The 71,914-nt window shown below is 45.9% G+C and overlaps 4 protein-coding genes across 4 annotated transcripts; 2 read left to right on the top strand and 2 right to left on the bottom strand.

Annotated features, from left to right (window-relative positions):
- The first annotated feature begins 4,821 nt into the window (after positions 1–4,821).
- Positions 4,822–8,516, top strand: LOC144259610 (olfactory receptor 52D1-like). The gene is made up of 3 exons (XM_077807898.1): positions 4,822–4,828; positions 5,372–5,455; positions 7,534–8,516. Exons 1-3 carry the CDS (start codon positions 4,822–4,824, stop codon positions 8,514–8,516), a joined length of 1,074 nt encoding a protein of 357 aa, XP_077664024.1.
- A 21,246-nt stretch (positions 8,517–29,762) lies between these two features.
- On the top strand, positions 29,763–30,698 carry LOC144278292 (olfactory receptor 51G2-like). Its single transcript, XM_077839565.1, has one exon. It carries the CDS (start codon positions 29,763–29,765, stop codon positions 30,696–30,698), a length of 936 nt encoding a protein of 311 aa, XP_077695691.1.
- Positions 30,699–39,384: 8,686 nt separating this feature from the next.
- Positions 39,385–40,320, bottom strand: LOC144278284 (olfactory receptor 51G2-like). Its single transcript, XM_077839554.1, has one exon. The coding sequence runs from the start codon at positions 40,318–40,320 to the stop codon at positions 39,385–39,387; it is 936 nt and encodes a 311-aa protein (XP_077695680.1).
- Positions 40,321–52,434: 12,114 nt separating this feature from the next.
- LOC144278282 (olfactory receptor 51G2-like) lies at positions 52,435–53,370 on the bottom strand. The gene has a single exon (XM_077839540.1). It carries the CDS (start codon positions 53,368–53,370, stop codon positions 52,435–52,437), a length of 936 nt encoding a protein of 311 aa, XP_077695666.1.
- Between the last annotated feature and the right edge of the window lie 18,544 nt (positions 53,371–71,914).

Below are 71,914 nucleotides of genomic sequence, written 5' to 3'. Positions count from 1 at the left end.
TGCCCTCACCTTTTTATCTATACACTCCCCATCTGTGGCCCCACAAAATTGCGAGATCTCCTGGTTAACCTCCTCCTAGCCTTGGCTAAAACAGCCATTTATAAAATCAGAGAGAGGAGGTTGGCCCATGAAGCGTCCTGCGATTGTGGGGCCTTTTTCCAATCCTCAGTACATTCACGTATCCGGGCGGAGTTCCTCTGGGCGGTGTCCACAGACTCCCTTGACGCCTTCGAGGAGCGGTGGGCACTGTCCGGGGTTCTCTGCTCGGTGACCCCATCCGGTTCCCTCCATCTGATCCTTTGATTGAGGGGAAGAGCGAGAAATGCCAGCCCCAGCCGTTGCCGCTGTGGATACCATCATCACTGTCATCTAGGAGGGGTCCTATAATACATGGGTGTCTACCCCCCCACACCCCCAAACCGCCCACCCCGCAGCAGTGCCCATCTTGCCGGGCACTCTCAGGAGAGGGATAATCGGTGACACTGAGCGTGGCACTAGGTAACTCGAGGGGGGTGGAAGACCACGAGTGTCGAGGAAGCCCCCCCGCTCTAGGCCACCAGGTAACTCAGGAGGGTGGAAGACCACGAGTGTCGAGGAAGCCCCCCCACTCTGGGCCCAGGGTAGTCTGAACACTTCTCCCTCCTGAAAGCTGCTTTGTTATACCTTCTGTTTCCATTGTTTTGTTGCATAGTTTGTTTTGTTTTCATTGGTAATTTTTTGCAAGTGTTACACAATAAAATTCTTTTCTGTTATTTTTATTTATTTTTTTTTTAAAAAAAAACCTTCCCTGTTACCTTACTCAGGAAAAAAGGACCTACTTAGCCTTGGGCTAATATATCTGCATTCTATTATTCTCCAATAGCCATCTGGCCTGACCCTGTCACAATAGAGAATCCTTTAAGTTACAAAAAGACACAAAAACAGGAATATACATCCCATCCAGCACAGCTTATTTTACCAGCCATTAAACAAAAGGAAATCTAATGCTTCTCTAGCTAGATTACTTACTAACTTAACAGGAGTTGTCAGGTTGAATTCCTGATCTGTTCCTGACAAAAGCATCACACAGCCAGACAAACCCTTTGTTCCCCTCCTCCAGATTTGAAAGTATCTTGTCCCCTCATTGGCCATTTTGGATCAGGTGCCAGCTAGGTTACATTAGCTTCTTAACCCTTTACAGGTGAAAGGTTTTTGCCTCTGGCCAGGAGGGATTTTATAACACTGTATACAGAAAGGTGGTTACCCTTCCCTTTATATTTATGACAGGGTGTGGCATCATCTAATGTCTTCAATTTCACAAAAGAGAACTCCTGGAAACAGCTGAAGAACAAACACTGATCTGGGGGAAGTGCTGGTCCCAGTTTAAAAGGATTTGTAGCCAGTGTTTGGAAACCTGGTGGACTGCTTGTATCACCAGCCATAGTAAGAAATTGCTTATTCATATCTGATGTATCTTGTATATTAGGCTCAGTTTCCAGTTTTGTTACTTCCTAGGTTATCGGCTTTGAATCATAGAATCATAGAATCATAGAATATCAGGGTTGGAAGGGACCTCAGGAGGTCATCTAGTCCAACCCCCTGATCAAAAGCAGGACCCATACCCAATTAAATCATCCCAGCCAGGGCTTTGTCAAGCCTGACCTTAAAAACTTCTAAGGAAGGAAAGGAGTACTTGTGGCACCTTAGAGACTAACCAATTTATTTGAGCATGAGCTTTCGTGAGCTACAGCTCACTTCATCAGATGCATACCGTGGAAACTGCAGCAGACTTTATATATACACAGAGAATATGAAACAATACCTCCTCCCACCCCACTGTCCTGCTGGTAATAGCTTATCTAAAGTAATCTTCAGGTTAGGCCATTTCCAGCACCAAACCTGGATTGGTGCTGGAAATGGCCTAACCTGAAGATTACTTTAGATAAGCTATTACCAGCAGGACAGTGGGGTGGGAGGAGGTATTGTTTCATATTCTTTGTGTATATATAAAGTCTGCTGCAGTTTCCACGGTATGCATCTGATGAAGTGAGCTGTAGCTCACGAAAGCTCATGCTCAAATAAATTGGTTAGTCTCTAAGGTGCCACAAGTACTCCTTTTCTTTTTGCGAATACAGACTAACACGGCTGTTACTCTGAAACCTGTCATTCTAAGGAAGGAGATTCCACCACCTCCCTAGGCAACGCATTCCAGTGTTTCACCACCCTCCTAGTGAAAAAGTTTTTCCTAATATCCAACCTAAACTTCCCCCACTGCAACTTGAGACCATTACTCCTTGTCCTGTCCTCTTCCACCACTGAGAATAGTCTAGAACCATCCTCTCTGGAACTACCTCTCAGGTAGTTGAAAGCAGCTATCAAATCCCCGCTCATTCTTCTCTTCTGCAAACTAAACAATCCCAGTTCCCTCAGCCTCTCCTCATAAGTCATGTGTTCCAGACCCATAATCATTTTTGTTGCCCTTCGCTGGACTCTCTCCAATTTATCCACATCCTTCTTGTAGTGTGGGGCCCAAAACTGGACACAGTACTCCAGATGAGGCCTTACCAATGTCGAATAGAGGGGGATGATCACGTCCCTCGATCTGCTCGTTATGCCCCTACTTATACATCCCAAAATGCCATTGGCCTTCTGGCAACAAGGGCACACTGCTGACTCATATCCAGCTTCTCGTCCACTGTCACCCCTAGGTCCTTTTCCGCAGAACTGCTGCCTAGCCATTCGGTCCCTAGTCTGTAGCTGTGCATTGGGTTCTTCCGTCCTAAGTGCAGGACCCTGCACTTATCCTTATTGAACCTCATCAGATTTCTTTTGGCCCAATCCTCCAATTTGTCTAGGTCCCTCTGTATCCTATCCCTGCCCTCCAGCATATCTACCACTCCTCCCAGTTTAGTATCATCCGCAAATTTGATTTGTTTGCTATCATTTTTAGTTAAACTTATCTTTTGCTTTTTCTAAATCAGTGTGCCTTTGAGTGAACATCTCAGCTTCATTAACACAGGCTAGTGGTAAATCCTTCCCATATCAAGGGGTGGGCAAACTCTATGTACAGATTCCTATGCAGTGCAAGACAGTATAATTTTGGGTTTATACTCAGTGGAGGGTGTGAGCCTGGGGAGGTAGGAAATTGGCTATCTGATGTTTGTAATTTGGTTGCATATGTAAGCCCTCAGATAGCTCTGGTTAGGTGTTACAGGGCCTGGAAAGGCTGAATTAGCTGAGTGAAAAAGGGCCATCCAAGCTGAGTGGTTAGCGGGGTGCAGCAGTTCCCACAGCTCCCAGACTGCCTCCCGGGGATGAGTACCCATCACATTCATACCTTCTGGTGCTCAAAGTAAAGCCCCAAGCACCTATGAGGCAAGCATGTGGGGGCGACTGTAGCTCAAAGAAAAGATCCAGATGTTGCAGTTTTTTGATTCCTTTACCACTGTGTTCTCACCCCAGCAAGGCACATCTACTTAAAATAACACCATACTGAAATGACCCCAGGACAACTGATCAGGGAAACTCCATGGTTGTTCCCTCATAAAATGTGGGATACTCCAGGTCATTTTGCCCATCGGAGTGGTCAAGGAATCACACAATGAGTAGAGAAGTCCCATAGTATGAGTTTTCATGAAGGATAACACAAGCCATTTCTGAATCAATTTCAGAAAGATCACACAGTATTGAAATTTCATGCTACCTGTTGCGGAGAGTGGATGAACTATTGGAAAAGTTTGAGCAGCGAGATATATATCCACTTCGGAGTTCACGAAGGGATACTCGCAAATATCTTTGATGCAAGAATTCAGAGAGAAAAAAGTTTTTTTCCACACCCTTCAACTTGCATCAATTCAGGATCACATCATTTTTCCTCCACATGGTGACAGTGACTTTTCAGAGGCTAATGCAATGTACATTACAACTGCATGGGTGGTTGGAGTGGGACGTTGCTACAATCAATTGAATATGTTCCTTTTTTGCCCATATCTTGTGGCAGCATTCCCAAGCATAGTGCAGATGGAAGTACATTAAATACAGAAAAGAAAGCCATTGTCAATTGCTTGGCTCAACAGTTTGCAAGACTCAGTTTGCCCTGCCAATCTGAGCCCTTGTTTTTGGCAAATTATTTATTCACTCCCAGGGGAGGCTCTCAGGCTGATGTTCTCCAGGGTCTATTTTCTTCTCAAGCCACTGCTCTTGGAGGCAAGGGAATTGCCTGTGAGTCCTGCCAACCTGAGAGTCCCCAGGGACTGTACAGGGAAACCATAAAGGTGGCTGTCCAGTAAGGTGAGTATCAGACGCGAGACTCTGCTTTTCTGTTGCCAGAAGGTGATTTCCTCTCTCTGAGGAGTGGGGCTGCGGTAAGTTGTCTGTTTCTACATTAAAGTTAGTGCTTAGGGCTCACGGGTTCAAGTCAAGAACCATCTGGGCAGAAATTCACTAGCACAGTGACTTGAACTATTTAGTATTGTCAAAAACACCAAGAGTTTTATCTGGTAAAATTGGAATTACAAAAATATTGGAAACAATTTAGACAAATATTTGATTTTAAGATCAGTTCCTTGTCGCCTCCGGTGTCGTTCTATCTGTCTCAATAGCTTCTTTTGTGTGTGTGTGTTTGGGGGTGGGGGGCTGAGCCGTTAGGTAGTGCAGCCAAAGCCTTTGCAGTGGGTATCTGTGTTACCAGAGGGATCACAACAAGAATGGGCCACACACTGGCAAGTTTCTTCTCTGACATTCTACCTGCACAGGGTCACTGCAGATTGACACTGGCCTCTCTGAGAGAAATATCAGGGCCCATGTGTTTCACAATCTCCATCTTTCATACCTGGTCTCGGAATGCCAAGTAAACTGGGAGTTTCCTTCAGACACTTTCACCACCCTAACAGATAGCAGGATCCGAAGCCATGATTTTCATAGCTCGGAGCCAAACGTTTAACACCAAGAGTGAATCTGGTCCCTTTGAAATCAATGGCAAAAAGGTTCAAAGCAATCAGAATAACCATTTTTTCAAGGAGGAGAGGGGTCTTCTCTCTCTTTAGCCCTGCATCTCTGGGTCTGGAGAGGACAAGGAGATCCAAAAGGCAGTACAAATAAAAACATGTTTCTGGCATAGAGGAAACCAGGCAGCGTTGGAAATCTCACTAGGAGAGGTCCAGAAACGCACAGTGCTGTGTATGTATGTGGGGTGGGGAAGTGGTGGAATGTGCAGTACCCAGATCACAGTGTCACAGAGTCCTAAAATTGGGTGAAATAGAGAATGCACACCCTGCCTAATGCACAGACCAAAAAGGCATAACGAGGCCTCCTGGGGTGGGGGGTGTCTCAGACTGTAACGGAACGTGGACCACACCATAGCAGACTGTCTCTGACACCGTCCCCCATCCAGATAATCCTTCCTCGCCTGGGAAACCCAACTACAGCCTTGTGGAAACATCAGCAATTGCCTACATGGAAAAGCAGCCTCAGGAAGGTATGTCTGGGTTTCTAACAGGCTGCAATAAGGTAAAGTTTGTGGCATTTTGAGGCAGAGTTACTCACGCTGGCTCATTTTAGTCTCCACGTCGTCTCTCCCTCCCGCTGGGTCTGTCCCTCTCTCCTTCCCTGCACAGGCTGAGCTGCTGCTGGGGTTCCCTTCACCCCCAGAAAGGCAGTTCAGGCTGATCTCCCCCTCTTCCCGGGTGCAGGCAGACACTGAGTTTAACCTCATCTGAGGAGATATTTCTGTGAGCTGTCGCTATGGGGTCTGGCACCTGGTTTTGATCCTGTGTGACGAGTACCAATCTGTGGCATGGTGGGAAGTTGTGGGGATGGGAAACATACATGAACAAGTGGCCATCATGGAGATTCTGGAGCAGGGAGTGAGATGTACCTGGGCAGGCAGGCGGTAATGAGCATTACGGGGGCAGGGAGCAGGCTGTACACAGAGAAGCGGGCTGTGCTGGGGATTGCTGCTTCTATCTCCCATCATACTCTGACCCCCTGTCCGTACTCTCCTTCCCCATCCCAGGGTGCCCCAATTCCAAAAGCACGCTGGTTGCCAGTGTCTTCTCCATGTTCCCCAGTCATCCCTGGCTCCCGCAACCTCCAAGCCACCCCATGCTCCCCACAGCTCTTCCTTTGCAGGGGGTGAGGTGTCGCCAGTCACACCTTCTCCATTGGCTGTGGGGTAATCAATGACTGTGTCTCACCGGTGAGAAATCTCACAGCGTGGCAAATACCAGCACACCTGTGCTACTGATCTTGGTGCAGAACAGGAACAAATCACCAGCTGAGAACTATGCACACTATATAATGAAAGCGAGAGTCTCTGGGACAAAGGAGGGCCTAGATAAATACAGGTGCCACGTGCAGGACCCACTGGCAGCACTCAGAAACAGTGGGCCACTGGGACACACACATTAAACCCAGGATGTTCTGTGACCATTTGATAGCCAGTCATTCATGGTGAGAGTTGTACATACATTCCACTGTGCAGAGATTTAATTTGGTCAAATCATTATTTTTCTCCCCAAAAACGTTCATCCATGCAGTACGCTGTGGGATCCCTCAGACTCCTGAAACGCACACCTAGTGTAACACTTTCAAGGCACCATGGTCACATGAGAATTTGTCCCCTTAGCATAGGTTCAACAGGGCCATGAATAGTAAAAATGCTTTCTGCACGCTCAGGCATGAGCTTGCAGGCAAAATGTCTCCAGCTGACTCCTGGGGAGAGGTCCGTACATTCCCAATGTCCTCTAGATCTTGTGTTATGAGACCCCAATCAGTATTTTATAGACTTTTCTCATGTACCTTTTTATTCATATCCTTTGTAAAGTAACAATCCCAGTCTCTCAATCTCTCTCCATACAAGAGTTTCCCCAGGCTCTTGGTCATTCTTGTTGCACATGCCTGAACCCTTCTATTTCTGCAATATCCTGTGTGAAAAGGATCTCCTATACTACACAGAGGAGTCTAGGGGAGAGTGAAGCACTGACTGACTGATCTCATGACATTGTATTTTCTGTATGGTTTCAGAGTAACAGCCGTGTTAGTCTGTATTCGCAAAAAGAAAAGGAGTACTTGTGGCACCTTAGAGACTAACCAATGCTCAAATAAATTGGTTAGTCTCTAAGGTGCCACAAGTACTCCTTTTCTTTTTGTATTTTCTGTATGATTCTCCATCCCAATCCTATTGGAATTCAATGTTTCTGCTTAGTTTCTGTCCATGTTTGCATTTTGAAAATGGTTTCCCAGAGCTGTGTACCATGAAGCCCAGGTCCCTGTCCTGCATTCACACAGTAAAATTAGAACCTTGTGAAGTGTTTGAGGAGTTCAACTTTTCCCGTGAATGGGCATACACTCTGAAGTTATTGACATTAAAATTCATCTGCTATCCTGCTGCCCATTCACCTGGCTTGGTTAGCTCCTTCTGGGGACTTCTCTGGATTTGACTATGACCACAGTGCTCATCCCCTTTCTAGATTGTTAATAACTATAAAACATTTACCATACCAACTGTTGTATAAAGTGTGTAACCCCCCTCACTGTGCTTCTCTCCCTTCACAGGCACCTTGAGCATTTCTGAGGTTGATCGACACATTGATGATTTCATGGCAATTTTCAACTTCACCACATCTGACCCTTCAACATTCATCCTAATGGGTATCCCTGGTCTGGAAGCTGGACACATCTGGATTTCCATCCCTTTCTCTACTTCCTACCTTATTAGCCTTTTTGGAAATATTATGCTTCTTTTTGTTGTAAGTAAAGAGCAGACCCTCCACAAGCCAATGTACCTGCTAATCTGCCTGCTCGCACTCACAGACATCGCCATATCTACCTTCATCGTGCCAAAGGCACTGTGTATATTTTGGTTCAATTTGAAAGGCATTACAGTGGGTGGCTGCCTCACTCAGATGTTCTTACTTCACACGGTTTCTTTTATGCAGTCAGCCATTCTCGTGATAATGGCCTTCGATCGCTATGTTGCCATATGTAACCCTCTGAGATATGCCACCATCCTCACCAATGCACGAATAGCTAAGCTCGGGCTCGTGGGTTTGATCAGATCTGTTATCTGCATGCTGCCTCTGCCCCTGCTCCTGAACAGGTTGCCATTCTGTGCCGACCGCAGTATCCTCCAAACACACTGCGAGCACATGGCTGTGGTGAAGATATCATGTGGGGACATCACAGTGAACAAGATGTATAGTTTTGTTATAGTGTTTGTGGTCATTGGGATCGACCTGACACTCATTGCTCTGTCCTACAGTCTGATCATCAGGGCCATCCTCAGAATCTCCTCCAAGAGAGCCCACCAGAAAGCCCTCAACACCTGCACAGCCCACATCTGTGTGATGCTGATGATGTATACTCCCGGCTTCCTCACCAGCGTGACTCACAGGTTTGGTCAGGGCATCGCTCCCCATGTTCACATCATCTTGGCCAACCTTTATTTGCTCCTCCCTCCCATGCTGAACCCTATCATTTATGGGATCAAAACCAAAGAGCTTCATGACAAAATGGGCAAATACACCTGCAGAAGGTGATCAGTGTGGGTGACTGACTTTAAACCTGTGTGACAAGAGGGGGAAAAGATATCTCCTCATTAATGAAGGGTGTTATGTCCCAGTTTGGCTGAGTTCTGTAGCCCATTGGGCGAGTTTGCCTTTGTCATATTCACTGCTACTGTAGCCCAGCTCTATTATATTCACTGTTTTGCATTATATTCTGTTTTTCATGAGATTCAGTAGTAATGCAAGAAACTGACAGACCACTATCCTGTAAGATATTAGCTTTAACTAGTTAACATAAGTCTTGAGGCCTATGATCTTTAAATAAGCTTTGTAGAGACTAACAGTCCAATGGAAAACCTTGAATATTTGGAAAAAAGAAAAGGAGTACTTGTGGCACCTTAGAGACTAACGAATTTATTTGAGCATGAGCTTTCATGAGCTACAGCTCACTTCATCAGATGTAGCTCACGAAAGCTCATGCTCAAATAAATTCGTTAGTCTCTAAGGTGCCACAAGTACTCCTTTTCTTTTTGCGAATACAGACTAACACGGCTGTTACTCTGAAACTTGAATATTTGGGGAGCTGAAAATATTGGTTAAGGGCCTCAGTACATCTGTAGGTGTAATGTGTTTGAGACAGACACTGTTTTGTGTGGCCTATAGGGAGAGGATTTACAGAATAAATCATCATCATCATAATTTCTGGCGAGGCTGACCAAGGGGAGGACTCTGACGAAGAGGGTGACCTATGCTGGAAACAGCCAATTTTGCATGGTAACCAATCAAAAAGGTACCAATATGGTCCCTTGGAGTGTCCTTTCACAGACGCAAATTTGTTTTACTCGAAAGCAACTTATTTTGTTAGGGAATCAAGTAATTTCCCCTATTCCCACCTTTAAAAACATCATCGTCATCCCGTTTAACCCAGCCTCTCAGGATTTAATTATCCAAAGTCACCCGCATTTCTTGTCTATATTCCCCTGCTAGGATTACAATTAAAGTCATTGTTGGCTCGTAAGGAGAACCACCTCATAGAAATTACTAACAATATGGATAAAGCCAAACAAGCTATTACCCAATTAATGAGTAAAGGTAATAAGTTTTCAACAATCCCTAACGTAGATGTTGAAGTAAAAGGATGGGTTATTGTCCAAGAAATTACAAGAGGAATTATTTATGAATGTACCTAGTGCAAACTCAAAGAATATAAGCAAAAACCTCAAAGACCTAGGTCAGTACCAAACACTGATGATGGAGCCTATATATATGGTACACATCCCAAAAACACACCAGGGTCCAGAGTATCATTTTTATGATACTCTTCCTCCATTCTGAGAGGTGGAAAATAGCAATGAAACTATCCCCACAAATGCCTGACCATCCACATCTGTATTTGTGTGACGAGGTTCATTTTACAAATCACTCCAACAAAAAGGGGCATGTAGCCTATATGGCTAACCTGCTTGCTCTACTATAGAGACATATTTTCTTCCAGATTTCTTATTTCTTTATGGTTTTGATTATTTGTTTTATTATAGTAAGTTATAATATGTTTATATTAAAGTGGTTTGGGTGTAACAGAAGAAACTTACAGGCAACATCCTGTATGTTGTGCTAAGGCAAAGTTACCATGCATATGTCTGGTTCCTTACACCCAGCCTTACCTCTGTCCATGCCCCTCACTGGCCCAGTCTGGGACCACAGCGGGGGGAGGCTGTGGGACCCCAGGTCGGGACCAGGAGTGGAGCCCAGTGGCTGGGATCCTGCTGGCTGCAGAGGGGCTGGCGGTTGGGATCTGGGGCCGGCGGCACCATGGGCAGCTGCGGAGGGGGCCGACAGGGACCTAGGACGTGTAGCTGGGACCTGGGTGGCTGCAGAAATGCTGGCAGCGGGGACCTGGGGCCAGCATCTGTGACCCTGGGCGGGATCTGCTGACACGCTCCACCTATGCTGGACAACGGATGTTGCTGGACCAGGGACTACCGGTGTAGAGAGGTACAGTCTGCAGTATATAATCATACACTTTCAGATAGCTAAAGAGAACAGAAAGAAACTGCAATGCTGAACTTCTTTGTGATATGTGAGTACAATTTAAATGATTTTTTTTTATGTCCAATCCTTCAGGAAAGCTGGAGGATAAACCAAATAAAAACTAACAGTAACTAACTAATTCAACACAAAATGTGGACATTGACCACCATCACTGAATGCCATTAGACATAAATAACGTAATAATGTTTTTGTTGTTTTTACACTATGTATGTTTTGTGCTACTTTTGGATTAGTTTTATGCCACCATTAGCTACTTTTTTGTTTGAAACAACTGCCAAAACTCTATTGGAATACAAGGACTAGTGTTAAACCCCACAATAGAGGTCTCTCTATGCAACATGGAGCATGAAGTTACCGGACATAGTGTCGGTATATAATACTTGATACACTCTTAATTGATTACAAAACAAACCTTACTCACTCTACAGTCACACCTCAAACATATTATACTGGAGTCTCAAAAAGACCAGAATAGTCTGAATGGCCAGTCAAGATTCCTTCGAATCATAAGATGTGGTGAGCCGGTGAAAAACACATAGATAACCATTCCACACAGGGCTTTGGATCAATAAAAATCTCCGACTTGCAAAAATCAGAAGGAACAATTATAGTCCATTCCGCCCATTTGTCTTTGTTTACAAGGTCTTCTACCCATGCAATTCCATAGAGACAATCCTGGGTGGCCCACCATGTCCTCCAATTCTTATCAGTGTAGCTGTTGTTTCCATTGCTGTTGGTTCTCTGTATTTTTCCCAGAACATAGCAAGATTGTTTTTTGCACAAAAGTTCTAATAGTTCTTGACATTTTGGACTTAAGTTCTTGCTTCAGCTGTTATGTCACAACACATGTACTCGTATCAGCATGTGTCATTCATACCAGGCCTCAATGACCCATAACATATTACATGGAGAGAGAGAGAGAGATTCCAACATTCTGCACTCTTGATACATGATTAATGCCATTAAATATTATATCACTTTATAATTTTTCAAGGTATTTAATTTTATATACCACTTTCTGTGAAATTTCTTGTCACTTTCTTATTCAGCAGTATAAACATAGCATAATAAAGGTTAACAAAATCATTAATGCAAAGAATATCACAGGTTTCAGAGTAACAGCCGTGTTAGTCTGTATTCGCAAAAAGAAAAGGAGTACTTGTGGCACCTTAGAGACTAACCAATTTATTTGAGCATAAGCTTTCGTGAGCTACAGCTCACAGCTTATGCTCAAATAAATTGGTTAGTCTCTAAGGTGCCACAAATAATATCACAATAGGATGTAGCATTAAATTTAGAAGCTATGAGACTGGGAGACCATCCTTTAAAAACATCAAACCAATGATGGACTGTCAATTCCTCTCCTTCTTTCCCCAGGTTTAATGTTTGATCATTGTGTATCAGAATGTTGATTTTTCCCAGCTGAGCAGACTTAGATAGATAAATCTTTTGCATATTGCCTGGTTTTTTTCACTTTTATCGATCAATTTTCCCCGCTGTTCCCAATGTATTCCCAAATCAAATGACCAATCTACATCTTTTGGTTCCCAGATAATGTCCTTTTATAGAAATAGAAGTCCTCAGTAAATGATCCCATTAATAATTACCTCTGTTACATTATATTTACATGATTCAATTGGGCCTTTTTCTGTCATACTTCCTCAAAATACATGTTTCTCAGTGGTTACCACACAAATACACCCCTTGCCTAAATGACACACTCTTGTGCCACCAGAGGCTAAATATTCCACGGTACATTGTCCACTTGAATGATTCAAACGGCATCCCTCTAGGGACCAAATTAGTTCTGGAAACACCCATTTACTTCATCCCCACTCTTCACAATGTTTCCTGAATTTTCCTAATTTATAATCCCTTTCTTCTTGAATCATGTGTCCCACTTATTTCTTTCTGCAATAACTCTCCATTAATACTTTTTGGCAACACCCAGGCCATTATTGGTTTTCTTTGCTTCCCTGTGTTGTGTAACAGCATTCTGCCTTCCCACTCTCCCCTCAAGGGTGTTTTTATTCCAATTAAATTCCATATATTTCTTCTATCCTACAATTCGTTGATTCCATATATGAGGATCTTTGAACCACTCAGAAGGCCACTGCCCATTATTTAACAGATTAACCATTCTCTCTATGTAATATAGCCCATAAATTTGCATCTGCACATCATATTGCTGGCACAGTTCCACTCTCAATCTCAGACACACCAAATATATTCACATTTAGAGATGTTGTGACGGTTTGGGCTTGTTTGAACTGGAGTTCCCTACTTCTTATACCTTGTTCCGATAATGCACCAAAATTGGGTGTCACATCTTTCTGTACAGCCGTCAAAAATCTTACCCAAGGCTGACATTTTCCCTTGTAATGTCTCAATATCAAATGAGTTTAAAACTCCAGCACCAATGCCACCTACAGTATATTCCCCTTTACCTCCTTTATTTTGTATTATACCATCTCCCCACTGTTGTTGCCATGCTTGTGATAGAGGTACGGCAGATGGCATACGCTCCGGATGTTGTGCCCTTATATTGACTTGCGCTCTCCCCAACCCAGTTATTTGGTACACAATAGTTGGGGCTTCAATTACTTCTCCCCTCCGTTACTTCTCGTCTGCCATGATTCCTGGTGCAATCTTGTTTACTAGGATCTGGTAATAAACATAAAAACTTGACTTATCCCTGAAAATATATTCCCCAATTAATTTTACTGAAGCAACTCAATCTTATCATCATGGAAGGATTTCCCAGTACCCCACATTCCCATAAACGGAGAGCCGTTGACTCATTCCATCTGATGTATTAGCCAATTCTTGTTCATTAGTCACATCTAGGGTGACTATCAAATCCCAAGCTCAAAAAGGTACAGTTCATAATACTCATATTCAGATTGTTCTCATAATAACTAAAGGAATGTTATTTAATCTTTAGGACACCACTTTTACTGTGATGTGTGGACTCACTTTCCCTTTTCACCCCTCTTAATCTTCACTACAGTAGGTGAAATTTTATCCAGGATGGAAAAAGGTCCAACCCATCTAGACTCCAGAACATGATTTTTCTCTATTAATTTCAAATACATTATTCTATCTCCTATTTTTTCATAATTTACTGTCCTGAGCCACATACGAATCCATGTAGTCTCTTGCTTTTTCAACAGTGGCATTCAGTTTTAATTCCATTTTCTTAAGTTCTATCAGTAACTCCCTTACCCACTGCATAATTGACACCTCTTCTTCTTCTTCTTCTGGATAAAATAAAGGGTTCCACAATCTCATAGGCCTTCCAAAGAGAATTTGATAAGGGTGGTAACCAGTACCCAATCAATCACTACTTCAGATGGCTGCTAACACCACTGGTAATTTATCATCCCAATCTTTGCCAGTTTCTTACACTACTTTGCGTAGAGCTTGTTTAATAGGTCAATTCATTCTTTCTACTGTCTCTGATGATTGAGGATGATAGGGGATATGTAGTTGTTGTTTTACTCCTAAAGTTTTTTAATAAATGTTTAATAAACTTCTCTTATAAAATGTGGCCCAGTATCTGATTCAATTATTTTTGAAGTCCTATATCTACTAAACACTACTTCCCACAACTTCTCAGGAATAGTCTCTGCACTATGATTTCTGGTGGGAATTGCCTCCACCCATCCAGAAAAGAATCTGCTATCACTAATAAATACTGATTTCCCCTTTGGATCTTAGGCAATTTATCAATATAATCCTCCTGTATTGTACTCAATGGCCCCACAATTCTTTGGTGCAACAAGGGTCCCGAATTTGGTGGTCTATTCCATTTGCTGCCCATCTTATGCAGTTTTTAACAAAGTTTTCTATGTCCTCTTGCACATTAGACCATATTCCAAATTGTTTTACCTTAAAGAGATTATTCTCTATTCCTTGAGGGCCAGAGAGTGACACAAGTTAATAATCTCCTCTCTTTGAAGTTTGTAAGATATCCCTTATCTCCCCTGTTTTCTTATTCTTTCCTCAGGTTTAACCTCCTGTTTTATGGCTTGAGCGCTAGTAACTACCATAACTCCCAAAGGTTCCTTTGCTGCTAATTTAGCTAAAGCATCCGCTTTATCGTTCCAATATTTTTCATTTCATTCTTGCTTTTTTTCACACATCACAAGCTGCTGGTCTGTGGCTGTTAATCTTCTAGACTTGTATGCTACTGGTATCAACTTCCTGTCAGTGTCTTGTATTAATACCACCGTTAGACCCTGTAGGGTCGCTGACAACTTAATCAGAAATGGCTTATCTATCTCAGGGAATTTCAATGCTGGAGCCTCCATCAAGGCTTGTTTTAAATTACAGAAAGCTTTTTCTTCTTCGGGCCCCCACTTCCATTCTACCTTATTTTTTTAGTAAATGACACAAGGTCCTGTGATAATGATGAAATTCCAGATGTATTTCCTTCAATAGTTAGATCCTCCCAGCGTCACCCTCAATGCATGAGAATTCTCTGGCCTTAGTAAATTCATGAATGGTTTCACCTTTTGTTGATCTACCTGAATTCCTTATTCCCCTAGGGTCACCCCCCCAAATAATTCACTCTCCTATGCACTAGTTGGGCTTTCTCTCTAATAGCCTTGAACCCGTTTCCTGGATGAGTCTCAACCCTTTTCTAGTCCGCTCAGTCACTTCCTCTTCAGTGTCCCCTCACACTAATATAGCATCTTCATATGAGGTGGCATTCTCTCGATACTCTTAGGATAATCCAGCATTTGCACCAGATGTTGGTGCATAAAAGGCAGAGCACAATGCAGGCCCTGGGGAATTCTTTTAAATAAGTATTGTTGTCCTTTAAAAGTAAGCATAAAGAGGGCCCAATAATCAGGATGCAAGGGAATGGCCAAAAAAACAAACAAACAAACAAACAAAAAAAAACAATTTGCCAAATCTGTGATAAAATGTGGCTCCTTATCTGATTCTTCACCACTAGTCCCTAGAGCCAATAGTGGCTCCCACCTACCCTAAGTGCATCTCCCTAAATTCCATCTAAGAGAGGGGGCCCCTTGCTTCAGAGATCTATACTTCCTGCCGGCAGGGGGACACAACAGGCCCCTTCCCTGGAGCTAGCTGCTGCTGGCAGGGAGAGGGCTGTGGGGAGTCCTCTGGCTCCATCCCTGGGGCAGCTTGCTTGCACCCCAAATTCCTTATCCTCAGCCCCCATCCCAGATCCTGTACCCCCAGTCAGAGCCCTCCCCCTTCCACTACATCCCAACTATCTGCGCCAGCCCTGAGCCCCCTCCTGAGCCCTGAACCCCTCATCCCCAGCTCCACCCCGCAGCCCTCACTCCTGCATCCCACACATTGGCTCTCACATTGACGCTTTTTTGCCAAAGTGGCTCCCACTTCAAAAATAATGAAGAGAACTGAGCTATGAGAAACTTGCATTCTCCTCTTTCTTTTCCTTGGTCAAATATTGAATTAACTGTTTTATTCCTGTCACCTGATGGTCTAATTTATCTTTCTCTGTTTTAACCTTTTCCCAGTCCATCGTTCTTTTCTCCAATTCTGTATTTTGTTTCCCCATTAGTTCTAATTGTGTTTGCATTATCTGTGCCTGCCTCACTTCACACTCCAAATTTTTCTGGAAAATTTTAAAATTCTCTTGTAATGTTAAGTTTCAGAGTAGCAGCCGTGTTAATCTGTATTCCACGGCATGCATCCGATGAAGTGAGCTGTAGCTCACGAAAGCTTATGCTCAAATAAATTTGTTAGTTTCTAAGGTGCTACAAGTCCTCCTTTTCTTCTTGTAATGTTGTAACTCTGCACAGATTTCCCCTTTGCATGCAATTTCTTTGTTTACAGCTTTCCACAACAGCCATTCTTCGGCTATTTGCTTTTTACTGGCATTAGGTTTGCACAACTGTACATATGTCTCAAACATATTTTCTAAGGTATCCATTATTACACTAGGAGCCCACCAGTGGCACGTCCCAAGTGCAATAATCTCCTTCTTGAACAGAGAAGGGGATTTAGCTTTAGTTTACTGGGGTGCCTCTTCCACCCCTTTACTTCTCCTCTTAAACAACGGTTTAAACAGTATTAAATTAACAGCACATGCAATCTCCCCACACTTTTTATTCTCTATCACATAAATTTCTCACAAAGTTCACAAAGAAGGAGTCACCCATTTTAATCTTCAGTAAGGACTCTCCCAACACTGTAAGACCCCATCTCGAAATCCGGCACTCCTTAATATCTCTCCCTGCTCCACATTCTAGGCCACAGGTTACACCCTGCAATAGAGGTTTCCCTGCAGGATGGGAGCAGGCAGATAGCGGACACAGTCTTGGTACATAAGTCTCTAAATGCTCCTTTTTGATTTCAAAACAAACCTTCCTCAGTCCACAATCACACTCCAAGCATACTAAACCATAGTCTCAAAAAGATCAGAATAGGCCCAATGGCCAGTCAAGATTCCTTCCAATCATAAGATCATAAGACGTGGGGAGCCGGAGAAAACCACATCTGTATCCACACGAGGTTCTGGATCAATAAAAGATTCCAACTTGAATAAATCACAAGTAACCATTTATAGACCATTCCCTTGTGTCATTGGTTCATTGTCTCTGTTTACTATGTTATCAGGTTTGCCTGTTACTTTGGGGTATGCTCATTTATTAGTGTTACTCTTCTGGGGTGGTTTCTGTAATTCTATCAATGCACTGCTTCTGTCACTTGTGTCCTTCTACTTCTCCCTTCTGCAAGTTCCCTCACAATGGAGCTATCCTGCAGATCCTAGGTTCCCCAGGGCTGAGACCTGCCAGCCCCCGAATCAGATGAACAAACACGTGCACACACACACACACACACACACACACACACCGAAATGCTTCTAAGATGACTGGATTAATGAGCAAAAAGAAAAGGAGTACTTGTGGCACCTTAGAGACTAACCAATTTATTTGAGCATGAGCTTTCGTGAGCTACAGCTCACTTCATCAGAAGCTCATGAAAGCTTATGCTCAAATAAATTGGTTTGTCTCTAAGGTGCCACAAGTACTCCTTTTCTTTTTGTGAATACAGACTAACATGGCTGTTACTCTGAAACCTGGATTAATCAGCACTCGCAAACTGATCCGTTATATGTACCTCGACTTAGTGGACTGGGTTGATCAGCATTTCAAAACTGCCACCTTCATATGTCCCAGATTTGGCACTTCCCTATCCCCACTTTCAAGTTACAATAGTGCTAGTAGTAACCCATCTGATGAGCAAACCCCACAGGAATTTTGAGCACTTCAGGGATTTTTAGCTTAGGTATGAGGAGCGTTGTTGCAGAACAAATCGGGACGCCAAAAACACCCACGAGGGGAAGAGAAAGAGAGAGAAGCAACCAGTTAACCATGAAAGTTTTGTATTGCCAGTTAATGGGAGATCCAAACAAACAAAACAATTAGAGTATTAAACATATCTTAAATTGAATTACAAAAGTCAGATAACTGATCCCACAAGTCAGGGTCAGAAGGCTATACCTAGAGAAAGAGAGAGAGAGAGAGACAGAGAGAGAGCGCAAAAGAGAGAGCTGGTTCTCACCACTCCATGAAGCTTGATTTGATCAGGGTTCCTAGATGTTTCCAGGTGGTGGTGGTTGAGAGTCCAGAGTGCTGGGCCCCCAGCATGATCAGTCAGGAAAAGGTGAAGTCCCAATGGAACTGGTGCAGATTTTGGATCCAGGCACCAGAACACTTACTTGACTGTGGGTAGGTGTTTTTGTGGGGAAATAACAATGGTTCAATGGAGAACACTAGATTTGTTTGTGGGTAAACTGATGATTTAAGGGAGTATATCAAAGTTGTTTTGTTCAGGCTAGACAATAAGAACTGATCATTCCTGGGTTTGGGTAGTGGTCCTTCAAGGAAGCTTACAATGCAATCACACAGCTTCAGTATTTTGGATATTAAGAGAGGATTTTTTACTATAATTGTTCTGATAATTACTGAGCTGGGTGTGTGCAGACATGGGTTCATTAACATCTGGAGCAGAGATTTCCCATCATTCACTGCTTCAGTGCTTTCCTAATCCCAGAGTTTAGTGCAGTTCTTGCCTTGGAATTTCTGTTCTCCATTCTGTATGCTAATGGAGATGCCTCCCTGTCCCATCTTTGATGCAAATGGAGCTAAGGGAGTTTCCTTAATCCTGTCACCCTTGTCTGGAGGGGCATAGGTGTATCTCCCACTGCTTTTTGTAAGTCTTTCTTCTGATCAGTTTTAGTTTGATAAGAGGCTGGGGAGGGTGTCCTTCATGAGTCAGAAAGGCTGTGTATGGTGTGCCGGTTCCCCAAGAACACAGAGCTGATAGGTAACAACTAGGCCTTCTACCCACACAATTCCAAAGAGACAATCCTGGTCGGGCCACCATGTCCTCCAATTCTTGTCAGTCTAGCAGTTCTTTCCTTTTCTGTTGGTTCTATGTATTTTTCCAGAACATAATGAGATTGTTTTTTGCATAAATAGTTCTAATAGTTCTTGACCTTAAGTTCTTGCTTCAGTTACTAAGTCACAACACACATATTCGTCACAAGCATGTGTCAGTCATACCAGGCCTCAATGACCCATAACACATTACATGGCTATATAAATCACAATATATATTAATTCATGTGCATATTTCAAACACCAGTAAAGGGGTTTTGATTTTGAATTTGATTGTCATTTCATAGCTTCGTTGCTAATGTGGAAGAACTCCTGCTGGAGCTTCTAGCATTTTTTAAATTATTATTTAATCAACTCTGTACTAAGTATCTAATAATGTACAAACCAATGTGTTAATGAAAAAATAATTGGTTCAAGAAATTGATTGGGCTACTTTTAGGTAATATTTTAAGGGACTTTGAGCTATTAATGCAGTAGAAATCTGGCAACTCCAGCCTGACCCAGATGGTCCAGAGAAGCATCCAAAAAGTCAGAGCTCTTCCGGAGGCAGAGCAGCAGCACTAAGCCAGAGGAGCCAGCGCTGGGCCGGAGGCAGAGCAGCAGCACTGAGGCAGAGCTGGGGAGCTGCAGCTAGAGCAGAACAGAACTGGGAGATGGGGAAGCACAAACCAGCTGTGCCAATGGGGAGCCACGGCTGAGCTACAGTAGGGAGATGTGGGGCCAGAGCCAGGATAGTGGATGCTGGCCATGCCACAAATAACACGGCAGCCAAGCATGATGCACAGGTGGGGAGAGCAAGCTGGGACCATGGGCAGAGGGCCCAGTGCTGGGAGACATCCCCAAAGAGGAGGCCCTTGAAGGCTGGACCCAGAGGGTGGGATGTGGACCTGACGGGAAGGTAGATGAGGGGGAGAAGGGTCCTGTCACTTTCAGCCTAGGGCTGTGTGGCCATAGCAGGTATCTGACACCAGGTGTCAGCACAGGGAAGCCAGAGCCTGGGCAGGAGGCCTGAGACGTATCAAGAGCAGACTATGAAGTTTTCTTATATCGCAGAGACGGCTCTTTGTGGTGTCCCTATCCCCACAGATCATTTCCCTTCATCTTTTCCAGTTTTCCTTTAGTTTTCTTACAGTTGCTGTTTAATAAATAGTATGTGGTCTGAACATCATGCAGTGATCAGCAGGTCAGGGAAGTGGCTGGTGCTGAGCGAGAACCCAGAGGGAGGCCATCCTAGACCCTGTACTAAGTGTTCACCATGACAGTGGGGGTCAAACCCAGCATTGACCTTTGACATGGGCAGTCTGGGCGACTGAAAAGGGGGACATAAGGAAGGGGGTGAAATTTGATACCCTCCATGTCACCTGACTTGCTGACCATGAGCCAGCTGGCTTTATGGAGGCAGGCAGGCAGCCACCCAGGCGAGAGACACACATGCAATTCACCATCCAGCGGTGGTGCCTCTCTTGCGAATGGTGCTGCCTAAGAGAGAGAGTCGTCTCTGAATGCAAAGCTCCTCTTACCTCAGTCTATATCAGTAGCCTCTGCAGCTAGTGTGCCTCAACCTTCTCCCCTTGGAACCGTCCCAGGAGGGGGCATCGAGAATGTCCTTTTAATCATTGACCACTTCACTTGCTATTCTCAGGCATACTCTACTCGTGACTAGCGGGCAACTAATGTGGCCAAGGTGATGTGGAAATAGTTTATCTGCCATTATGGCATCCCTGAAAGGCTACATACAGACAAAGGGAGAAATTTTGAAAGTAATCTCCTTGTCCAGCTTTGGAAACTCTTAAGGACTTCAAAGAGCAGAACCATGCCCTGTCACCCTCAAAAGAATGAGACTACTGAGCGGTGCAACCGAGCACTCATGAATATGCTGGGAACCCTGCATCTGGACCAAAAGGAGAACTGGAAGGACTATGCTGAGCCCATGCCTCATGTTCATAATTGCATCCAGCACGAGTCCACTGGGTTTTCCCATTCTTCTTAATGTTTGGCCGACACCCAGGGCTGAAGGTAGCTCTGGCCCTGGGTTTCCCCCACAGAGATGAGGGGGTAGTGGTGGAGGAGTACATCTCCCAGGCTGGAGAGAGCATATCATCAGGCTGCACAGGCATCTGAAGCTAATTGTGCATTGGGAAGGATGATGATGTATCTCAAAGGGTCACATATGGTGACATAGCGATCGAAGGCCATTGTCACAAGGACGGCTGAGTGCATCATAGAAACTGAATGAAGAAAGAACATCTGGCTGAGGCAGCCACCCACAGTAATGCCTTTCAAATTGAATCAAAATATACACAGTGCCTTCGGCATGATGGACGTAGATATGCCAATGTCTGTGATCACCAGCATGCAGAGCAGCAGGTACATCGGCTTATACAGGGACTGCTCTTTGCCTACAACAAAAAGAATCATGAAATTTCCCAAAAGTCCAATAATATAGAACATTCATACCCCAAATATACTCTACCAGAACCAACTCGAGTCAGAGATCCTGATGGTCATCTGGGGTTCAGTCCAGTCACAAGGTGCAGGGAATCCACGAATACCACACCTATATCCACATGGGGTTCTGGATCAATAAATGACTCCGATTTTCAGAAAATATAGACAATCATTTGTACTCCATTCTGTTGCGTTATCAGTTCTTTGCCTTTGTTTACTTGGCCTTTTACTAATTCCAAAGAGACAATCCTGGGCAGGCCTCCATGATCCAAGGCACGCCATTTACTCCCTTTCTTATACATTTTCATAGCAATCCTTCTGGTGTTTATTTGCTTATCTGTTGATTATCCATTTTTCCAGAGGCACTTTAAGTTGTTTTGATCGCTTAACCTTTACGTTTTTGCTTTCGTTGCCAAAATGCAGGTCATGCACTCATGTCCAAATGCACTTCAACCACACGAGGCCTCATGGCCTGTAACATATTACATGGATATACGGATTATTGTGCACATATCCCAACGAATAGAGTTCACCCTGCACTTGATATGGGAAGAATATACAACAAGCCTGTGTTAACCAAACTGAGATTTTTCTGACACTTCATTCAAAGGCACACTCATTTACATAAGCCAAATACAAGTTGATCTACAAAAAAAAAAGAATTAAGTGATTATAAGTGATAGCAAACAGATCAAAGCAGAGTACCTATCAAATAAACAAAACTACAAACTAAGGTAAATAATAGAACTGGAAGGGACCTTGAGAGGTCATGTCTCCTCTCTGTCTTCTCTTTTCCAGACTAAACAAACCTAATTTTTCAATCTTCCCTCATAGGTCATGTTTTCCAGGCCAGTAATCATCCTTGTTGCTCTTCTCTGGACTCTCTCCAACTTATCCACATCTTTTCGGAAATGTGGTGCCCAGAACTGGACACAATACTCCAGTTGAGGCCTAATCTGCGCAGAGTAGAGCGGCAGAATTACTTCTTGTGTCTTGCTTACAACGTACCTACTAATACAGCCCAGAATGACATTTGTGGTTTTTTTTGCAACAGCGTTATACTGTTGACTCATATTTAGCTTGTGGTCCACTATGACCACTAGATCCCATTCTGCAGTACTCCTTCATAGGCAGTCTTTACCCATTCTGTGTGTGTGCATCTGATTGTTCCTTCCTAAGTGGATTTCCTATTTTGCATTTGTCCTTATTGAATTTCATCCTATTTATTTCAGACCATTTCTCCAGTTTGTCCAGATCATTTTGAATGTTCATCCTATCCTCCAAAGCACTTGCAACCCCTCCCAGCTTGGTATCATTTGCAAACTTGATAAGTGTACTCTTCATGCCAAGTTACAAAAAATTAACAACATTTTTTTCAAAGTACATCAGAAGCAGTAAGTCTGCAAAACCATAAGTGGGACCCCTGGATGATTGAGCTGCTAAAGGTGCACTCAAGGAAGATGAGGCTGGAACAGAGAGGCTAAATGAATTCTTTGCCTTGATCTTCACTGCAGAGGATGTGAGGGAGATTTCCACACCTGAGCCATTCTTTTTAGGTGACAGATGTGAGGAACTGTCGCACACTGAGGTGTCAATAGAGGAGGTTTTGAAACAAACTGACAAATTAAACAATATTAAATCACCAGGACCAGATGGGATTCACCCAAGAGTTCTGAATGAACTCAAATACCAAACTGCAGAACTACTAACTGTGTAGTATGTAAACTATCACTTATATCAGCCTCTGTACAAGATGATTGGCAGATAGCTAACGTGATTCTGATTTTTAAACAAGGCTCTAGAGGGTTTCCTAGCAATTACAGGCCAGAAAGCCTAACTTCAGTAACAGGCAAATTTGTTGATACTCTAGTAAAGAACAGAATAATTAGACACATTGATGAACACGATTTGTTGGGGTAGAATCAACATAGATTTTGAAAGGGAAATCATGCCTCACCCATCTATTAAAATGATTTGAGGAGGTGAACAAACATGTGATCAAGAGTGATCCAGGGTATATAGTCTACTGGGTCTTTCAGAAAGCCTTTGACAAGGTCCCTCACCAAAGGCTCTTGAGCAAAGTGAGCAGATATGGGGTAAGTTATGGGGTAATGTCACACAACAGCATCTCTCCTGCTTCAGCAACTGGTTAAAAGACAGGAAACAAAGGGTAGGACTAAATGGTCAGTTTTCAGAAGGGGGGAGAGGTAACTAGTGCTGTCCCCAGGGATCTGTACTGGGCCCAGCGCTATTCAACATAGTCATAAATGACCTGGAAAAAGGGGGATGGAGGGAGGTGGTAAAATTTGCAGATGATACAAAATGTGATGACTGGACAAGCAAAATGGCAGGTGAAATTCAGTGCTGAGAAACACACGTTGGGAAACATCATCCCACCGACACAGACACAATGGTGGGGTCTAAATGAATTGTTCCCACTCAAGAAAGAGATCTTGGAGTCACTGGGATAGTTCTCTGAAAACATCCACTCAATGTGCAGCGGCAGACAAAAAAGCAGACAGAATGTTGGGAATCATTAGGAAAGGGATTGGTAATGAGACAGAACATATCATATATCCCCTGTATAAATCCATGGTATGTCCACACCTTAAATATTGTTTAAAGTTTTGGTTGCCCTATCTCAAAAAACATATATTTGAATGGGAAAATACAGAGAAGGGCATCAACATTTTTAGGGGTATGAGACAGCTTCCATATGAAGATAGATTAAAAAGACGGGTTTCAGAGTAGCAGCCGTGTTAGTCTGTATTCGCAAAAAGAAAAGGAGGACTAGTGGCACCTTAGAGACTAACAAAATTATTTGAACATAAGCTTTCGTGAGCTACAGCTCACTTCGTCGGATGCATTCAGTGGAAAATACAGTGGGGAGATTTATATACACAGAGAACATGAAACAATGGGTGTTACCATACACACTGTAACCAGAGTGATCAGGTAAGGTGAGCTACTACCAGCAGGAGAGCTTGTTAGTCTCTAAGGTGCCACAAGTACTCCTTCTATTAAAAAGACTGGGACTGTTAAGTTTGGAAAAGAAATGACGGGGGGGGAGAGGTCTTATCATGAGTGGTGGGGAGAAAGTGAATCAGGAAGTGTTATTTACCCCTTCACATTAACTAATGAAGTTAATAGGCAGCAGGTTTAAAACAAACAAAAGAAAGTACTTTTTCACACAACACACAGTCAGCTTGAGGAACACATTGCCAAGGGATGTTGTGAAGGCTAAATGTATAACTGATCGAAAAAGAATTAGGTAAGTTGATGGAGGATAGGTCTATCAATAGCTATTAGCCAAGATGGTCAGGGATACAGCACCATCCTCTGGGTGTCTCTAAACCTCTGACTGGTGGAAACTGGGAGCAAATGAGAGCATATGGATTATTCGATAATCGTCCTGTTTTGTTTGTTCCCTCTGAAGAATTTTACAGGCTCTCGTCAGAAGACAGGACACTGGGCTAGATGGAATAATGGTCTGAACAAATAAGGCTGTTCTTCTGATCCTAAATTGTTCCACTGATGGAGGGACTACTGCAGACAAGCCTTTTCAAGGGGCTCCCTCTGCTGGCGTAGCCACCCTAGAAGACTCCAGGGGGTGCTGAGTGTGGGATGCTGATGGGGGGGTGTGAGTTCTGCCACCTAGGGGTGTGGTCCTGTAGCACGAGGGACAGAGGCTCATGGGTTGAGCTAGAGCTGGGCTGGAAAACCGAGAGTCCCCCCGCCCATGAAAAATTTTGGCCCAAACTAACATGTTTCCTTTTCATCCATTTTTGGGGGGTAAGTTTTTTTCATACAAAACAGATCATTTTTTCTCTGAAAGCTCAGCTGCCATGATGCTGCCCAGCTGCAGCTGCCTGGGTCCCCACGAGCAATTGGAGGTTTTTCATCTGCCTCTCCCTTATAACATAAATGAAGGTTGCACTGACGGAGTGTATGGCTGCACTCTGGGTAAGGAAAGGTCTAAACTTCCCAACCAGTCTGCGGCTGGGGTATTGTGCCTATCAGCTACTCTAACCAGCCTTCCCATCTCTGTGCAGCATCTGCCACCCTGTACAATGACACTTCAACAGCTCCTGCAGGCAGAGACTACTGAGACAGGTCCTGGTAGACATCTGAGATGATTCTGTGCTAGCCAGGAGCTGGAGAGGGTTGAGCTAGAGCAGTTGTGGAGGTGCAGAGATTGGGGGAGGGTAGCGACCAGTGGATCACTGAGATCTGTACCTAACTTTGGGGATCCCTGTATTCTGGGGGTCACTGTTTCTTCCTCAGGGAAAAGGGAAGGAACCCCTCTTATGAGAACAGTCGGAGGGAATTTGCCCTGTAGGGAGCCTTGTGAAATCTTCCTTCCCTGGCTGCACCTTGGGTTTGCAAAGCAGGAGAGGGGGCTGCTGGGGAGAAATCTGAATCTATATTTATTAATTAATATTTATTAATTATTATTATTATTATTATTATTTCAGCAAGATCAAGCTGTGACAACATCGTTACCACTTGGCCACCCCCGAGGTAGCCCTGTGACTAATCAGAACCATATAAACAGTGATGACAAGCCCGGATTCCAGGAGCAGAGCCTGCAGCCGGGCTTGTGCTGCCGTCCTGTTGGGCAGCATCACCACACGTCCCCTGTGATTTCGCCTCCTGCAGCTTGCCCTTGGCCGTGACAGGGGTTAAAGCTGGTGCACAGTAAGCCAAGCAGCTGAGGTTCCCTAATGGCCAGGTGGCCCCAAGGGATTGTGCCGGCATGCTTCATAAGGAGAGTTGCCTCCCTATCTGAACAGATACTGCCTGCTGCCCATGTAACCTCTCCGATGACTCCTTGTCCTTTAGGGTGAAGACCTCTGGTATCAGCAGCTCCCCTTCTAGCAGGAACTGGGTACGTTGGCAGTTTTCACCATCTTTGAAATGTGGAGTTTAGGGGAAAGGCTGGAAGCTGTTTCTATTTGCAGATGTTCTGTGCGGTGGCAGAGGACACAGCTGGGCTGTCGGGGTGACTCAGTGACGGGCAGGCAGTGGAGGGCAGGCAGCGCTAGGTAGCTTGGGAACCCCTCCCCTACATGTAGCCAGGATCCTCGGTGGGCTATTCATGCTACACATAAATCTGAGATTCAAAGTGAGCTTGGAGTATTAAAAACCCAGGTCCTATTTCTAGATCTGCCGTTTGCTCTAGGGCCGATCCTGCCAGGGGCTGAGCAAGAGGAGACCCCACAGAATGTCAGTGACTAGTTCCCAAATCGCCTCAGGTTTATTTGCTCCTGGAAATTTAATCAGTAAATGCATTTTAAAAGGTTTTATAATCTGGCTCGATTGTAAAGGCAGGAATCCAGAGCTGTGTTGCTCTGTGGTAACAGGGCTGATAAGGCATATTTCTGTTTCCTGATTGGCTGAGGGCTCCAGGTTTTTTATCCTGTAGATACCCCTCAGAGTTACAGGGTTACTGGCATCTCTGCCCCCTCTCTGGTCTCCGAGTGCCAGATGTCAAGCATCATAGCCTACCCACTCGTGGGGTGGAATCCCCCTAACCTGCCATCCTCAGACAGGACCCTTTGTAGCCTTCACATTCACAAGGTGGAAATTCGGGATCTTCCACCCTCAGACTGGGCACTGGGCTACAGCACACCAGAGGTCAACTGTGCTTGCTGAGTAGGTCCGAGTGGGTTCAGCACCTGAGGTTCTTCCCTTTGGGAGTCAGTGACGAGTGGTGAGACAAGTGACCAGTCAGGTTTCTAGAACCAAAATACTGTTTAATCTGAACAGCAGGAAGAAAGCGTAACATGGGAGAATAAGAAGTTCTCTGACCCCAAGTCCTCGCACTCTGATGGGGACCCAGGCAGGCCGAGGGCCTTCAAATTTCCCCAGCGGTGTCTGTGCCTGTCCGTCTGAAGAGCTTCTCAGCAACAGCTGCCCAGCATCTGGAGAGACTCCCAGCACTGGCAAAACAAGCTGTGTAACGTGTCTGGAGCCCAGAAACAAGCTCTTCCCAGCTTGTATCTCCAGTGTGGTCTCTCACCCTCCCTGGGGTGGTTACTGAGCGATGGCTCTTCTTGAGCTGTTGCTTCCCTTCCTGCTTGTTTTCCAGCAGCCTGCTGTTAAATAAGAAGTGCCATACTGGTTTCAGCCAATAGAGCCATAACATAAACATCCCAATAGTTAACCCTATATAGCTATACAGCAAACATCCCCAGAACTGGGTTTAACACGTCCATACATTATGGCAGCTCAGCTCCATGTCTGACAGTATGCCATTCCTGGGTACTACAGATTTTATGAGTACAGGATAGAGACAGCCAGAGAGAGAGAGAGAGAGAGCAATAGACTACTTTCACATGTGAAATGAAGTTTCATTTCCATGAATACTCATGCATTTGACTTTCAAATCCACTTCCTGCAAACCCTCATCGTGCCTCAATAACAGCTGCTGGGGTTACTATGTACTAGAGAGTGATAGCTCAGGGAATGAATATTTTCTATACTGATCCCAATGCCTGTTACCACTACAGACTGACAGAACAGAACCCAAGGAGAAACAGTCAGCTATTAACCCAGGGACAGAGAATTATAGAATATCAGGGTTGGAAGGGACCTCAGGAGGTCATCTAGTCCAACCCCCTGCTCAAAGCAGGACCAATCCCCAACTAAATCATCCCAGCCAGGAGAAATCCAAATGAGAGATGCTACATTTTAAGTCCCACTCCAACCTGAGAAATCACCTCTGAAAGAAGATCAGAAGAGAAAGAATGGGTTGATGTGTGTGCGCTAAGGTACGGATGTGTAAATGTTATGTCAAAATTTTTCATTGTAATACAAATATTACAAACCAAATATTCATGACATGCCTGTATATCTAAAGCAAGCAGCAGAGTTGTTCTAATCTCTACAGGAAGGAGCAGCAGTAACTTTACTGCTTAATGGCTTTGGCTTTAGAAAGTATTATAGAAGTACTTCGCATTATGTTTGCAATGGGTTTGTGCTATTAACTCTTTGTGCTGAACAGTTGTATGATACTGTCTCCTGGTAACTGACCAGAAGTTGCTTATAACACTTACATTCAGGGTTGTCCATTCAATCACTCTGCAATACATGTGCAAGAACATAAGACTTTCCAAAAAGTCCTGAGAGACCAGAACCACTGGTCCGTGTTTCAGCAAAGAGTAGAGCTGAGGGGCAAAAAAGGGGAGTGTAATCGTGGATGTAAGTAATTTATGCCCCTTACATTTTACATGAGCATGGCTGAAGTAACTTGCACACTCAGCTGGATATTAGAGCAAACATAGTAACATAGTTTTTGCACTATTCACCCATCTTTGCCACCTACTCCTCCCTCGCCCAACTGAAGTAACTGTCTGCGTTAGCTTGTAACTTGCCAGATATCTACAGACCGTTGCATGGGGAGAGGATGCAGTTCCTGAGATCATGATGAGAGGCCTGTAGGATGATTGAACTCTTTGGATTCAGGCAAAGGCACTTCAGCTTCTCTTGGAGGGATTCTTGGGGGTCTGAGTATATCACCACAAGCACTTGTTAAGGGAAAGTTAACAGAGCCCAGTTCACACATGTAAATCTGGAGTGCGATAGTTTAAGTCAATGTTATTGAATTAAAATCCTAGCTTTAAGAATTTGCCCCATGTGCTGCAAAGAGGAAGTGGCTTAATTTGGACTCTCAAGCATGGAAAAAAAATATATAATGAGGCAACAAAACACATTTATAAATAGCTTTAATGCAGAAGAGATATTTACAGTAACCATTTCCCCCATGAATTTCCCATGTGTTTACCCATATATCATGATACAGTAGGCCCCACTCAGAAGTGGAGGGCCAGAAAGGTGTCTGTGGTAAGGTCAATATTGTAAAATCATGCAGTGTTCAAGCAAGCTGTGGAACTCCCAGCCACTAGACATCAATTAGCCGGATTGAAAAAGGAACTGGAAGTTTATGTGTGTTACCAGAAAATCCAATTCCAGTATTGAGGATTGTTTGAAAAAAGTCTTGGAAGGGCTCTAAACCTTCCTGATTTACACCACAAAATATGTCTAGCTAGGGGCATCAGAGGGAAACTTTCCCAAGGAGCAGGTTATCTCAGAGCTGCCTATTGCAGGGTTCCTTCAACTTTCTTCTGAAGCTTCTGGAACTGGCCTCTGGATATTAGGCTAGATGGACTGCAGGTCTGATCCAGTCTGGCAGTGCCTATCTCCTATCAGTGATGTAAATCCAAGACAATGTTTTTGCTGATTCTCCTTGAGCTCCTAGTCTCTAGACTTGCACTGAGACCAGAAAGATGCTTCACTAATTATCATCTAGTCTCCTGTTCTTCTTCCTTGCAGGAAGGAAAGTTCAAAACTCCTTGGACCTTCCCAGTCCATTATGTCAACTGTAAATGACACCAAATTCACACCTGCTGTGTTCCTTCTCACCAGGATACCTGGGCAGGAAGACGTTCATCTGTGGATCTCCATCCCCTTTTGTTTCATGTATTTTATTTCGATATTAGGAAATTCAGTCATTCTGTTCATTATTAAAACAGATCCAAGCCTCCATGAGCCCATGTACATTTTCCTTTCCATGTTGGCCGTCACAGACCTTGGCTTATCGTTAGCCACAATACCGATGATACTGGGCATATTCTTGTTTTACTCTAGGGAGATAAGCTTTGATGCCTGTTTTGCCCAGCTGTTCTTCATCCACTCGCTTAAATTCATTGAATCCTCCATGCTCTTGTTGATGGCCTTTAACCACTTCGTCGCAATCTGTAACCCACTGAGATATGTTTCCATCTTAACCCAGAAGAGAATAGCCAAGCTGGGATTTCTGTTTGTGCTAAGAGGGTTGGCCATAGCGTTCCCAGTCCCCTTTCTCCTAAAACGGTTCCAATATTGTCGAGCTAATGTCCTCTCCCATTCCTACTGCCTGCACCAGGACGTTATTAAGATGGCTTGTTCGGACATCACAGTCAATAGCATCTATGGCTTGGTTGTTACACTGTTAACAGTGGGTTTGGACTCACTTCTCATCTTCCTCTCTTATGTGATGATCCTCAAAGCAGTGCTGAGCATTGCATCCCAGGTGGAGTGCCTCAGGGCCTTGAACACCTGTGTCTCCCACTTCTGCGCTGTCCTGCTCTTCTACACTCCAGAAATTGGTTTGTCTGTGCTACACAGATTTGGGAAGGGCTCTTCTCCCTTATTTCAGATTCTCCTTGGCTACATCTACTTGCTGGTCCCACCTCTGATTAATCCAATTGTGTACAGCGTGAAAAGCAAACACCTTCGTGAGAGGATAATCAGAGTGTTCATCAAGTGAAGGTTCAGTTCATCACCTGGCTCCAGCGCTGGTGACACGGGGGATGAAAAACACGTGGACTAATGCAACCTGGACTCTAATGCAACCTGGGCTCTTGCATCTTAGATGACATGAGCTACTGAGCTCCACTCTGTAGAGAGAGGTTCAGGTGGGGTCTAAGGACAGACGTGGGTGAAGGAGGACAGCTCACTGGCGGATGGAGAGCAAGGCAGCCAGCAGCATTTAAAAAGTGACTGTGTTCATGGAGAGCCAGGGGACTGGTTGGATGTTGGCCCATAAAGAGCCCTATCAGTGGCTGCTCCCCTCTCAGAATTCCTGTCTATATAGTCAATAAAGAGAAAAGTGTTGGATGTTGTTTCCCGTTACACCTGGCCTGTCATTGTCCTGTCTCTGGTTAAACATCCATGAGCTATGAAGAAAGCTGCAGAGGTCTTCTGTGGTCACAGTCCTGTCCCTTCCTGAGCGCTCTGGGTACTGTGTGATCCATGGGTGCTGCAGCAGCTGTGGACAGGGGCTTTTCAAGGGACAAGGATACTCACCCTTCCCCCATGCCCTCAGCCAGGTGCTTGTGACTGAGTCATGTCCAAGACTTGATAAATGCAGGAACACCAGGAGAAGCCATTCAGGCAGCCCACCCCTGTTGATGGCTTTGCACACACGACACGCCTGCTTATCCCAAACCCAGCTGGCCATAATGCCACCAAGGCAGAGCAGTGCTGTGTGTGTGAGTGGTGATCTGATACACAGGAGTCCTGGCAAGAGACTAATGCAAAGGGGTGGAAACAGGCCTCAGCTCCCCAACAGAGCCACGGTTAGCTCCTATCCCAGCCCAGCCCATTCAGGGTAGGGAGACCACCTTCTCAAAAGGGAAAAGTAGGACACATGTAGGAGCCCCATCTCTTCCCTGATCCCCCCCCTACCCCTCTTCTTCACCTCAAACCTGCACCCCCTGTCCCTTCTCTTTCCCCCAAGCCCTAAGCACTGGCTAGGCCAGAAGCCAGAGCCAGGCCGATGTAAGAGCTGCCCAGGGAGAAGGGGCTACTGGGGCTGGGGGGACCCTGGAACCTCCACCTGCCCTGGGATGGTGGCCGTGCCTTGGGGGGAAAGAGGACCAGGGGCAGGGCCTCATTGTGAGGGGGACCTAAGTATCTACTCAGCCCCCCCACACACACACCAGGTAGACCTGGCACTGCCCGTGAGCGTCAGGTAGGAGCGGAGCAGTACTGCCAAGAATTCAGACTTGGGCAGAGTGAGCTGAACTCTTGGGAGCCATTACCAATGGGCGGAGGTCAGCCCAGCCCCCAGGCTGCTCTAAACACCTCTGAGCCAGGGGGAGAACAGGCCAGCGAATTAAACCCGTGTAACTGGCTCCCTGCCATCCCCGCTCTCTGCAGCGCAGGGGGGAGCTCTGCTGGTGTACCAGAGAATCCAGCCGGGCCGGTCACTGCTTGGAAGGCTGGTCCGGTGGTCTAGGACTGCTGTGTGACTCAAGAGATTTGAGGTTGATTCCCTTGTCATATGTGACCATGGGCAAGCCATTGGCTGTCCCTGAGCCTCTGCACAGGTGGATAATAGTCCTGCCCTGCCTCACAGCAGTGACGGGAAGATAAATACATTCAAGGTGTTCAGATACTGTGAGACCCTAAAATCAGGACTATGTCAGCGTTCCCAGAGCAACAACTTTGACTGTAAAAGGCCTCTTACCACAGCCCCCTGTGACAGCTGGTTCCGGGAAGCCCCATGACTCTAGCACCTTGGTGTCTGTGACAGATGTGGGGGTGCTCAGGGGTGACAGTGAGGGGTAAGGAGTGGATTTCATTTGTCTTTGGGTCTGAGACCTTGGAGTGCACCTGCATCAGGTTTTCTAGCTTTTCAGAAACTCACTTTAAAAAAAAAAACTTTTAAGAAAACTGAAAGCTGAGATTCCTGTCCAGTTTCTTTATTCCAGAAGTTGGGGCTTTAAGAAAAACAGGAACGAGTGCGAGACTCCCAATAAAATCCCAGGAGTTGGTGCTGCTGGCTGCACCTCAAGCAGAGGACCCACAAACAAAGGCACTGACGGTTAGTTAGTGGACATTTCTGGTCACACAGTCTATCAGTGACAGACACCCTTTGCCCTCTGCACTGGGCTACAGGGCCCGTTGTTGTAAGGAACAGGGTTATGCCAAGACAGCCAGATATAACAGTGTCAGGCTCGCAGAGTCACTGGTACCTGAGGCTACAGCTCAGACGGTCTCTCCTCATGTTGAGTCAAGAGACACGCACACGCTGGTTAAGCAAGGCTATGCAATTTCTTAATAGAAAGGGGGTGACCCCAGCCCAGCTCCAAATCATAGAATCATAGAATCATAGAATATCAGGGCTGGAAGGGACCCCAGGAGGTCATCTAGTCGAACCCCCTGCTCAAAAGCAGGACCCATACCCAATTAAATCATCCCAGCCAGGGCTTTGTCAAGCCTGACCTTAAAAACTTCTAAGGAAGGAGATTCCACCACCTCCTTAGGCAACGCATTCCAGTGTTTCACCACCCTCCTAGTGAAAAAGTTTTTCCTAATATCCAACCTAAACCTCCCCCACTGCAACTTGAGACCATTACTCCTTGTCCTGTCCTCTTCTACCACTGAGAATAGTCTAGAACTATCCTCTCTGGAACCACCTCTCAGATAGTTGAAAGCAGCTATCAAATCCCCCCTCATTCTTCTCTTCTGCAGACTAAACAATCCCAGTACCCTCAGCCTCTCCTCATAAGTCATGTGTTCCAGACCCCTAATCATTTTTTTTGCCCTTCGCTGGACTCTTTCCAATTTATCCATATCCTTCTTGTAATGTGGGGCCCAAAACTGGACACAGTACTCCAGATGAGGCCTCACCAATGTCGAATAGAGGGGGACGATCACGTCCCTCGATCTGCTCGCTATGCCCCTACTTATACATCCCAAAATGCCATTGGCCTTCTTGGCAACAAGGGCACACTGCTGACTCATATCCAGCTTCTCATCCACTGTCACCCCTAGGTCCTTTTCCACAAAGCTGCTGCCTAGCCATTCGGTCCCTAGTCTGTAGCGGTGCATTGGGTTCTTCCGTCCTAAGTGCAGTACCCTGCACTTATCCTTATTGCACCTCATCAGATTTCTTTTGGCCCAATCCTCCAATTTGTCTAGGTCCCTCTGTATTCTATCCCTGCCCTCCAGTGTATCTACCACTCCTCCCAGTTTAGTATCATCCGCAAATTTGCTGAGAGTGCAATCCACACCATCCTCCAGATCATTTATGAAGATATTGATCAAAACCAGCCCCAGGACCGACCCTTGGGGCACTCCACTTGACACAGGCTGCCAACTAGACATGGAGCCATTGATCACTACCCGTTGAGCTCGACAATCTAGCCAACTTTCTACCCACCTTATAGTGCATTCATCCAGCCCACATTTCTTTAACTTGCTGACAAGAATACTGTGGGAGACCGTGTCAAAAGCTTTGCTAAATGCCTGCTGCTCGCTCTCATTGGGAACCAAACAAACCCCTTCCCCAGATGCAGCTACCCCCAGCTACTTGGTGATGCTGGAAATTTGGATGCAGGGTGGAAGGTCTATTTCCAGCACTAGAGTGGCTCTCGTTGCTCGTGGAGCGAAGCGGGTCAGGATCAGACAGACGTGCATTGCAGCAGGGGGCTGTTCGGGCAGGCAAAGCTCTACAGATCCTTCACTCTCTCAAAGCACGTCCTGATTCCCCCTCTGACTGCCGAGCTGCAGAGGGGCCCAGAACTCCCTTGTCAAAGGGGGCTGTGCTAATGACAGGCCTCATCAGCAAGGGGTGTTGGGAAGAGTTCAGGTTCTCCACCCAGTGTCCCACATCACCCATATGAGGCAAACAGAGCTGAAATCTCTGTGAGATACTTAGCTGTGGTCTCAATTATTGCAGAGTCCAAGCAGCTTTCAATCTGTAACATATTTACCAGCATAACACCCCTTTGCGGTAGGGCAGAGCTATTAACACCTCTGGGCAGACCTTCCCCTGCTGGTGACACCCATGTTCTGAAAGAGGACACAGCCCCCTGCCCTGCACTACAAGGCCCCAGCCCCAGACCCTTAAAGAAACAGTAGCCTGGAATTTCCCAAAGCTTTAACTATTACCCAGGACCATCTTCCTGTCTCCCAGTAGCTGTCTCTACTAGAACTCTGTCAGCTCCAAAAGTCATAGGAAGCTTAAAGGGCCACACCCTGGAGCAAAGGTTGACTGACCTTCTAATCTTTCCTACCCATAAAGGGGAGAGTCTCCAACATACCATCTCTAATGGCAACTGAATTAGGGTGATCACCCATCCCAAATTGGGCAGGAGAGACCTGAAATACAGAGTTTGATTCTTGGTCCCAGGCTAAATGACTCCAGGATAACATTTGTCCCAAATTCCTTGTAGTGATGCTCCACAATGGACAGAGGCTCATAGGAAGCACCGCCCTTTTCCAGGTAGGGATGCTGAGGTGGTCCTTAGCGCCCCCTCACTATGAAGCCCCGCCCCCTGCTCCTCTTTCCCAGAAGGTCCTGCCCCCAACTCGAGGCAGGTGAAGGGTCCCGGGTTCTCCAAAGCAGATCTGGCTTCTGGCCTCTCCAGTGGGTGGAGCTCTCTAAAACACAGGCTCTCCTACACTCTGGCCCCATTCTTCTCCTTTACGCAGGAGCCCCCGCACCAACGTCCCTGCTGGGGTCAGCCTTGTTTCAGGCTTGCTGCAACCCCTGTTCCTCTTTTTCCCTGGAGGCCCCACCCCTGCCTCATCTCTTCCCACTAAGCCCTGCCCCCTGTGCCTCCACTACCCCAGAGGCTCCTTCCCCTGGCCAGGCCAGAGCCAGACTGTGGTAAGAGCTACCCCAAGAGCCCAAGCCGCTGTGAGGAGCCCCAGACTCTCCACCTTCCCTGGGAGTTCATCCTGGGGGGGGGGCAGGGACCCAGGCTGGGGGCTCCTCACAATGGCTCTGGCTCCGCGGACAGCTCTTACCATGGCCCGGCGCTAGCTTCTGGTCTGGAGAGGGGGTGGAGCCTTGCGTAATGAGGAGGAGCAGGGGGTGGGGTCCTGGGAGAAGAGATGGGGCAGAGGGTGGGGCAGAGGGTGAAGATGAGGAGCAGAGGGTTGGGCTTCAAGGGGATAGGAGAGGAATGGGGCGAGATCACAAAGGGGACAGGACTCCTGCCTGTGTCCCACTTGTGCCTTTTGAAGAGGTGGTCACCCTACACTGAGTGGGCTGGGCTGGGATAGGAGACAGCCGTGCCTCTGTAAGGAAGCTGAGGACCATTTCCACTCCTTTAGAAGCAGCTGGAGCAGCACAAATGGAGGAGGAGGGAATCTAGGCCGGAGCCTCTTGCCAGTACTCCTCTGTGTCAGACCCAGACTCACACATGCCACTCTTCCCTGCCTTGGTGGGGAGTGGGCTTAGCAGGTGTACGGTGTGCAGAGCCATCAAAGGCGCTGCCCACATGGCTTCTCCTGGGACTGCTGCATTAATCATGTCTCTGACAGGATTCAGTCACGTGCACATGGCTGAGCACATAGGGGAGGGGTAGTATCTGAGCCCCTTGAATACGCCTGTCCACAGCTGGAGCAGACCTCCTGGATCACACAGATTCCAGAGCTCTCAGGAAGGGCCAGGACTCTGACTGCAGAACAGCCCCGCAGATTTTTTCATGGCCCGTGGATGTTTAGCCAGAGATGGGACAGTGACAGGCCAGGTGTAATGGGAAATGACATCCCTGTCCCTTCTCTTTATTAACTGTATCAGGAGAAATTCTAATGTCAGAGCAGCCACCGAAACGGCTCTTTATGGGCCAACATCCCAGCGGTCCCCTGGCTCTCCATGAACACAGTCACTTTGTAAATGCTGCTGCCTGCCTTGGTCTCCTTCCCCCAAGTGCGCTGTCCTCACTCACCAGCAGGTGGGAACGGCGACTATACCATTACTTCAGGTCTCACACCACATCTGAACCTCTCTCTACAGAGTGTAGATCAGTAGCTTAAGCCACCTCGGATGTAAGGGTCTCGGATGAATTAGATGTGTGACAGTATTGACGTGAACTGTGACCGTATAGACCATTGTTGCAACCAAGGTCCTATAGTTGCACCAAATCTTGTACGAAGGAGGTCAAGTAGGTGTCTATGAAAAGGTTATGATTTGCTTGTTATGATTATGCTATCTGTATTCATGTATCATTTTGTATTTAATGTTATAAGTATTGGCTCTATACCTGTTTCAAATGTTGGCTCCTGGGGTAACGCCCACGAAGTAATCAGCCAGATATGCTGTCAAGGTTACTTCCCCACTCTGAACTCTAGGGTACAGATGTGGGGACCTGCATGAAAACCTCCTAAGCTTACTTTTACCAGCTTAGGTTAAAACTTCCCCAAGGTACAAATTAATTTTACCCTTTGCCCTTGGAATTTCCTCTGCCACCACCAAACATTAACTGGGTTTACTGGGAAACGTAGTTTGGACACATCTTTCCCCCCCAGATCCTCCCAACCCTTGCACCCCACTTTCGGGGGAAGGTTTGGTAAAAATCCTCACCAATTTGCATAGGTGACCACAGACCCAAACCCTTGGATCTGAGAACAATGAAAAAGCATTCAGTTTTCTTACAAGAAGACTTTTAATAGAAGTAAAGGAATCACCTTTGTAAAATCAGGATGGTAGATACCTTACAGGGTAATTAGATTCAGAACATAGAGAATCCCTCTAGGCAAAACCTTAAGTTACAAAAAAGACACACAGACAGAAATAGTCATTCTATTCAGCACAGCTATTTTCTCAGCCATTTCAAGAAATCATAATCTAACACATACCTAGCTAGATTACTTACTAAGTTCTAAGTTTCCATTCCTGTTCTGTCCCCGGCTAAAGCATCACACAGACAGCCCCAGACCCTTTGTTTTTCTCCCTCTTCCCAGCTTTTGAAAGTATCTTATCTCCTCATTGGTCATTTTGGTCAGGTGCCAGCGAGGTTACCTTTAGCTTCTTAACCCTTTACAGGTGAGAGGATTTTTCCTCTGGCCAGGAGGGATTTTGAAGGCGTTTACCCTTCCCTTTATATTTATGACATATGCCATGTAAGATATCTGCAAAAATGCTATAATTTGCCAGATATGATCATTTTGTTTATATGTTTGTATCACCTTTGTTTTCTGAGTTATAGACATGTATGTATGTCTGTATTTCAAACTGGTGCTCTGCTTCTGAGTGACAACCCCAGACTGTTCGGCATCAGCACTCCTAGCCTGCTTCATAGCCCATTAAGGACCATCAACTATACAACTGACCCATTGAGAGAAGGCAGATCCACCTTGCGGCTCAGCAAGACATGCAGGGACATTCCTATGGACAGAACTCTAAGGTTTCCAAGCCATATGTTGGGCACCTTGTGTTTGAAACAAAGGAAGCACAGGCTGCACGGTAAGGGACTATAAAAGGCAGCTGCATCTTCTCCATTTTGTCTTCAATCCTGCTCCTTACCTCTGGAGGAACTTTGCTACAAACTGAAGCTCTGAACAATGGACTTGAATGACCCATCCAAGCTGTGGATGTACTCCAGAGACTTAACTTAAGCCAGCAGTTTATTCCATCACAGCTACAAGCCTGAAACAAGAACTGTGCACTGCATTTTGCCATTACTTTATGTAGTTGATTCCATTTAACCAATTTTAACGCTCATCTGTATTTCTCACTTTTTATGAATAAACCTTTAGATTTTAGATTCTAAAGCAGAGGTGGGTAAACTACGGCCCGGGATCCACATCCGGCCCAAAGGACCCTCCTGCCCAGCCCCTGAGCTCCTGGCCGGGGAGGCTACCCCTGACCCCTCCCCCACAGCCTCACCTCGCCGCCGGGGCAATGCTCTGTGCGGTGGAGCTGTGAGCTCCTGGGGCAGTGCAGCTGCAAAGCCCGGCCTGACCTGGTGCTCTGTGCTGCGAGATGGCAGAGGCAGCATGGCCTGGCTCCAGCCGGGCGGCATGACTGTAGAGCCGCCAGCCACCAGTGCTCCAGGCAGTGCGATAAGGGGACACGGAGCAGGGGGAGTTGGATAGAAGGCAGGGGAGTTCGGGGTGGTGGTCAAAGGGCGGGGGTGTGGATAGGGATTGGGGTGGGAACAGGAGGTTGAATGGGGGCAGGAGTCCCCGGGGGGGGTGGATAGGAGATGGGGGCTGGGGCATGACCCCCTCCCCTAACCAGCCCTCCATACAATTTCCAAAACCCGATGCGGCCCTCAGGCCAAAAAGTTTGCCCAGCCCCTGTTCTAAAGGATTGGCAACAGCGTGATTTGTGGGTAAGATCTGACTTGTATATTGATCTGGGTCTGGGTCTTGGTCCTTTGGAATCAGGAGATCCTTTTTTTTTTTTAACTGGGGTACTGGTTTTTATAACCATTCATCCCCCAAAGGAGCGGAACTGGTGGTGATACTGGGAAACTGGAGTATCTGACGGAATTCCTTGTGTGACTTCTGGTTAGCCAGTGGGGTGAAACCAAAGTCCACTCTGTTTGGCTGGTTTGGTGTGCCTTAGTAGTAAGGAACCCCCCAGCTCTGGGCTGTGACTGAATTGATACTCTCAGTTGTGTCCCGCCAGAAACCACTTTGTTACAAGGTGGCCCATGTTTTTCATCTCCCATGTCACCAGCACTGGAGCTAGGTGATGAACTGACCCTTCACTTGGTGAACACCCTGATTATCGTTGCACGAAGGTGTTTGCTTTTCACGTTGTACACAATTGGGTTCATCAGGGGTGGGACCAGCAAGTAGATGTAGCCCAGGAGAATCTGAAGCAAGGGAGAAGGGCCCTTCCCGAATCTGTGTATCACAGACAGTCCGATTATTGGTGTGTAGAAGAGCAGGACAGCACAGAGGTGGGAGACACAGGTGTTCAGGGCCCTGAGACACTCCATGGGTGATGCGATGCTCAACACTGTTTTGAGGATCATCACATAAGAGAGGAAGATGAGCAGCGAGTCCAACCCCACTGTTAAGAGTGCAACAGACAAGCCATAGATGCTGTTGACTGTGATATCTGAACAAGCCATCTTCATGACCTCCTGGTGCAGGCAGTAGGAATGGGAGAGGACATTGGTTCGACAGTATTGGAACCGTTTCAGGAGAAAGGGGAGTGGGAATATTAAGGCCACCCCTTTCAGCATAAACACCGGTCCCATCCTGGTTATTCTCTGTGGGGTTAAGATGGAAGCATATCTCAGCAGGTCACGGATTTCAACAAAGCGGTCAAAGGCCATCAACAAGAGCATGGAGGATTCAGTGCACTGAAGCAAGTCGATGAAGAACACCTGGGCAAAACAGGCATTGAGACTGATCTCCCTAACATTAAACAAGAATATACCCAGTGTCGTCAACATGGTGGCTATCGATAAACCAAGATCTGTGACAGCCAACATGGAAAGGAAAATGTACATGGGCTCATGGAGGCTTGAATATGTTTTTATAATGAATAGAATGACTGGATTTCCTGCTATCAAAATAACATACATTAAGCAGAAGGGGACAGATATCCAGAGATGGACTTCTTCCTGCCCAGGTATCCCAGTGAGAAGGAACACTGCAGAGTTGAATTTGGTGTTATTGACAGCTGACATAATGGACTGGGCAGGTCACAGGAATTTTGAACTTTGCTTCCTGAAAGGAAAAAGAACAGAAGACTAAATTATATTTAACTAGACTTCTTTCTCCTCTCAGTACAAGTCTAGAGACTCCCAGGAGTTCAAGGAAGATCAGCAAAAATATAGTTTTAGATTTACACAACCAATAGGAAGATAGGCACTGCCAGACTGGATCAGATCAGCAGTCCATCTAGCCCAGTGTCCAGTTCCAGATGCTTCAGAGGAAGGTGGAAAAAGCCCTGCAATAGGCAGCTATGAGATAACCTGCTCCCATGGATAGTTTCCCCCTTATACCCATTAGACACATTTTTGATGTAAATCAAGAAGGATTAGATCTCTTCCAAGAGTTTTTAAAACCATCCTCACTACTGTAATTGTATTTTCTTGTTATCCATATAAACATCCAGTCCCTCTTTGAATCCTGCTAAGCTTTTGACCCCATTGATATCTTGTGGCTGGGAGTTCCGCAGCCTACTTGAGAGCTCTGTGATTTTCAGTTGTGAATTTACCACAGACAACCTTTTTTGCCCTCTACTTCTGAGTATGGCCCATTATATGATGATGTATTTATGAACACATGGCAAGTGCATGGTGAAAACAGTCATTCTATCTATCTATCTATCTATCTATCTATCTATCTATCTATCTATCTATCTATCTATCTATCTATCTATCTATCTATTTTATTTTCTCCACTCCTGAGAGTCCAAATTAAGCTACTCCCTTCTTGCAGTACATGAGATAAATTCTTAGAGCCAAGATTTTAATTCAATAATTTTGACTTCAACTGTGTCATTCCAGATTTACATTTGTAAATTCAGTCAGAACTGGGCTATATTAACTTTCTCTTACCAAATACTCCTTTGTGATACACTCTGACCCCCAAGAATCCCTCCAACAGGTGCTGAAGTGCTTTGCCTGGCCAATGTTGACTGAATCCAGAAGGTCTGATCAGACTACAGGCTTCTCCTCACCCTCACAGGACCTGCATCCTCTCCCCATGCAAGGGTCTGTAGATATCTGGAACTTACAAGCTAACACAGAGGGCTACTTCACCTGTGTGGGGGAGAGGTTGGTGTCACAAATGACTGAATTGTGCAAACACTACGGTTGCACTAGTATCCACTTGAGTGTGCAAGTTACTTTAGCCAGGCTCGTGTCACTGTAGATGTTAGGACATAGATATTCATGCCTGTCTGTAAAGGCCTATACTCTAAGAATTTAGGTGTATTCTTATCACTTGGCTAATTATAGAGGTATAAAAGAATCAAAATCACTGTCTGCCGGTGTAAGGGCCTTCTCTTACTGTGACAGTCTGAGGTCCTGTTCTTAGGCTAAGGCCTTTGGCTAAGCAGCAGAGGCAGCCATAAGCTGGGAAGCGAACAGTCACATCCTCATATTCCAGACTAGTCACATTGAAAGAAGGTGCTATTGGGCTGTTAGGCACTATCAGGACAGGATTGTATTCCTATCACCTCCAGAGAAAGGGAAGTGCCTAGAAAATGTAAAAGGAAACTTAGTTTGATAGCATCCTGTCTGGCAAGAACTCACTTATCAATAGCTGGGATGTGAAATCCTCACTTCTGTATTGTTTTGTCATTATAGTTCCCACTTTGCTATTGTTTGTCTATATAATCTCTGTCTGGTTCTGTGATTGTTCCTGTCTGCTGTATAATTTTTGCTGGGTGTAAACTAATTAAGGTGGTGGGATATAATTGGTTACATAATCATGTTACAATATAAAGAAAAGGAGTACTTGTGCCACCTTAGAGACTAACCAATTTATTTGAGCATGAGCTTTCGTGAGCTACAGCTCACTTCATCGGATGCTGTAGCTCACGAAAGCTCATGCTCAAATAAATTGGTTAGTCTCTAAGGTGCCACAAGTACTCCTTTTCTTTTTGCGAATACAGACTAACACGGCTGTTACTCTGAAACATGTTACAATATGTTAGGATTGGTTAGTTAAATTTCAGGAAAATGATTGGTTAAGGTATAGCTAAGCAGAACTCAAGTTTTACTATATAATCTGTAGTCAATGAGGAAGTGACTGGGTGTGGGTGTGGGTGGGCATGGGCATGTGGGTAAGGGAGATGGGAACAGGAAATGGGGGTAAGAAAATTGGAATCATGTTTTGCTAAAGGGGGAGATGGGAACAGGGAATGGGAGTAAGGAAGTTGGAATCATGTTTGGCTAAGGGTAGGAATGGGAACAGGGACACAGGTGTAAGGCTCTGTGGTGTCAGAGCTGGGAAGGAGGATACTAAGGAAGGAAACTGGAATCATGCTTGCTGGAAGTTCACCCCAATAAACATTGAATTGTTTGCAGCTTTGGACTTTGGGTATTGTTGCTCTCTGTTCATGTGAGAAGGACCAGGGAAGTAAGTGGGTGAAGGAATAAGCCCCCTAACAGTAGATAGGCATACATTACATATAACCACTAATACACTCCCCTTTCCTGTACCTCAGCTCTGCTCTGCTGAAAGAGAGGCCAGTGGTTCTGTTCTCTCAAGACCTTTTGGAAATTCTTGCACAGGTATTGCAGAGGAGTTCCGTTTATGACCCTGAACGTAAGTTTTAGATAAAGCTTGTGGTCAGTTACCGGGGCGGTATCATACAGTTGTTCACTGAACAAAGAGTTAATGGCAGAAACCCATTGCAAACAGTATGTTCAGAACTACTTTGTAAAACAAAAGCCATTAAGCAATAAAGCTGTCGCTCCTCCTTCCTGTAGAGATTCCAACAACTCTGCTGCTGGCTTTCAATATTCATGCCAAGTCATGAAAGTTTGGTTTGCAATATTTGTATTACAATGAAAAGTTTACCATAACATTTACACATCTGTACTTTAGTACACTCATGTCAACAAATTCTTTCCCCTCTGATCTTTTTTCAGAAATGATTTCTCAGGTGAGAATAGAACTTTAAATGTAGAGTCTGTCATCTGAATTTCTTCACAAACTGAAAAGATTGCAATGTCTCAGCCCTCATTCAGTCACTTGTTGGCAAACAAAAATCCAGTAGCTGTCCTCTGTCCCTCTGTTAATAGCTGACTGGTTCTGCTCAGGTTCTGTTGTGTCAGTCTGTAGCCTTTATCTGCAGCATTAAGATTAATATTGAAAATACTCATTCCCTGAGCTCTCACTGTCTAGTATTTATACGACGGGTTCTCTCATTGGGACCCCCTTGGGACTGTCACTTGATTTGCTGAAATTCCACTGAGCCTTACCCTTCTGCCAACATGGACACTCCTTAACTCTGTCTTCCTAAGCTAGACCCTCCTGGCTTCCTCCAGCACAGATCCAGAGTTAGGGCCACACCCCTCTGCAAAATACAGACACGAGATCAGCTCCATTCTGGGAAGACTCGGTTAAAGGGACTTGCCTCAGCATCCCTGTGCACAGCCTTTCTGGGAGCCTGAACCCCAGATAAATTGATTGATGTTATTCACCCTCTTTCTCAAAGTAAAGAGAGATATACACAGACTGGTTGCCCCTAGGAAACAATTACTTACACTGGGTTTATTAATAAACAAAAGTGATTTTATTAAGTATAACAGGTAGGATTTAAGTGATCATAAGAGATAACAGACAGAACAAAGTAGGTTACTAAGCAAAATAAAACAAACACGCATGGCTAAGCTTAATACGCTAAGAAATTGTTACATGTAAAATCACCCTCAAAGATGTTTCAATAAGCTTCTTTCACGGACTAGTCCTTCCTAGTCTGAGCACAATCCTAATCCGAGCCCAGCTGAGTCCTCTGCCACTGCACAGAACATCTGCAAATGTTAACAATTCACAGCCTTTATTCTTCACTTCACGTTTTAAAGATACTGAAACTTGCCAACATACCCAGTTCCTGCTAGATGGGGAGCCGCTGACACCAGAGATCTTCACCTGAAATGACAAGGAGTCATCGGAGAGGTGGCACGGGCAGCAGGCAGTACCTGTTCAGACAGGGGAGGCTTTTATAGAGGCTCATTTTTATGAAGTATGCCTGCACATTCCCTTGGGGGCCACTTGGCCATCAGGGAACCTCAGGAAAGCTCACCAGCTTTAGTCCCCATCATGGCCCATGGCAAACTGCAGGAGGCCAAATCACAGGGGATGGGTGGTGGTGCTACCTAACTAGACTGCAGCAAATGCCCTGTTGCAGGCTCCATTCCTGGAATCCTTGGGGGCAGGTATAATCCTGTTGAAATAGTAATAATAATAATAACAATAAACAACCCTATTTGTCCCCGGCACCTCCCTTTCCTGCATTACAAACTCTTGGTTCAGACCAGAGAAAGGAGATTCCACAAGGCTCCCCACATGGAAATTTACCTCAGATTGTTCCAGGAGGGGAGGTCCTGTCCCTTCTCCCTGAGGAATGAAATGGGGGACCCAGGATCCGCAGATCCCCAAAGTTATATACAGATCTCAATGATCCACTGGTAGCTAGGCCCACTCACCCACAATCTCTGGGCCTCTACAACCACTCCAGGACCCTCTCCAGCTCCCTGCTAGCACAGGTTCATCAGAGGTGTGCTACCAGGGCCTGTCACAGCAGCCACTGCCCAAGGGACTTACTGAGGGGGGTGTTGTACAGGGTGGCGGGGGCTGCACAGAGATGGGAGGGCTGGTTAGAGTAGCTGAGGGGCACGATACCCCAGCCCTACACTGGGCAGGAGGTTTCAATCTTTCCATGCCCAGAGTGCAGCCCGAGACTCCGTCAATGCAACCTTCATTTATGTTATGAGGGAGAAGCAGATGAAAAGCCTCCAGTTTCGCTTGGGGATCCCGGCAGTTGCAGCTGGGCAGCATCATGGCAGCTGAGCTTACAAAGAAAAACTATCTGTTTTCTATGAAAACTCACCTCCCAAAAATGGATGAAAATGAAACATTTTAGTTTGTGTCAATTTTTTTCATGGGGGGGGGACTCTGTTTTCCAGCCCAGCTGTAGCTCAGACCATGAGCCCCTGTGACTTCTACTACAGAACTATGCCCCGAGGGGGCAGCACTCTCCCTCCATTGTCTTCTTACACAGAGCAGCCCCTGGATGTCTTCTACGGTGGCTATGCCAGGTCTGTAACACAGGGAGCTCCTGGAAAAGGCTTGCCTGGAGCAGCCCATTCATCAATGGCACAATTTAAGAACTTAAGAATGGCCATATTGGGTCAGATCAATGGTGCATCTAGCCCAGTGTCCTGTCTTGTGACAACAGCCAGTGCAGATACTTCAGAGGGAATGAATACAACAGGGCAATTAACAAGTGATCCATCCCCTGCGTTTCCTCACAGATTCTGGCAGTCAGAGGTTTAGGGACACCCAGAACATGCGGCTTGATCATTTTGGCTAATAGCTATTGATGGACCTGTCCTCTATGCACTTATCTAAACCTTTTTTAGACCCAGTTATACTTTTGGATTTCACAACATTCTTAGTTAATGAGTTCCTCTGGTTGACTGGGGGTTGTGTGAAAAAAGTACTTTTGTTGGTTTGTTTTAAACCTGCTGCCTACTAACTTCATTTGGGTAAGCCCTGGTTCTTGTGAAGGGGTGAGTAACACTTCCATGTTCACTGTCTCCACACCACTCATGATTTTATAGACTTCAACCACATCCCTGTTTAGTCGGCTCTTTTCCAAGCTGAACAGTCCAGGCTTTTAATCTCTCTTCATCTGGAAGCTGTTCCATCCCCCTAAACACGTCTGTCATCCTTTGCAGTATTTTTTCAGTTCAAATATATCTTTTTTGAGATGGGGCTACCAGATCTGCACTCAGAATTCAAAGAGTGGGTCTACCGTGGATTTGTATAGAGGCAATATGGTACTTTCTCTCTTGTTATCTATCCCTTTCCTACTGGTTCCCAATGGGTAGTGAGTGCAGGCCCCCTTCGGGGAGGCTAGCCCCACCAGACCCAGCGCTTCTGCCTGAGGCATCCCGCCATGACCATGCCCCCACATCTCGGCGATCCCCAGTGCCTCCCCAGCCCCCGAGGCTGGAGTCCCAAACAGCACCCAAGCCCCCACGGTGGGAGAATCCCGGGTCAGCCAGAGCCCCCCCAAGCAGCCGCACCTGGAACCCTCTGATGGGACCCTAAGCTTCCTCGTGGAAAAAGCTTGTGTCTTCTCATGGGGAAAAGAGAAGACTGAGAGGGGACATGATAACAGTTTTCAAGTACATAAAAAAATTGTTACCAGGAGGAGGGAGAAAATGTGTTCTCCTTAACCTCTGAGGGTAGGACAAGAAGCAATGGGCTTAAATTGCAGCAAGGGAGGTTTAGGTTGGACATTAGGAAAATCTTCTTAATTGTCAAGGTGGTTAGGCACTGGAATAAATTGCCTAGGGAGGTTGTGGAATCTCCATCATTGGAGATTTTTAGGAACAGGTTAGACACCTGTCAGGGATGGTCTAAATGGTGCCTGGTTCTGCCATGAGTGCAGGGGACTGGACTTGATGACCTCTCGAGGTCCCTTCCTGTCCTAGGATTCTGCGATTCCCCAAGAATCTGAGATTTTTATATGTGCCATGCAGGATCCAGGGCAGCTGAGGAGGCAGTTGTTACACTACCCCCATATGGTTATGACTTAGGTATGATGCATCTTGTACAAAACATGATTTGTGAGGTGTCTGGAAGAATTATGGTTTGCAGAATATGATGATCCTATTTGTGTGCATGTGTCATTTTTGGATCTGAATTTATGAATATTGACTATGTATCTCTATTTCAAATGTAGTTACACCTGGGTGACACCCACTAGGCAAAATGCTTCCAGTCTAGACAGCTGGTTGTGAAGGGCCTATTCAGGGTAATTGGCAGTTAGGGGAAGCAATAGGCCTGAGGAGAAGCTTATCCCCGACCTGGTGAGCCTTCCTGAGAACGCTCCAGACTGCGTATGGATAATGGATGCTATGATTGAGGCAGGCAAGGGCATGTGACCAGACCACATGTCACTAAACTCCATTTTGGTACTTGTATTTTCCCACTATATTAGGTGGGTTGTGACATCACCTTTTGGCCTCACTCCTCACACAAGAGAACTCCTGGAAACACCCGAGGAGCAAAGACTGAACTGGGGGAAACGCTGGTCCCAGGCTAAAGGGATTTCTACCCTGTGTATGGAAATTTGGTGGACTGCTTATATCATCAGTCAGAGTGCAAAATTGCTAATTCATACCCAATCGATCTTGTAGCTTAGGCTTAGTTTGTGGTTTTGTTAATTTGTTAGGTAATTGGCTTTGATCTGTTTGCTATCACTTATAATCACTTAAAATTGTTTTTGTCATTAATAAACTTGTTTTATGCTTTATCTTTACCAGCATGTTTTGAGCAACAATCAGTGGAAAATCTCAGCTCTTCGTACAAAGGCTGTTGCATCTTTCCCACATCAAGAGGAAAGTGACCTAGACTATGGAGCTTATGCTGTACAGACTCCTGTGCAGTGCAAGATGGTATATGTGGCACTATGCCCCATAATTTTCATTGAAATATTGCTCTAATATAATTTTGGCATAACTAAGAACCGGTTTATGTGAGATGGGTCAAGTAAGATAGCATTGGAAAGATGACGATTTACTGAATGTGATTATCCTATTTGTATGCATGTAGCATTTCTGCATCTGAAGGTAGGAATGTTGACTATGTATCAGTTACAAAAGTGTTTGCACCTGGGGAACACCCAGAATAAAAAATGCAATCAGTCTCATTGGTTAGTCAATGAGCTATTCCACCTTCCTGGAAAGATTCCTGGGATGCTCCAAACAACCTTTGACACGTGTCTGACATGTACTGGACTCCATCCTGGACTGCTAGTATTTTTGCACTAGCGGGTGGGGATCAAACTGGGAAACAAAGGATTCCCGCTATATGTAAATCCTATTTAAGGCTGGGGAGTGAGATAATCAGGGTTCTTTTTTTCACTTAATCCCTCACCTCTCCCCCACCCCGGATGACTGCTGGAAACATCTAAGAAACAAGAAACAAGAAACATCTAAGAAAAGGGCAGGCTGGGAATCTGAGCCCAGGCTGGAAAAGGTGTCTGGCCTGTGAAAGGAATGCCTGGAGTTTTAAGCAGCAAGAAAGAGCAGTTTGTCTTCAAGAAACTCTGCAACCTCCTTAAAACAACATTTAGGGTGAGAAATTACTATTTGCAGCCAGTTTCTTTCATGTATTAAGCTTAATTTGCATGTTTGTTTTATCTGCTCAGTAATCTGCTTTGATCCATTTGCTATCCCTTATAATCACTAAAAAACTGGTTTTGTAGCTAATAGAATTGTTTTATTTTGTCTCAACCCAGTTTTTGGAATTTATAACGGGGGGGGGGGCAGGGCGAGGAAAGGGCTGTGCATATCTTCCTCCACATTGAGAGAGGAGGTGAGATTTAATTAGCTTACACTGTACAGTTCTCTGTGCAGTGCAAGACAATACAAATTTAGGTTTAGGGGACATGCACTTGAGTGCTGGGCAATTCTTTAGCTTAAAGACTTTCCATGCAGAGCTGATTTCAGTATCTGTGTCTGTCTGCAGCTGGATATGTCCCTACCTGTGTGTGTGCTCTAGGAAGCTTGAGGGCCATGTGCAGCAGGAAAGGATGAGGGAGCCCAGGCTGGTGGAACAGGCAGGCTCAGTGTAACTCCAGTAGGTCAGGTAGCACCCCAGAAGGTGGTGGGCAACCCATCACAGTATAATACTGTGTTATAGTCCAGCAAACATGCAAGGTCGGGGAGATGGGAAATTGACTGTTGTCTCCTGCCTGACTTTGAGTGGCTTAGGTAAAGCATTCAGGCACCTTAGTTATGTGTTTGGCACCACCTGCTGTCATGGTGGGTGATAGCAGGGCTTGAAGACACTGGCTGTGTCACCAACAAAGCAGCATAAGATTGGCTAGTCCAGATGAAGGGTTAAGGGGCACAGCTGTTCCCATGGCTCCTAGACTGCACCCTGTCACAGCGCTCTGTGTTTCTCAGCTTCCTGATTTCATCAGTAATCTCCATGGAGTGCAGCGAGATTACTGAAGAAGCTCAGTAGCACATACTGCCTCCTCAGCTACCCTGGAACCTGCATAGTGCATAATAAGAAGCAAAAACTTCCCTGAGCAAACCCCTCAACCAGCATCCAGTGTCTGGTGGCTGCAGCTGTGCCAGGGGAGGCTTAGCCTGTCCTAGATCATTATATCCGCCACTTATGGTTTTCAACATTCTGTTACTTTTTTTTTGACTGACTCTGCACACACTGAGGGGATGTTTTCAGAGAACTATCCACAATGGCTCCAACATCTCTTTCTTGTGGAGTGGTAAAGGATAATTTGGAACCATCATTTTGTATGTATAGTGCGGATTATGTCTATTGCTTTGTATTCATCGATAATGATTGTATCTGCCATTTTGTTGCCCAGTCACTGTTCCAAGATCTTTGCAGTCTGCTTTGGACTTAAGTATATTGAATAATTTTGTATCATATGCAAATTTTACCACCTCACTGTTTATGCCTTTTTCCAGGTCATTTATGAATATGTGGAACAGCATATCACTAACTACCCCTCTCCATTCTGAAAACTGACCATTTATTCCTACACTTTGTTTTCCATCTTTTAACCAGTTACTGATCCATGACAGCACCTTCCTTCCTATCCTGTGACAGTTTACATGGCTTAAGATCCTTTGGTGAGGGTCATTCTCAAAGACTTTCTGAAAATCTATGTACACTATATCCACTGGATCCCCCTCTCAAAGAATTCTGATAGATTGGTGAGACATGATTTCTCTTTCCAAAAGCCATATCGACTCTTCCACAACAAATCATGTTCATGTATGTGTCTTAAAATTCTGTTTTTTTTTTATTATAGTTTCAACCAATTTGCCTGGTACTGAAGTTAGAATTACTGGTCTGTAATTGCTGGGATAACCTCTAAAGTCTTTTAAAAAAAATCAGGATCACATTAGCTATTTGCCAGTTCTCTGGTACAGAAGCTGATTTAAGTGATAGGTAACTTACCACAGTTACTAGTTTTGTCATTTGATATTTGAATTGCTTCGGAACTCTTAGGTGAATATTATCTGGTCCTGGGGACATTTACTATTTAATTTATCAGTTTGTTCTAAAACTTCTGTGATGGGTTGTCACCTCTGGGGTGCAGTCTGGAAGTTGGTGGAACCTCTGAGTCCCCTAATTTATCAGATCCCCACCCTTGCACACTTGCTTGAGTATAACCCCAGAATCATACGGTCTTGAACTGCACAGGGATCTGTACAATGCAAACTCATTGATATAGGTCACTTTCCCCTCGATGTGTGAAAGATATGCAACAGCCATTTTCAACAGAGCTGAGATTTTCCCAGACACTTCACTCAAAACACACTGGTTTATGTTAGAATAAAATATGTTTGTTAACTACAGAAGGATAGATTTTACAGGCAGGGTCTTGGGGAAACAGATGGGGCAGAGGGTGAGGTCTCAGGGAAAGAGACGGAACAGGGCGTGGGGCCTCAAGTGGGAAGAAGAGTGGTAGGGGCATGGTCACAGAGAGGACGGGGATCCTACCTGCATTGGTCCTGCTTTTGCCTTTTGAAAAGGTGGTCACCCTACACTGAATGGGATGGGCTGGGATAGGAGCTAGCTGTGACTCTGTGTGGGAGCTGAGGACCCTCTCAACCCCTATGCAACAGATGGGGCAGCACAAACAGAAGGGCTGCGGAGGGGATGTGGGTATGAGTCTCTTTCCAGGACTCCTCTGAGTCAGACACTCACTCACACATGCAGCTCGGCTCTGCCTCTGTGGGGAGTGGATTCAGCAGGTGTTCTCTCTGCAGAGACTTCAACAGAGGTGGTGGGGGGCTATGTGAATGGCTTCTCCTGGGTCTCCTAGCTGAAGGAGTAGGGGAAGGGTGGGTATTTGTGCTCATGGATCGCGCAGCACCCTGAGCACTCAGGAAGGACCAGAACTGTGACTACAGAACAGCTCTGCAGCTTTTCTCATGGCCCATGGATGTTTAACCAGAGACGGGACAGGGACAGGTCAGGTGTAATGGGAAACAACATCCACGTCCCTTCTCTTTATTGACTGTATCAAGAAGAATTCTGAGGTCGGAACAGCCACTGATATGGATCTTTATGGGCCAAACTCCTACCATTGCCCTGGCTCTCCATGAACACAGTCACTTTGTAAATCCTGCTGCCTGCCTTGTTCCCCATCCTCCAGTGTGTTGTCATAGAATCATAGAATATCAGGGTTGGAAGGGATATCAGGAGGTCATCTAGTCCAACCCCCTGCTCAAAAGCAGGACCCATCCCCAATTAAATAATTCCAGCCAGGGCTTTGTTAAGCCTGACCTTAAAAACATCTAAGGAAGGAGATTCCACCACCTCCGTAGGCAACGCATTCCAGTGTTTCACCACCCTCCTAGTGAAAAAAGTTTTTCCTAATATCCAACCTAAACCTCCCCCACTGCAACTTGAGACCATTACTCCTTGTCCTGTCCTCTTCCACCACTGAGAATAGTCTAGAACTATCCTCTCTGGAACCACCTCTCAGGTAGTTGAAAGCAGCTATCAAATCCCCACTCATTCTTCTCTTCTGCAGACTAAACAATCCCAGTTCCCTCAGCCTCTCCTCAGAAGTCATGTGTTCTAGACCCCTAATCATTTTTGTTGCCCTTCGCTGGACTCTCTCCAATTTATCCACATCGTTCTTGTAGTGTGGGGCCCAAAACTGGACACAGTACTCCAGATGAGGCCTCACCAATGTCGAATAGAGGGGGACGATCACGTCCCTCGATCTGCTCGCTATGCCCCTACTTATACATCCCAAAATGCCATTGGCCTTCTTGGCAACAAGGGCACACTGCTGACTCATATCCAGCTTCTCGTCCACTGTGACCCCTAGGTCCTTTTCCGCAGAACTGCTGCCTAGCCATTCAGTCCCATTGTCCTCCATCACCATCCCCTGACCCATTGCTCCAGGCAACATACCCCATCAGAACTGTGCTCTACAGCATGGAAATCAGTAGCTCATGTCATCTCGGATATAAGGGTCCAGGATGGAATATGTTGCCATTATTTTTATCTCTGGTGTCACCAGCACTGGAGCCAGGTGATGAACTGACCCTTCATTTGACAAACACCCTGATTATCCTTTCACGAAGATGTTTACTTTTCATGCTATACACAATTGGGTTCATCAGGGGTGGAACCAGCAGGTAGATGTAGCCCAGGAGAATCTGAAGCAAGGGAGAAGAGCCCGTCCAGAATCTGTGTATCAGAGACAAGCCGAACTCTGGTATATAGAAGAGCAGGACAACGCAGAGGTGGGAGACACAGGTGTTCAGGGCCCTGAAGCACTCTGTATTGGACGTGATGCTCAGCACTGTTTTGAGGATCATCACATAAGAGAGGAAGATGAGCAGCGAGTCCAACCACATTGTAAAGAATGCAACAGATAAGCCATAGATGCTATTCACTGTGATGTCCGAACAAGCCTTTTTCATGACCTCCTGGTGCAGGCAGTAAGAATGGGAGAGGACATTGAAACGACAGTATTGGAACCGTTTCAGGAGAATGGGGAGTGGGAATATTATGGCCACCCCTCTTAGCACACACACCAGTCCCATCTTGGATATTCTTGGCAGGGTTAAGATGGAAGCATATCTCAATGGGTTACAGATCGCAATGAATCGGTCAAAGGCCATCAACAAGAGCACGGAGGATTCAGTGCACTGAAGTGAGTGGATGAAGAACAACTGGGCAAAACAGGCATCGAGGCTGATCTCCCTAACATTAAACAAGAATGTGCCCAGTATCGTCGGTATTGTGGCTAACGATAAGCCAAGGTCTGTGACGGCCAACATGGAAAGGAAAATGTACATGGGCTTATGGAGGCTTGGATTTGTTTTTATAATGAACAGAATGACTGAATTTCCTACTATCGAAATAAGATACATTAAGCAGAAGGGGATAGAGATCCAGAGATAGACGTCTTCCTGGCCAGGTATCCCAGTGAGAAGAAACACTGCAAATTTGAATTTGGTGTCATTGACAGCTGACATAATGTACTGGGCAGGTCCAAGGAGATTTGAACTTTCCTTTCTGAAAGGAAAAAGAACAGGAGACTCGATGATAATTAGTAAGGCATTATTCTGCTCTCAGTGCAAGTATATAGACTCCCAGGAGCTCAAGGAAGATCAGCACAAATATAGTCTTGGATATACACCACTGATAGGAAGATAGGCATTACCAGGTTGGATCAGAAATGCAGTTCATCTAGTCCAGTAACCAGTGGCCAGTTCCAAATGCTTCAGAGGAAGGTGGAAACAGCCCTGCAAGAGGCAGCTATGGGAAAACCTGCTCCAAAGGAAAGTTTCCCCCTGACACGCACTAGTTTGAGATATTTTGTGGTGTTAATCAGGAAGTTTTATTGCCCCTCCAATTTTTTTTTTTTAAATAGTCCTCACTACTGTAGCTAGATTTCCTGGTTATGCAGATAAGTATCCAGAGGAAGTATCAAAAAGGAATCCTGCTAAGCTCTTTGCCCCATTGACATCTTTAGCCTGGGAGTGACACAGTCCACTTGAGCACTGTATGATTGTATAATTGTGACCTTACCATAGACACCTTTCTGGCCCTCCACTTCTGAGTATAGCCTATTGTATCAAGACATGTGGGTAAATACTGTTAAGAAAAAGTTAGCACATGTGACTCCATTTTGGTTTGGGGCCCACCATTGTTTAAATGCCAGCACATCATACACCAGGAGGAGTAATCCTTAGATATTGAATCCCTGTGAAAATCCTCCTCCTTGTCTCCAGCCTGCCTTGTCTCCCAGTATCTGGTTTCTGTCAGTCTTTAACTCCCGGTTTCTTGGCCTTGATGTGAGGCCTCCCATCCTGACAATAAAAGTTACTGATGCATGGCTTTAGGACCATGCTGTGTAATTAACATACTGGTATAGCACGAGGAATGCACCAAGCAGGGATAGGTGGTAGATAAAACAAGGGTTTGTTTATTGGCTAAGGTTTCCGATGCACGAGGGCAACATGCTTTGCTAAAAGGTATATAACCTTTGTATAATCTGCATTCAGGGTCCCCTCCTGGCTAGCAGGGGGGCACCACGCTTGAGCGTAATAAACGTAGTGTCTTTTGGGAACTCTGCAGTTGTGGACTTTGTTTCTGTGCCTCAGCCTAGATTCGAACTGTGCGTGACCTATCAGGTATAATTCGCAGCACTGGTGTGCGTGTCCTATCAGGTATAATTCGCAGCATTTGTGTGCGTGTCCTATCAGGTGTAATTCGTAGCACTTGTGTGCATGTCCTACCAGGTGTAATTCGTAGCACTTGTGTGCGTGTCCTACCAGGTGTAATTCGTAACAGTTTTGGCGACCACAAAGGGACTCTAGGCTCGCCCCAACAAGTGAGACTACACTCCTCCTCTCGGACAGCTCCAGCCGGCACAGGGTGAGTTCACCTTTGAGAACTCCGAGGAGGGGGGGGTGTGAGCCGTCGCTTAGGCGATAAGGTGGCACATTTTGTGTTCTTTTGGTAGCCCATTATGGGTTCTGGGCAGAGTGTAAGTAAGGGGACCCCTTTAGCTGAAATTCTCGAGAATTGGGGGAATATCTCTGGCACCCATGGGTTAGGCAGGAAGAAAGCTGTTATTTTATGTAAGGTTGAGTGGCCAGCACTAACAACTCAAACATCTGTTGAATGGCCACCGGATGGGTCCTTTGCTGGGGATACATTAACAGCGCTTAGAAGAAGGCTGGAGGACAAAGCTCCAGCCCAAATGAATTATTGGTATGTATGGGACAACTGGGCTTATGCGCGTGCGAAAGGACGTCCTCTTTCCTCCTCCTTTTCCTATCTATCTCAGGGGTCTTCAGCCCCACTCTGTGCTATGCCTGTTTCTTCTCCTCCCCGGCCTGTTTCTGCCCCTCCCCCGGCTTACCCTCGGCTTTCTGACTTATGCCTATCATCTCCTTGCTCGCCACCCCCCTGCCCGTGCGGGCCCACCATTGACCCACCGGTTACTCTGCAAGCTCCCCTCATTCAGCAACCCCTTGTTACTCATAATACGGACGGAAGTGAACGGTTTGCTTTTCCCTATGTTCACCGCCCTTTTGGCCCAGGCGATTTAGTAACATGGCAACAGCAGATGCCTCGCCTGCGTGACGATCCAGAGAAGGTTCTGCAAACCATTCGGTCTGTATTTACCGCATTTAATCCTACATGGGGAGATGTCCAGGTAATCCTGGACACACTTTTTACCCCTGACGAAAAATATTCCATTCTGGATGCTAATAGGCGCTGGGCAGGGGAGGATAGTACCCGGGCTTCTTGGCCCCTGACTGATCCCAATTGGAATCCTAATGTGCCTACTCAAATGGGCCTTTTAAAGGCAGGTAGAAACGGCCTTTTAGAAGCTGTACGTAAAGCTGGTAGTAAAATGGCTAACTGGTCTAAAATTCGTGAATGTCAGCAAGAGCTTACTGAGCACCCCTCCGCCTTTTTGGCCCGGTTGTCCAAGCAAGTTCGTGTATATGGGGGCGGTATAAACCCTGAGGCAGAGGAAAACCGTCCTATGATGGTCTCCTTTTATGTTGATCAGGCAGCATCAGATATAAAAAAATATTTTTCTAAGCATGTGCCCGATTGGCCAGGAAAACCCCTCCAGGAGGTTGTCCGCCTGGCCACCTTTGTGTTTAACGGCAGGGATGAGGAAAAAGCACGGGAAAAACGTAAACAGAAGAAGGAGGAAGTAAGTATGTTAGCTGCTGCCTTGCAGGCTCCTTCGGGAAACCAGCATTGGCGAGGGCGCGGAGAGGTGAGGGGAAGGGGGCATGGACAGGGGACAGGAGGAGGGGGAGGTTGGGATAGAATGAGGGACGGGAATTGTAATTATTGTAAACAACCAGGGCACTGGAGGAGGGAGTGTCCCCTGCTTCCCCGAGGGGCTCCTTGGAAGAACCAGGTAGAGTCTAATCCTTCTTTTCCCCCTAACGCCCCCCAGAACCTTGTTAACCCCCAGTGACTAGAGGCGGAGGTTTTGGGGACTTTGGGAGAGTTGGAATGGGACTTGGGATTACAGTCACAAATTTATTTAAAGGTTGGGGAACACCTTGTGCCTTTTCTAGTAGATACTGGGGCCACTCTCTCCACTTTAACTTTTGTTCCGGGCTCTCTGTCCGATACCAAGGTTTGGGTGCAGGGTATAGAAGGTAATCCCTGCCCGACCCCTTTATCCTACCCTGTCCCTATCGAGCTTGGTTCTTTAAAGCTATCACATAGATTTGTTGTAATGCCGGAGGGCCCCGCAAACCTCCTCGGGCAGGATGTGCTGGGCAAATTGGGGGCACATATATATTGCGCCCCCGAGGGGCTCCGCATGTCCGTCCCGGACTCGGCGGTTGCTTCTCTTATGACATCGGTTACCCCTATTCCTGGTGTGCCCTCTGAATTGTCCAGTGTTCCCCATGCTTTGTGGAGCACAAATCCTACTGATGTGGGTCTTCTTAAATCAGCAGTTCCAGTGAGTCTGAAAACAGGGGGCGGACCGCCTCCGTCCGTAAAACAATACCCCTTGCCGAGGGAGGCGGAAGAAGGCATCTCACTCCTTATTGACAGTTATTTGACTCAGGGGGTTTTAGTCCCTTGCAGTTCGCCCTGTAATACTCCCATTCTTCCAGTAAGGAAGCCTAAACCGGGACCAGACGGGCGTCCAGTCTATCGATTTGTTCAGGATCTTCGGGCTATAAATGGTTATGTTATAGCCCCCCATCCAGTTGTCCCTGATCCAAGCACTATTCTAACGCTAATTCCTCAGTCAGCCACTTGCTTTACTGTCATAGATTTGTGTGCAGCATTTTTCAGTATTCCTTTCCACCCTGATTCTCAATATTTATTCGCATTTACCTGGAAGGGTCAGCAGCTAACATGGACGCGTCTTCCCCAGGGGTTCTCAGGATCCCCTACTATTTTTTCCCGGATTCTCACCGAGGATTTAAAAGACATTGTTTTACCTAGTTCGTCTGTCCTGGTTCAGTATGTGGATGATTTGCTAATCGCTGCCTTAGATTATAACGCATGTTTAATTGACTCTGTTGTTTTGCTTACTGCATTAGCTAATAAGGGTCATCGTGCTTCCCCATCCAAGTTGCAGCTGTGCCTAGATCAGGTAATTTATTTGGGTTTTGTAATTAGACCTGGGGAGCGTTTACTCTCCCCTGATAGGGTGCGGGCAATCCAGGATTACCCACGTCCGACTACAAAAAAGCAGTTACGGGCTTTCCTGGGGGCTGCGGGGTTCTGTCGACCCTGGGTTGTGGCTTTCGGAGAATTGGTAAAACCGTTAGTTCAAGCTACTACAACACTGACCCTCGATCCTGTCTCCTGGACCCCGGAAATGGAAAATGCTTTTAAATCCGTCAAAAAGGCTCTGATCTCTGCGCCCGCCTTGGGATTCCCGGATTACGGTAAACCATTTTCTCTTTTCACTCATGAACGGCAGGGAGTGGCTAGCGGCATCCTTTTGCAATACCTGGGGGGTCGCCCACGCCCCGTAGCCTATTATTCAGTACAACTGGACCCTGTGATTCAGGGCTCTGTCTCCTGTGTACGGTCTGTTGCTGCTGCTGCTGTCATGGTTGAACGGTCACGACCTATTGTTTTGGGGCACCCTCTGACTGTCTGGGTCCCTCATGAGGTTGAAATTCTTTTAAAACAGCAAAAAGAAAAGGAGTACTTGTGGCACCTTAGAGACTAACGAATTTATTTGAGCATGAGCTTTCGTGAGCTACAGCTCACTTCATCAGATGCATACCGTGGAAACTGCAGCAGACTTTATATATACACAGAGAATATGAAACAATACCTCCTCCCACCCCACTGTCCTGCTGGTAATAGCTTATCTAAAAGCCATTTCCAGCACAAATCCAGGTTTTCTCACCCTCCACCCCCCCACACAAATTCACTCTCCTGCTGGTGATAGCCCATCCAAAGTGACAACTCTTTACACAATGTGCATGATAATGAAGTTAGGCCATTTCCTGCACAAATCCAGGTTCTCTCACTCCCTCACCCCCCTCCAAAAACCCACCCCCATACACACACAAACTCACTCTCCTGCTGGTAATAGCTCATCCAAACTGGCCACTCTCCAAGTTTAAATCCAAGTTAAACCAGAACATCGGGGGGGGGGGGTAGGAAAAAACAAGAGGAAATAGGCTACCTTGCATAATGACTTAGCCACTCCCAGTCTCTATTTAAGCCTAAATTAATAGTATCCAATTTGCAAATGAATTCCAATTCAGCAGTTTCTCGCTGGAGTCTGGATTTGAAGTTTTTTTGTTTTAAGATAGCGACCTTCATGTCTGTGATTGCGTGACCAGAGAGATTGAAGTGTTCTCCGACTGGTTTATGAATATTATAATTCTTGACATCTGATTTGTGTCCATTTATTCTTTTACGTAGAGACTGTCCAGTTTGCCCAATGTACATGGCAGAGGGGCATTGCTGGCACATGATGGCATAAATCACATTGGTGGATGTGCAGGTGAACGAGCCTCTGATAGTGTGGCTGATGTTATTAGGCCCTGTGATGGTGTCCCCTGAATAGATATGTGGGCACAATTGGCAACGGGCTTTGTTGCAAGGATAAGTTCCTGGGTTAGTGGTTCTGTTGTGTGGTATGTGGTTGTTGGTGAGTATTTGCTTCAGGTTGCGGGGCTGTCTGTAGGCAAGGACTGGCCTGTCTCCCAAGATTTGTGAGAGTGTTGGGTCATCCTTTAGGATAGGTTGTAGATCCTTAATAATGCGTTGGAGGGGTTTTAGTTGGGGGCTGAAGGTGACGGAACACCTTCAGCCCCCAACTAAACATTCTAAACAGCATTCTACAGCATTCTACACAGGCATTGTCTCCACAGCGGGCTCATAAATATGAACTAATCCTGTTGGCCGCTGACAACGTTACTTTACGCCGCTGTAACATCCTCAATCCAGCCACAATGCTACCCCTCCCAGAGGACGGTACCCCTCACCATGTATGCATGGATGTCGTCGCGCAGAATGGTAAGCCCCTCCCAGATTTAGCAGACTCCCCTTTAGTAGAGCCCGATTTACTTCTTTTCACAGATGGGTCCTCGTACTATTTAAATGGCCACCGGGTCTCGGGCTATTCGGTTACCTCTCAGGCAGACGTTATCGAGGCTGCCCCCCTACCACCTTCCTTCAGCGCCCAGGGTGCAGAGTTACACGCGCTTACCAGGGCTTGCTTATTGTCTTCAGGAAAAACTGTTACCATTTATACAGACTCTAAGTATGCTTTTGGGGTTTGTCATGCTACAGGCCAGCTCTGGAAGCAACGAGGATTTTTAACCTCCTCAGGCACAAAAATCGCTAATGGCCCTCTAATCTCTGCCCTTTTGGAAGCTATTCAGGCCCCTCTTCAGGTGGCGGTGGTTCATTGTTATGCGCATAGGCAGTCTAACAGTGTTGTATCTCAGGGCAATGCATTAGCTGATTCAGCCGCAAAGGCTGCAGCTCTACAGCCCCTTCTGGTTTCGGCTTCCCTCCCCCTGGATGTGTCCTTCCCACCTGCTGACTGGACACTGCTGTATGCTGACGTATCCTTGGAGGAGCTGCATGACTGGAAACGCTGGGAGGGATCTAAGGGCTCCGATAAGGTTTGGCGGATCGGGAACAAACCTATTCTCCCCCGTCGTTATCTACTCGCAGCTGCTCATTATTTTCATTCCCTGGGTCACGCTGGTATTCAGGGCACGGTGGCTGCCATACTAAAGTTCTGGGCAGCACCGCATGTTTATCCCACGGTAAAGCGAGTTCTTGGCTCCTGCCCTACTTGCCTGGCCTTCTCTGCTAAGACTCGGCTCGATGCCAACTCAAAAGGGGGGAGACCCTGGGCAAACTTCCCATTTCAGCGCTTGCAGATGGACTACGCAGAAATGCCTAAATGCTCAGGGTTTCACCACCTCCTTCTTATAGTGGACCAACTTTCTGGATGGCCTGAAGCAATACCAACCAGAAAGGCAGATGCAAGATCTGTGGTCAAGTTCTTAATGAAAGACATTGTACCCAGGTTTGGTGTCCCTGAAGTCATTGATTCAGATCGGGGCTCACACTTTACTGCAAAGATTTTGGAGGAACTGTACCGGTGCTTGGGGATTATTTGACAATTACACACCCCGTACTACCCCCAGTCTGCAGGTCAGGTGGAGCGCATGAACCGAACAATAAAGACAATGGTAGCAAAGTTTTGTAAGGAAACTGGACTTAAGTGGCCAGAGGCCTTGCCTATAGTTTTATGGCATATAAGACAAACGCCACGCATGCCCCTAGGCCTGTCCCCATTTGAGGTACTGTTTGGGAGACCAGCTTTGGTCCCGGGAACTTATGTTCCTGTACATGCTAGCCTCTTGGATGGAGATGAAACTTTGGCCAGATATGTTGCTAGACTGCAAAAGGAGCTGACTGACAACCAGTCTGAAGCTCAGTTGTTTCAAACCGCACCCTTAGGGTTACAAGTTCATTCCTTTAAGCCAGGGGATTGGGTAATGGTAAAAAGATCCCCCGCACCGACCCCCTGGAACCTCGGTGGGAGGGGCCGTACCAGGTTCTGTTATGTACTTATTCTGCTTTAAAAGGTGCAGGTAAAGGTTCCTGGATTCACCATAGCTACGTCAAGTTGGCAACAGAACCCCCACCTGACCCTGGCGAGCCAGCAGACGAGCCACTTCACGAATGAACACTACAACCAACCCATGGACTGAGCTTTCCAGCTACTGGGACCTTCATAGCCCACCAGGACTTTTTGTGTTCCTGTTTATTGGACTTACGTTGGGGGTAGTGTTTTTTGTATGGTACAGGGGAGGATGTCGACATTGGTATGGTTTGCCTGGGGGATCCTCTCCCTATTCCCAAGTCCAGTACAAGGATGGGAGGGCAATAGCTTTTTAAATTTAACCCGTGCTATCAAACAGGGTGTAAATCGAACGCAGTGTTGGATTTGTGTTCATACCCCCACATATTTAGGTCAGGGGATCCCATTGGTAGGGGTACCTATCCCCCTTAATCGAACGCTCCAAACCAAGCTATGGGCAAACACTACGTTTAACTGGAATGTTACAATCCAAATATGGTCTATTGATATGGTGGCCCAGGGTAATTATGTTTTATGTGTGTCATGACATAAGGGCATAGAAAATACAGTTTTTGTAGGGAATTTTGTAGGGTGCAAGGACACCACCCAAATCAGCTCTGGTGCGGGAGGCCCCTCTACCTACTCCAGAACCCCGTGGCCAGTCCCCGAGGGGTCTGGCTGGTATTGGTTATGCAATCACACAGCCTATAAGGTTCTCCCAGCAGGATGGTGTGGTACATGTACCTTAGGGGCTATAGTACCCGCCGTGACAATACACCAGAACCTGACCCGGGGAGAGATCCGCAATCTAGTATGGAGGGACCGACGAAGTATTCCTTTAAACCCCCTTTCTTATCGGCCCAAAGGCTTTCACTCCTTTGTGCGTTGGTTTCTGCCATGGTTGGGAGTAAGCGAGCTGGAAAAAGCTATAGTTAACATTTCAGCTGCTTTGGAACTAATGGCAAATGCTACTGCAGATGCTCTATCTGCCCTTCAAATTGAAGTCACCCAGCTATCCCAAACTACATTGCAAAACCGCCTAGCCCTGGATTATCTCCTTGCAAATCAGGGCGGGGTTTGTGCTCTGGTCAATTCAAGCTGTTGCGTATTTGTAAATCAGCATCATAGGGTGGAAACTGACATCCACATCCTCAAGCAACAGGCAGCCCTATTCCACCACATCAGCCTCGATACTACCAGCGCCGGATTCCAGGAGGTCTGGGACTGGCTCACCTCATGGCTACCGGATGTGGGGACTTGGGGATGGCGTATTTTGTATTTACTTTTTTTGACTGTTATTGTTTTTGCGTTATTTTTTGTATGCCTACAATGCTGCAGTATGTGCTGTCGGCAATTGCTAACCCTGCAGCGCGGTTACTCAGCCCCGATATAGCTTACTGACGTACAAAAAAAAAAGGGAGGACTGTTAAGGAAAAGTTAGCACATGTGACTCCATTTTGGTTTGGGGCCCACCATTGTTTAAATGCCAGCACATCATACACCGGGAGGAGTAATCCTTAGATATTGAATCCCTGTGAAAATCCTCCTCCTTGTCTCCAGCCTGCCTTGTCTCCCAGTATCTGGTTTCTGTCAGTCTTTAACTCCCGGTTTCTTGGCCTTGATGTGAGGCCTCCCATCCTGACAATAAAAGTTACTGATGCATGGCTTTAGGACCATGCTGTGTAATTAACATACTGGTATAGCATGAGGAATGCACCAAGCAGGGATAGGTGGTAGATAAAACAAGGGTTTGTTTATTGGCTAAGGTTTCCGATGCATGAGGGCAACATGCTTTGCTAAAAGGTATATAATCTTTGTATAATCTGCATTCAGGGTCCCCTCCTGGCTAGCAGGGGGGCACCACGCTTGAGCGTAATAAACGTAGTGTCTTTTGGGAACTCTGCAGTTGTGGACTTTGTTTCTGTGCCTCAGCCTAGATTCGAACTGTGCGTGACCTATCAGGTATAATTCGCAGCACTGGTGTGCGTGTCCTATCAGGTATAATTCACAGCATTTGTGTGCGTGTCCTACCAGGTGTAATTCGTAGCACTTGTGTGCGTGTCCTACCAGGTGTAATTCGTAGCACTTGTGTGCGTGTCCTACCAGGTGTAATTCGTAACAATACATGGCAAATGCATGGGAAATATGGTCATGTATTTATCTGTCCTGAATTGAAGCTATATATAAATGTATTTCATTGCCTCATTATGTATATTTTTTTAAATTTTCTCCACTCCTGAGAGTCCAAGTTATGCCACTGACTCTTTCCAGCACATGGGATAAATTCTTAGTGTCAGGTGCTTAATTCAATAACAGGGACTTTAACTATGTCACTCCACATTTACTTGGTAAATTCTATCCAAACCGGGCTCTATTAACTTTCCCTTACAAAATGCTCCAGATGATATTCTGACCTGCAAGCTGAGATGCTTGGCCTGGACATTGTTGACTGATTCCAGAGATTTCAATCATCCTACAGGCTTCTCTTTATTCTCACATGACCTACATCCTCTCCCCATACAAGGGTCTGTAGATATTTTGGAAGTTACAAGCTGACACGGACAGTAACTTCAGCTCGGCAGGGCAGGGATTTGTCCCACACATTCATTGAGTCATAGATCCATAGATACTTAGGGCAGAAGGGACCATTATGATCATCTAGTCCGACCTCCTGCACAACACAGGCCACAGAATCTCACCCACCCACTCCTGCGAAAAACCTCTCACCTATGTCTGAGCTATTGAAGTCCTCAAATCGTGGTTTAAAGACTTCAAGGAGCAGAGAATTCTCCAGCAAGTGACCCGTGCCTCATGCTACAGAGAAAGGCAAAAACCCTCCAGGGCCTCTTCCAATCTGCCCTGGAGGAAAATTCCTTCCCAACCCCAAATATGGTGATCAGCTAAACCCTGATCACATGGGCAAGATTCACCAGCCAGATACCCGGGAAATAATTTACATAGGTTAATAGTGCAAACAGTGGGTTTCAACTAATATCCAGCTGAGTGGGCAAGTTACCTCAGCCATGTGCATGTGACAGCTGTTGGGCATAAATTATTTAAAAGGATTATAACACTCTCCTTTCCTGAACACCAGCTCTCCTCTTTGCTGAAATACAGACCAGCAGTTTTGTTCTTTAATGACTTTTTGGAAAGTCTTGCCCAGGTACTGCATTTATTGTGTGCCTGGCTCTGAATATAAATGTTTGAAACAACTTCTCATGAGTTTACCAGGAGACAGTATCATACAGCTTTTCACTGACAAAAGAGTTAATACCAAAACCAATTGCAAACAGTATTTGGAGTATTTGGAATAACATTTACACATCTGTACTCTAGTACACAGATGTCAACCCATTCTTTCCTCTCTGATCTTCCTTCAGAGGTGTCATAAATATAAAGAGAAGGTACACACCTTTAAAATCCCTCCACACACCTATAAAATCCCTCCTGGCTAGAGGAAAAATCCTTTCACCTGTAAAGGGTTAAGAAGCTAGGATAACCTCACTGGCACCTGACCAAAATGACCAATGAGGAGACAAGATACTTTCAAAAGCTGGAAAGAGGGAGAACATCAAAGGGGTCTGTGTCTGTCTGGGTGAGGCTTTTGCCAGGGACAGAACAGGAATGGAGTCTTAGAACTTAGTAAGTAATCTAGCTAGATATGCGTTAGATTATGATTTCTTTAAATGGCTGAGAAAATAAGTTGTGCTGAATAGAATGAATATTCCTGTCTGTTTCAGAGTAACAGCCGTGTTAGTCTGTATTCGCAAAAAGAAAAGGAGTACTTGTGGCACCTTAGAGACTAACCAATTTATTTGAGCATGAGCTTTCGTGAGCTACAGCTCACTTCATCGGATGCATACCGTGGAAACTGCAGCAGACTTTATATACACACAGAGATCATAAAACAATTCCTCCTCCCACCCCACTGTCCTGCTGGTAATAGCTTATCTAAAGTGATCATCAAAGTTGGGCCATTTCCAGCACAAATCCAGGTTTTCTCACCCTCCACCCCACCCCACACAAACTCACTCTCCTGCTGGTAATAGCCCATCCAAAGTGACAACTCTCTACACAATGCGCATGATAATCAAGGTGGGCCATTTCCAGCACAAATCCAGGTTTTCTCACCCCCTCACCCCCCTCCAAAAAACACACACACAAACTCACAATCCTGCTGGTAATAGCTCATCCAAAGTGACCACTCTCCCTACAATGTGCATGATAATCAAGGTGGGCCATTTCCAGCACAAATCCAGGTTTTCTCACCCCCCACCCCCATACACACACAAACTCACTCTCCTGCTGGTAATAGCTCATCCAAAGTGACCACTCTCCCTGCAATGTGCATGGTAATCAAGATGGGCCATGTCCAGCACAAATCCAGGTTTTCTCACCCCCCCGCTCTTTTTTTTCCCCGAGGACACACACACAAACTCACTCTCCTGCTGGCAATAGCTCATCCAAACTGACCACTCTCCAAGTTTAAATCCAAGTTTAACCAGAACGTCTTGGGGTGGGGGTAGGAAAAAACAAGGGGAAATAGGCTACCTTGCATAATGACTTAGCCACTCCCAGTCTCTATTTAAGCCAAAATTAATAGTATCCAATTTGCAAATGAAATCCAATTCAGCAGTTTCTCGCTGGAGTCTGGATTTGAGGTTTTTTTGTTTTAAGATAGCGACCTTCATGTCTGTGATTGCGTGACCAGAGAGATTGAAGTGTTCTCCGACTGGTTTATGAATGTTATAATTCTTGACATCTGATTTGTGTCCATTTATTCTTTTACGTAGAGACTGTCCAGTTTGACCAATGTAAATGGCAGAGGGGCATTGCTGGCACATGATGGCATATATCACATTGGTGGATGTGCAGGTGAACGAGCCTCTGATAGTGTGGCTGATGTTATTAGGCCCTGTGATGGTGTCCCCTGAATAGATATGTGGGCACAGTTGGCAACGGGCTTTGTTGCAAGGATAAGTTCCTGGGTTAGTGGTTCTGCTGTGTGGTATGTGGTTGTTGGTGAGTATTTTGCCAACTATTTCCCTATTTAGGGAAATAGCCTATTTCCCCTTGTTTTTTCCTAGCCCCCCTCCCCCAAGACGTTCTGGTTAAACTTGGATTTAAACTTGGAGAGTGGTCAGTTTGGATGAGCTATTGCCAGCAGGAGAGTGAGTTTGTGTGTGTGTATGTGTCCCCGGGAAAAAAAAAAGGGGGGGGGGTGAGAAAGCCTGGATTTGTGCTGGACATGGCCCACCTTGATTACCATGCACATTGTAGGGAGAGTGGTCACTTTGGATGAGCTATTACCAGCAGGATTGTGAGTTTGTGTGTGTATGGGGGTGGGGGGTGAGAAAACCTGGATTTGTGCTGGAAATGGCCCACCTTGATTATCATGCACATTGTAGGGAGAGTGGTCACTTTGGATGAGCTATTACCAGCAGGATTGTGAGTTTGTGTGTGTGTTTTTTGGAGGGGGGTGAGGGGGTGAGAGAACCTGGATTTGTGCAGGAAATGGCCCACCTTGATTATCATGCACATTGTGTAGAGAGTTGTCACTTTGGATGGGCTATTACCAGCAGGAGAGTGAGTTTGTGTGTTGGGGAGGTGGAGGGTGAGAAAACCTGGATTTGTGCTGGAAATGGCCCAACTTGATGATCACTTTAGATAAGCTATTACCAGCAGGACAGTGGGGTGGGAGGAGGAATTGTTTTATGATCTCTGTGTGTATATAAAGTCTGCTGCAGTTTCCACGATATGCATCCGATGAAGTGAGCTGTAGCTCATGAAAGCTCATGCTCAAATAAACTGGTTAGTCTCTAAGGTGCCACAAGTACTCCATTCCTGTCTTTGTGTCTTTTTATAACTTAAGGTTTTGCCTAGAGGGATTCTCTATATTTTGAATCTAATCACCCTGTAAGGTATTTACCATCCTGATCTTACAGATGTGATCCTTTTCTTTTTACTGTTTCTTCTATTAAAATGTGTCTTTTCAAGAACTGAATGCTTTTTTCATTGTTCTAAGATCCAAGGGCTTGTGTCTGTGGTCACCTAGGCAAATTGGTGAGTGAACTCTAGGGTACAGATGTGGGGACCTGCATGAAAAACCTCCTAAGCTTATCTTTACCAGCTTAGGTCAAAACTTCCCCAAGGTACAAAATATTCCACCCTTTGTCCTTGGATTGGCCGCTACCACCACCAAACTAATACTGGTTACTGGGGAAGAGCTGTTTGGAGACATCTTTCCGCCCGAAATACTTCCCAAAACCTTGCACCCCACTTCCTGGACAAGGTTTGGTAAAAAGCCTCACCAATTTGCCTAGGTGACTACAGACCCAGACCCTTGGATCTTAAGAACAATGAACAATCCTCCCAACACTTGCACCCCCCCTTTCCTGGGAAATGTTGGATAAAAAGCCTCACCAATTTGCATAGGTGACCACAGACCCAAACCCTTGGATCTGAGAACAATGAAAAAGGATTCAGTTTTCTTACAAGAAGACTTTTAATAAAAATAGAAGTAAATAGAAATAAAGAAATCCCCCCTGTAAAATCAGGATGGTAGATACCTTACAGGGTAATTAGATTCAAAACATAGAGAACCCCTCCAGGCAAAACCTTAAGTTACAAAAAAGATACACAGACAGAAATAGTTATTCTATTCAGCACATTTCTTTTCTCAGCCATTTAAAGAAATCATAATCTAACACATACCTAGCTAGATTACTAACTAAAAGTTCTAAGACTCCATTCCTGTTCTGTCCCTGGCAAAAGCAGCATACAGACAGACATAGACCCTTTGTTTTTCTCCCTCCTTCCAGCTTTTGAAAGTACCTTGTCTCCTCATGGGTCATTGTGGTCAGGTGCCAGCGAGGTTACCTTTAGCTTCTTAACCCTTTACAGGTGAGAGGAGCTTTCCCCTGGCCAGGAGGGATTTCAAAGGGGTTTACCCTTCCCTTTATATTTATGACAGGTCACCTAGGCAAATTGGTGAGGATTTTTACCAAACCTTTCCCAGGAAGTGGGGTGCAAGGGTTTGGAGGATTTTGGGGGGAAAGACATTTCCAAACCACATTTTCCCAGTAAGCCCAGATAAACGTTTGGTGATGGCAGTGGAAGTCCAAGGGCAAAGGATAAAACAGTTTGTACCTTGGGGAAGTTTTAACCTAAGCTGGTAAAAGTAAGCTTAGGAGGTTTTCATGCAGGTCCCCACATTTGTACCCTAGAGTTGAAAGTGGGGAAGGAACCTTGACAAGAGGTGATTTCTCAGGTTAGAGTGCAATTTAAAATGTAATATCTCTCATCTGGATTTCTTCAGAACCTGAAAATTTCACAGCGTCTCACCCCTCATTCAGTCACTTGTGAGCAAACAGAAGTCTAGTCGCTCCCCTGTCCCTGGGTTAATCGCTGACTGGGTGTCCTCAGGTTCTCTTCTGTCAGTCTGTAGCCTGTACCCAGAGTGGTAACAGGCATTGGCATCAGTAAGAAAATATTCATTCCCTGAGCTCCCACACTCTCATACATAGTAATCCCAGCAACTATTATTTAGCCACAATGCGGGTTTGCAGGAAATGATTTCCAATGTCAAATGCATGAGTGTTCATGGAAATGGAACTTCATTTCCCACAGGAAAGTAGCCTATTGCTCTCTCTGTCTCCGTCTGTCTTTGTCCTGTATTCATAAAATCTGTAGCACCCGGGAAAGGCATTGGCACAGACGTGGAGCTGAGCTGCCATAATGAATGCGTATGTTAAACCCAGTTGTTGGGATGTTTTCTGAAGAGCTATATAGGGTTAACTATTGGGATGTTTATGTTATGGCTGTACTGGGTGAGACCAGTGTGGCTCTTCTTAGTTTAATAGCAGGCTGCTGGAAAACATGAAGGAAGGGAAGCAAGAGCTCAAGAAAAGCCACCGCTCAGTAACCACCCAAGGGAGGTTGAGAGACCACAATGGAGCTACAAGCTGGGAAGAGATTTCTGCGGCCAGTTTTGTTCAATATCTTCATAAATGATCTGGAGGATGGTGTGGATTGCACTCTCAGCAAATTTGCGGATGATACTAAATTGGGAGGAGTGGTAGATACGCTGGAGGGCAGGGATAGGATACAGAGGGACCTAGACAAATTGGAGGATTGGGCCAAAAGAAATCTGATGAGGTTCAATAAGGATAAGTGCAGGGTCCTGCACTTAGGACGGAAGAACCCAGTGCACAGCTACAGACTAGGGACTGAATGGCTCCGCAACAGTTCTGCGGAAAAGGACCTAGGGGTGACAGTGGACGAGAAGCTGGATATGAGCCAGCAGTGTGCCCTTGTTGCCAAGAAGACCAATGGCATTTTGGGATGTATAAGTAGGGGCATAGCGAGCAGATCGAGGGAAGTGATCGTCCCCCTCTATTCCACATTGGTGAGGCCTCATCTGGAGTACTGTGTCCAGTTTTGGGCCCCACACTACAAGAAGGAGGTGGAAAAATTGGAGAGAGTCCAGCGAAGGGCAACAAAAATGATTAGGGGTCTGGAACACATGACTTCTGAGGAGAGGCTGAGGGAACTGTGATTGTTTGTCTGCAGAAGAGAAGAATGAGCGGGGATTTGATAGCTGCTTTCAACTACCTGAGAGGTAGTTCCAGAGAGGATGGTTCTAGACTATTCTCAGTGGTGGAAGTGGACAGGACAAGGAGTAATGGTCTCGAGTTGCAGTGGGAGAGGTTTAGGTTGGATATTAGGAAAAACTTTTTCACTAGGAGGGTGGTGAAACACTGGAATGCGTTGCCTAGGGAGGTGGTGGAATCTCCTTCCTTAGAAGTTTTTAAGGTCAGGCTTGACAAAGCCCTGGCTGGGATGATTTAATTGGGTATGGGTCCTGCTTTTGAGCAGGGGGTTGGACTAGATGACCCCCTGAGGTCCCTTCCAACCCTGATATTCTATGATTCTATGATTCTAAGAGCCTATTCCCGGGCTCCAGCCACATTACACAGCTTGTTTTGCCAGTGCTGGGAGTCTGTCCAGAGGTTTGGCAGCTGTTGCTGAGGAGCTCTTCAGGTTGACATGCACATCTTACTATATGTTCCATTCTATGCATCTGATGAAGTGAGTTGTAGCCCACAAAATCCTAGGCTCTAATAAATTTGTTAGTCTCTAAGGTGCCACAAGTCCTCCTGTTCTTTCTGTGGCTAGACTAACATGGCTGCTACTCTGAAACCTATCTGACCTGTTATCACAGAGAAACACAGCTCTGAATTTCTGTGTTCACAATCGAGCTGGAGAATACACCCGTTGAAAATGCATTTGTTGATTACATTTCCAGAAGCAAATAAGCGTGAGGTGATTTGGGAACTAGTCACTGAGATTCCGGGGGGGGGGGTGTCTCATGTCGCTCAGCCCCTGGCAGGATTGGGCCCAGAGCACATGGTACCTCTAGAAAAGGAACACTAGAGAAATCCTGACTTGAGGCGTCAGGGTTTTAACACTCCGAGCTTGCTTTGAATCTTAGATTTCTCTGTAGCTTGAAAAGCCCACCATGGAGCATGATCAGATGTAGGGGAGGGGTTCCCAAGCTACCTAGTGCTGCCTGCCCTCCAGCCCCGTCACTGAGTCACCCCGACAGCCCAGCTAAGTCCTCTGCTGCTGTACAGAACATCTGAAAATGGAAACAGCTTCCAGCCTTTCCTCTTCACTTCACATTTTAAAGATAGTGAAACCTGCCAACGTACCCAGTTCCTGCTAGGCGTGGAGCTGCTGACACCAGAGGTCTTCACCCAAAAGGACAAGGAGCTATCTGAGAGGTTACATGGGCAGCAGGCAGTATCTGTTCAGACAGAGAGCCAGGTGTCTTTATGAAGCATACATGCAAATTTCCTTGGGGTCCACTTGGCCATCAGGGAACATCAGCTGCTTGGCTTCGTGTGCATCAGCTTTAACCCCACCATGGCCAATGACAAACTGCAGGAGTCCAGACCACAGGGGACGCGTGGTGATGATACCTAATTGGACTGCAGCACCAGCCCTGCTGCAGGATCTGTTCCTGGAATCCGGGCTTGCCATCACTGTTCGTATGGTTCCAGTTAGTCACAGGGCTACCTCAAGAGTGGCCAAGCAGTAAGTATGATGCCGTCACAGCTGTGATCTTGCTGAAATAAAATATAACAGTAATAATAATAATAATTAATTAATAATAACGTAGGACCAAATGGCTCCCCGGCAGCCCCCTTTCCTGCATTACAAATCCAGGGTGGAGGCCAGAGAAGGGAGATTCCACAAGGCTCCCTTCATGGAAATTTCCACGACGCGAGGTCCCTTCCCTTCTCTCTAAGGAATGAAAAGGGGGACCCAGGATCACTGAATCCCCAAAGTTAAGCATAGATCTCAGTGATCCACTGGTAGCTAAGCCTCCCACTCACAATCTCTAGGCCTCCACAACTGCTCTAGGACCCTCTCTATCTCCCTGCTAGCACAGGCTCAACAGAGATGTGGTACCAGAGCCTGTCACAGTAGCCACTGCCCGCAGGACCTTCTGAAGGGGTGTTGTAGAGGGTGGAGAAGGCTGCACAGAGATAGGAGGGCTGGTTAGAGTAGCCGATGGGCTCAATATCCCAGCCCCAGACTGGTCAGGAAGTTTTGACCTTTCCATACCCAGACTGCAGCCAGAGACTCCATCAGTGCAACCTTCATTTACTATATGAGGAAGAGACAGATGAAAAGCCTCCAACTTCTCTTGGGGATCCTGGCATTTGTAGCTGAGCAGCATCCTGGCAGCTGAGCTTACAGAGAAAAAAATGATCCATTTTCAGTGAAAACTCACCTCAAAAAATGGGTATAAAGGAAACATTTTAGTTTGGGTCAAAATTTTTCATGCGGAGAAATATCTCTGTTATCCCAACTCTAGCTCAAATCATGAGGGTCTGTCCCACGTGCTACAGGACCATGCCCCTAGGTGCCAGCAC

Source organism: Eretmochelys imbricata, chromosome 1 (assembly GCF_965152235.1).
Source record: "Eretmochelys imbricata isolate rEreImb1 chromosome 1, rEreImb1.hap1, whole genome shotgun sequence".
Taxonomy (NCBI): domain Eukaryota; kingdom Metazoa; phylum Chordata; order Testudines; family Cheloniidae; genus Eretmochelys; species Eretmochelys imbricata.
This window is presented reverse-complemented; position numbering and strand designations above follow the sequence as displayed.

Coding starts and splice junctions, on each gene's coding strand:
- LOC144278282 (XM_077839540.1), bottom strand. CDS start 53,370: ATGTCAGCTGTCAATGACACCAAATTCAAATTTGCAGTGTTTCTTCTC.
- LOC144278284 (XM_077839554.1), bottom strand. CDS start 40,320: ATGTCAGCTGTCAATAACACCAAATTCAACTCTGCAGTGTTCCTTCTC.
- LOC144259610 (XM_077807898.1), top strand. Junction 5,456..7,533: donor GGAAAAGCAGCCTCAGGAAG/GTATGTCTGGGT, acceptor CTCCCTTCACAG/GCACCTTGAGCATTTCTGAG.
- LOC144278292 (XM_077839565.1), top strand. CDS start 29,763: ATGTCAACTGTAAATGACACCAAATTCACACCTGCTGTGTTCCTTCTC.